Here is a 72,089-nt window from a genome sequence, read left to right on the forward strand (position 1 = left end):
CACGGAGTGGGGGGAGGATTTGCTGTGCAGGAATTTTCCAGGGGGGAAATGTTGCCGTGGTTAAACTTTGAGTAGGGAGAGGAGGAAATTTGCGGGGGGGGGGGGGGGGGGGGGGGGAGAAATGATTTGCGGGGTAGGAATACATTTTCGGGGGGGAATAAATTTGCAAGGGGGAAATTGTGACGAGGGAATTTCCTGGGCGGAATTACCAGCATTCTGAATGCACATTCTAACTCACTCTTGCATCAGTAAAAACACCCACTCCCCTTCTAATGGCATCTTCCCATGCAAATACTGGAGATGCATCACCTGCCCTTTCACGTCCTCTCGTTCAACCATCAGGGCTCCAAGCACTCTTTCCAGGTGAAGCAGTAGTTTAACTGTACTTGCACAGTGGTGTAGTGGTTAGCGCTGCAGCCTCATAACTCCAGAGATCTCGGTTTAGTTCTGGGTATTGCCCTTGTGGAGTTTGCAAGTTCTCCCTGTGACTTTGTGGGTTTCTTCCGGGTGCCCTGTTTCCTCACACAACCAAAGACTTGCACGTTGATAGGTGAATTGGCCATTGTAAATTGCCCTGGTGTAGGTAGGTGGTAGGAGAATGGTAGGGAATATGGAGTTAATGTAGGATTAGTATAAATGTGTGATTGTTGGTCGGCACAGACTCGGTGGGTCGAAGTGCTTCTTTCAATGTTGTACCTCGAAACAAATAAATATCGTATTGAAAATAATTGTCCTTTGCACAGAGGAAACCAAGCACATGTTCTGTTACTGCTTTGTTGAGCACTTCCAATAAGTCTGCAAACGTGATGCTTAGCTTCCGGTCACTTGCCAATATAATTCCCTGCCCCATTCCCATGCTGACGTTTCTCGCACGGCCTGCCACACTGCTTCAATCTTCCGGAGTAGCGTCAACTTCAAAACTCACATGATAACCACTCCTCCATTTGTTTTTGACAGCCGGCGTTGGGAATGATTCCGCTCTCCATTTAATCATTCCTGCCTTCCACCCTATCACAGTTATTCTCTTTAGTTCCTTCATTCCTTTCCTCTGTTCCCCTTTTCCCAGCCTCTGTTCTTACATAAATACTGCTGCAACAGAACACTTCATAGTTCTGAAGAAAATTCTCCAGCCGGGAATTTTAATTCTGTTCCTCTTTCGAAAAATGCTACCTTGCCTACAAGGTAGTACCAGTACTTGCTGTTAATTTCTCAGCTTCCCAGCCTCCGCAGGATTTTGCCTTTTTACAGAATAAAATATCATGGAGAAATGAAGAAGTGAGGTTGTAATTGAATGTAAAGAGAAAGAAATACATGCAACAGAAACATGACTTTGGAGAGGCTGGCAAAAAGGGGCTATGAGGGGATGAGGAAAGTGATCTCCTTAGAAATACATTTTGTAACTTGCTGCCTTGATGTCGAGGGCAGCCACCTCGATTACCATTACCACCATTACCAGCAATAGAACCATCACTGTTTTTCTTGCCCACTTTCCTTGTATAAGCCCATGTAGAGCGGCAATGTATTTCTGAATCGTTCCTCTCAGAAATGCCGCACAATTATACTCCATATAAGGACTGTGTAGCTTCAGAGGGTAACTTGCCAAATCTTTGAGGAAATGTGATCACTCAGTGAGACTGTCGAGAGAATCAGAACACACCGACACACTGACTGGTAGTCAGAAGTTCCAAACATTCACCATCGTTGAACTGTTCAGGGAGGGATGTGATGTGTTCCTTGGAAGCATTACGGAATGTGCTTTATAAAAGGTGATCACTTGGAGTCAACAAAGAATTTACATTTCCGAAATATATGAAAAGCAGCTCACAGTTCTGCAGGACCTCAGAACAGTCACTGTGTGTTTTGCTGTTCTGTTGAACTGAGAGGAACCGCCTGACCTTGTGATGATTTCTGTGATATCAACATACTGCTGCAGGACATTTTACCTCAGACTTTGAATTTAGCTGCATAAAATCCATAAGGACAAAGTATCGGGGGAAGAATGTTTGTGCAATATCATTGATCATTGTAAAAATGTAAAAGCATAGTGACTTCAAATAAACTGATCCCTTATTTCAAAGACTGACTCACAGTACAAAGATATGGTAATCTGTGTACACTTTCCAAAATGTAAAATGTGGTTTTAAAGTAAAATAGATGAACTTGTGAAATGTTCAGGCTGTTTTCTCCACCTGCATATATAGGTTAATGAAACAGTAACACTGTTAATAATCTAGTCAGGCGGGTGAGGCTGTGTTACTGTAAACGGTTAATTCGTTGTGATCCAATCACCAGGAATGTAGCCTCCATCGATGTCACTTGTTAACTCACTATGATTCAATGCAAAGATGGGAGCTGAAGGTGGATGGTTGTTTCAATAAACTGTCCACTGTAACTCAATAAATAATAATTAATGTCAGTCTGATATATCCGGGAGTGAAATTAGCACAGCTGACGTGTCTCTATAAAGTTACCATAAGTAGAAAACCTTGAAATTAATTATTTCCCCGGATGTAAAACAACAACTCTCCTGAAATGGACATTTAACCAAAGAATTCACAAACTGTATTGGAACCAGGCTAATGACCCTCATAACTTTGCCGTCCGCTCACTGGTTTCTGCAGGGATTTCGGGTCCCGTCACAATCTGATTGGTTTGTCCCCCTGAGTTAAGTTTTGCAGGTATCAAACAGACTTACAATATCGTAAGTGTGAGTTATGGGTGTTGACAGCAACTGGTTGCCACAGCAACTTTACTTACTCGGACATAATGATGGCGGTTTAAGATGTTTGGTATGGGTCTCTTGTATCTGTGAGAAGCCGGCCAATCCTGTAAATCATAAATACTGGTACTTTATTCATTTAGAGATACAGCACTGAAACAGGCCCTTCGGCCCACCCAATCTGTGCCGATCAACAACCACCCATTTATGCTAATCCTAAATTAATCCCATATTCCCTACCTAAACTCGGGGCAATTTATAATGGTCAATTTACCTATCAACCTGCAGGTCTTTCGCTGTGGGAGGAAACCGGAACATCCGGCAGAAACCCACACGGTCACAGGGAGAAATTACAAACTCCGCACCGGCAGTACCCAGACCTAAACCCGGGTCACTGGAGCTGTGAGGCTGCGGTGCAAGCCACTGCACCACTGTGCCGCCCTGATTAGCCATTAACATTCTGAAAATGGTGCAAGTAACGAAGGAACATCCAGTAAGCACTGATATTCGGATGTAACTTATGCCACACAGACAGGATCCTATATAAACGTTGAAATTCGAGGATCTCCTTGTCAACACGGCAATTTCAGAGTATCTCTGTCAATAGATAACAGTAACGGGACGCATGAAATACTGACAGTTGCAAGGTCTCCTGTCACGAAAATCTTATGGACACAGAAGATATTACCAAACTCCCAGAGATTCTTTTCAAATGTTGCCACTTCAATGGACAAATTGTATTCATTGATAAGCAATCCCAGAACCGTCTGTCGATGACATAAATCCAGAGGTCCATTTGCAAATGCTGAGAATGCCCTACGATTCTGTGAAAACTGGAACATAGTCTCAGTCCCAGTATCCCCTTGCAAATAAAGTCTCGCACCCGAGGGATCCCCTGTACACACAATTCCCAATCCAGGGAAGTCATGTAATTGTTCAAATGGCGAGATGCACTTACCGCCAAGAACCACGAATATAAGTTATTAAATGATAAAAAAAATACAGTAAAGCATGCTTCATACAGTTAGTAACTAGATATCGTAGTGTTTTGACAATTGTATTGTCCATATTGTTCATTTGAGGCTACCATGCTCACACGAGCCAGCAGATGGCACTGAAACAGAAAGTGAAAGAATACAGAGTAAAGAAGACTCCATTATGTTCAAGAGTTTGCTGACTCGGTCCTCATTCTTTTCCTCATATGTCTTACTAAACTCTGCTAAACCACAGGCCAGTTCAGAGACCATCAGAGTCGTTGATCCTTACAAGGAACAGGCAGCAGTAATGAGGTGGTTAATGAAACAAAAAGACATTATTTTACTGAATTAATAGTTGGAGATGGAGGCTCACCAGGAACTAACGAGCAGAGATTGCACAATCTGTGGACACTCTGAACTGCCATACGTATCATAATTTCTATATATACTATATGGCAATTTGAATATACACATTGAAACTCCCAGATCATACTCTTCCAGCCTATTGTTCTCAGATGTTGATCCATTCTCTCCCTCTTTGTAAAGCTACAGGTGCCTGTCAGTCGTTGACGCAATTGTAGAGTAACTTTGCAAGGAGAATCTTATTGATATCAAAGAGAAACCTCGCAGTGACATAAATAGGCCCCTTGGAAAGTGCCATGAATCACAGTCACTAAACAAACAAGGTCAGTAACATGCTTTCTTCTGAACACGTTACATGTCAAACGGTGTACTTGCCCAGATATTGCACAGACATGAATTGAAACTTCCCAAAGCCCAGAATATAATTTGATTGACTGTTCCACTGGTGAAAACTGCACAGCTCTATAGTTACATTGGTATAATACTGTCCATATCTGCCTGTGGATTCTGAACAGTGTCATGCTTGCATTTCAACAGTACTGCCTCCATCTGCTGGTGAATACTGCACAATACAATTGTTGCATTGAAACAGTAATACCTCCATTCTTTTGTAGGTATGACAGTGCAGTATTATATTTATATAGCAATGATGAGTGCAAAAACTACAATGATATAGTAATGTCTACCTCATTTGGTGAATACCAGCTTACACCTCTGGTGGGGAAGACTAAACAGTGCACTGGCTACATTTTCACAGTGATATCCTCGTCTCTTTGGAATACAGAATAGTGCATTGGTTATTGTTACGATCAGGTGACGAGGGGTCACACTACACCCCAATTGTCCTTCTTCTCATTTGACCGCAGCAGGGTTTATTCCTTTTTAAACACTGGATGTACTTAACATTCCAGTGAGAGTTTTACCTTTTTCCTTTGTTGTGATCATAAAAGAACCAATTGGTCAGGTTTTCTTGAGTTTAAACAAGGAAGAGGTGAGTTTATTATACTTAATAATTAAACGTTTAAAGTCGGTTGCCAATCCATGAATTTAAAAAAATCCCCTTTTTATAGCAGGTTTTCTTGACATTATGTTTAATATCATAATGCTTACCGCCACTGGTAGATCCACTTCCATAAACTGCACCAATGGCTCCAACTGATGCAATATGTGTTTATCCAGTATTTCATAACTGTTTCATGGTCAAGAAAGTAAATGTGCACGGCATCTATAGAATGGCACATTGAACATCAACTGGCCACTAACCATAAACGGACAGTATTTTCATAAACTGACCTCCTACGGACAAACTGAACAAGTTCAAATAAAGTGACCCCGACCACATATCTAAACTATTCAGAAAATGCTGCGTGACTCACTAACTTAACAGGTCTCTAAAGCGGACACATCGCAGCAAAATACATAACCATCGACATTGATTTGTTTTGCGAAAGGTTCTCTTCTTTTCTTCTCATCCCTGATGTGCATCTCTTTAAGGGAGCTGCGGCAAATTGTAGGTGCCTCTCCACTCTCACAGATATGAGGTTGCTTAGCCTGCCCAGTCCTCATATTTCGCTTTTACCGTCTCTGCTGACAGATTCTTCTGCACGACTAGGCCCTTCAGAAGCAGGAGAACCAAGCCAGCAATCCCAATCTGAACAGTCACCCCTCTGACTTCAACACGCACCAGTTCAGCATTTAGCACAATGCATGGGAATGATGGTGAGATAGCACAGTCTGTGCAGGGTGAAGTTCACATTGCAAGTGAGTAGAACGGGTAGTGGTGAAAGGCACAGTAGAGGACAGAGGAGGCAGGCGAGTGCGCCCTGACCCAAACATTGCTGAAGAGTGTGGGGAATACCAATTCAATGCCTGGGTGTTCACGCAAAGGAAATTGGAATAGTACCAGCAGAGAACGGTTGCGTGGGTAACCTGTCAAAGACTTTCAACATCATGGATGAGACTATGGAGACGCCAATAGGCTATGAATGGCACCCGGACGTTCCTGTTCATGGAACGAGTTGCCTGTGTTCTCTTATGAAGAATGTGTTGTCCTCCAAGGAAGCTTACTATGCAAGAGCCCTGGTAACCACGAAGGCCAGCTTTGATTGAAACCCAACCTGCTGCTATTGGGGCTTTGGTGTCTCCAATGACTTCCAGGCTCGAAAAGTAGTGAAGCAGCGTTGACAGATTTAGTGGTTCGAATGGAGAGGAGCTTTGGTAAGATCAGTGGTGTCCTTTCGTTTTCTCTCATGCAGATCAGTGAGAGATAATGCACAGCCCCATGGGATCAGACTGGCGCTACGGCAGCTGCAGGTAGTGTCCTCTTTCAAGAGGGAAGTACATCTGTGCCCTTGTCACACCCTCGTCCCATGCCCATGAAGGCACCAGCAATGTAGTCCAGATGCACCAACCTGAAGCCAATCCCATTCTCGGTCGCACCGCCGAAAATGCTGGTTGTAAATATCTGCAGTACCATTTTTACGATAGCTGCAAGCGTCCACCACGCTGAATTAAAAGGGGCAGCTCTATAATTAGGAAATACCAGCCTTCAAGGGAACACTATTAGGTGGCACATGAATGAATATTAATTTGAGTGCAATTTATTAACGTAATATTAGTCAAACATTTATCCATGTCAATTTGTGCAAAATGTTTTAGTAATAACTAAGGGCCCTCACAGTGTGTGGGCGTGGGAATGCCTCATGCAGGGAGTTTCTCTGCCCAGCTGCAGTGGTGATTTGACCTAAATGTAGGGGAAGAATCATCTTCGTGGGTCACTTGGTGCAGGGATGGGAGGAAGGGGTTTGAGTCGCATTTCAATGCAACCAATATTTAATCACTTGTTCTCAGACTTCACATGTTACTCGCTGCTTCACCGTGCAATGCCAGGCACCACGTGGTCAGCTTTCGGTGTGGTCTCCAATTCTGCTGCACAATGACGGTGCGGTGACTGGCACGACAGAGCCATCTCTCAGTGTGGGCTCCAGGTCTGGCTGCTGATACATGGCAGTGGGAGGGAAATATGAAATAATTGTCAAAGAGGACCACATATCTGCCAATATGATAGGAAAGAGGAAGGTTGAGTCCAGGGTAACTGCTACTGTCTTGAGTCAATAGGGGATCCGGATACAGAGCACGAACCCATACTTCCTCCAATTCAACTTGCTCGTCCATTACAAATACCCGCTATTCAAAAATACAGGAGCACTTTTCGGGCTGAAAAGTGCGAATATAAAGTTGACGTGTTCATTGAAACCTCATCGAATCGCCGTTTGTTCTCAACAGAATAGACTACATTGTGAGTAACAAATACCATGTATTCAGTTCGAAGTAGGTACAATTAGATGCTTGTTTCACCCAGAAAGAATGTTTGGGAAGCTCTCTGTGAAAAGGGAAGAGGGGAAAGAACAGGTGTTGCATCATTCAACCATTGCATGAGATGATTTTCGTTGCGAGAGGAGTGATTCTGGGATTGACAGAGGACTAACCAAGAGCTTTACAGAGAGAATAGTGCCTTTGGATTGTTGAATGGGTAAGGGAGGGAATGGTGCCTTTAGTCGTCACATGGCGCTGGCGGCTGAAATTGCAGAAAACTGTTGAATATTTAGGTGTTGCTATGGCAGGTGAGGACAAGGCGAACTTGATCATGGCTCTGGTGGTGACGAGAAGGAATGAGGGCGGAATTGCAGGTTACGTGCCTGAAGAAGGGAACTCTTCAGCCGATCAAAGACAGAAGCCAATTCGGAAATGATGATGTGGAAGGTGGCATCATTGGAACTGCTGTAACAGAGATGTAGATACCTGGATAAGGCAATAGAGACCTGACACGAAGCAGGATGGGGGAGGTAGGGGTGCATAATCGAGCTACGTCTCTGGGTTGGTGGCTACAGATAGACATTGTGAGCTACCTGCCGATCCTCAGTTTTAGAAATAGGATTTCGAGGAATCGAATGGGGGATGGGTCGTGTAAATGTAAAGTAGGGCTGGCAGCTAAAGCAAAGTTAATTCCTTTCAGCTGAGAATGAGGTCAGGAAATTACAATGAAATAGTCATCAATGTTACCAAACAAGATGTCGTGTGCTGGTGGGACGTAAAGGTGTCAAACAACTCAATGGCGAGGCGAGGGATAGCGATGCAGAGAGGCTGCACGTCCTATTCAGAGATACAGGTGTAGGTGGAAGATACATCCTGGTGAAAGATGGACTGTAAAGCGACTGGACATCCCGGTGTGGGATGGAAAAGTACAGACCTGAATATTTTGAATGGGCTAAGTTGCAGATGGTTTGAACACCCTGGTAAGAGATGGACATATTGAGGGTATGGCCGTCCTGATGAGGGATGGACTTGTAGGGATCCGAATTTCCTGAATGGATTGAGTTTTAAAGGGATTGATCGTCCTCGTGAGAGATAGAGTTTCAAGAGAATTACATGCTCTGGAGAGGGAAAGAGAAGTTTAAAGGGAATTAACATCTTGGTGAGAGATGGAAATGTAGAGTGGTTGGACGGCCTGGGGAGGGATGTAGTTGAAGGAATCTACATGTCCTGTTTACAGTGTTGGAATGGATGTCCATGGTGAAAAGGAAACATTTATGGCCAGGAAACCAGAGTAGCTAAAATCGTGGATGGCGACAGAAGAAGACAAGGGGAGAAAGTGCAATAGAAAGAGTTAAGATCCATCGGAAAGGAACAGATTAAAATGTTGAGTCCAACGATGTAGCCTTGTTTGTGGATGTTTGGAGGATTTAGAAGGGGCTGTGCGCGGTCACAGGCACGGGGTGAAGATTTCAAGAGGAAATTAGTTCAAAGATAATATTGGAAAGGATGACATGATGTTCAGTGATGGACTCATGGTCTGGGGGAAGTGGAACGATATGTCAGAGAGTTCGTGTTTAGGCTCCCCAAGGTAGAGGTCTTTACAACAAACAACAACAGCGATTCCATTGTCAGCAGGTTTAATGACAATGTCAGGGTTGAGAGAATACTGCACATCACAGGGAGATAGATAAGAGAGAGTAAAGCGGGCGGAATTCATTTCATAACACTTGCCTCCATCTCAACACAAACCTTCACTCTTTTACTCTCTACACTCCCCCTTTTTCCCTGGTTCTGTATTTGCTAAAAGTAATTAATCTCGACTTATATATATTTCTGAAGAAATCGCAATAACGTTCAAAGCCAGTCCTGTGTCTCTCGCCACAGATGATATCTCAGCTGTTAAGTGTTTCCAGCATAATTCGTTTTCAATTCAAATGATCTTCGCCATCTGCTGGTGGAAAGGGGTATTTCAGTAAGCCGACGAATCACAAAAATCACAATTTTCTGGAGAGTAATGCATGGTGTAGCCGTTCTCCCGACAGAGTAACAATTGCGCTTTGCTGATGAGTAACTGAAATGTTTAAAATTGACGCAAAGACGCATGAATTTCTGACCAGTTTCTCCTGCTCTCCCACCATACTCCGGGATAGTGGAGCGCAGGAAAACACTATATTGTCTCTAGAAATTGGTGTATATTTAGTCCTTGAACCACAATACAGTCATTAATATTGACAAAGGCACAAATTCCAACTACAACATTGAATAAATCATTTTAATTATATTTGAAGGTTATTCCCATTGTTTTCTTTTGGGCCTCCTTATCTCGAGAGACAATGGATATGCGCCTGGAGGTGGTCAGTGGTTTGTGAAGCAGCGCCTGGAGTGGCTATAAAGGCCAATTCTGGAGTGACAGGCTCTTCCACAGGTGCTGCAGAGAAATTTGTTTGTTGGGGCTGTTGCACAGTTGGCTCTCCCCTTGCGCCTCTGTCTTTTTTCCTGCCAACTACTAAGTCTCTTCGACTCGCCACAATTTAGCCCTGTCTTTATGGCTGCCCGCCAGCTCTGGCGAATGCTGGCAACTGACTCCCACGACTTGTGATCAATGTCACACGATTTCATGTCGCGTTTGCAGACGTCTTTATAACGGAGACATGGACGGCCGGTGGGTCTGATACCAGTGGCGAGCTCGCTGTACAATGTGTCTTTGGGGATCCTGCCATCTTCCATGCGGCTCACATGGCCAAGCCATCTCAAGCGCCGCTGACTCAGTAGTGTGTATAAGCTGGGGGTGTTGGCCGCTTCGAGGACTTCTGTGTTGGAGATATAGTCCTGCCACCTGATGCCAAGTATTCTCCGAAGGCAGCGAAGATGGAATGAATTGAGACGTCGCTCTTGGCTGGCATACGTTGTCCAGGCCTCGCTGCCGTAGAGCAAGGTACTGAGGACACAGGCCTGATACACTCGGACTTTTGTGTTCCGTGTCAGTGCGCCATTTTCCCACACTCTCTTGGCCAGTCTGAACATAGCAGTGGAAGCCTTACCCATGCGCTTGTTGATTTCTGCATCTAGAGACAGGTTACTGGTGATAGTTGAGCCTAGGTAGGTGAACTCTTGAACCACTTCCAGAGCGTGGTCGCCAATATTGATGGATGGAGCATTTCTGACATCCTGCCCCATGATGTTCGTTTTCTTGAGGCTGATGGTTAGGCCAAATTCATTGCAGGCAGACGCAAACCTGTCGATGAGACTCTGCAGGCATTCTTCAGTGTGAGATGTTAAAGCAGCATCGTCAGCAAAGAGGAGTTCTCTGATGAGGACTTTCCGTACTTTGGACTTCGCTCTTAGACGGGCAAGGTTGAACAACCTGCCCCCTGATCTTGTGTGGAGGAAAATTCCTTCTTCAGAGGATTTGAACGCATGTGAAAGCAGCAGGGAGAAGAAAATCCCAAAAAGTGTGGGTGCGAGAACACAGCCCTGTTTCACACCACTCAGGATAGGAAAGGGCTCTGATGAGGAGCCACCATGTTGAATTGTGCCTTTCATATTGTCATGGAATGAGGTGATGATACTTAGTAGCTTTGGTGGACATCCGATCTTTTCTAGTAGTCTGAAGAGACCACGTCTGCTGACGAGGTCAAAGGCTTTGGTGAGATCAATGAAAGCAATGTAGAGGGGCATCTGTTGTTCACGGCATTTCTCCTGTATCTGACGAAGGGAGAACAGCATGTCAATATTCCCATTGTACATCAACACTTACATTAGAAACTGCGGTAATTTGTCCATATCGAGTATGTGGTGGTGGAGGAAGAAGTTACAATAAATGCAGATGAAAGAGACAGACCATTTATTTGTCACCTGACGTGTTCTAAACCTTTTTAATCAGGATATGGAAAAGAGAATCGGTTACAAAACGAACTTTGCATAAACTCTTCATTAATAAGCACTGGTTTTAATCTCTGTAACAGTGTTGGTAATTACATGCGGAGTAATATATCTCAGTATTTGTACAGACAGAGAAATGATCCGAAATCAATTCTGTTTGGTATTTTAATTAAACAGAAAACACGCACCTTCAGACAAAATAAAGAGAAAAGCCAAATCTAGTTATTTCAAAACAATGTAAAATGATGGTTGATAAAAATAAAGTGATGTTGATATGGTAAAACAAAGCACAATTATCATGTTCACACTGTTGGGAAAGTTCATGCCGTTCCTTCAGATTTAACACAGAATAACACATCAGTCTGTGATCCACCTCCAGACATCATACACTGGATTTGAGGCTGACTTTTACCTGAAAGGACAACAAAAACGACTTGAGAGGTTTACAGCAATGTTCACCACCAAACAAATACATCAAATACAGTATATGATCTCCTCAGAACATTTCTGCTTCAATAAGCCTCCTATTTCTTTAGTAAGTACAGAAAATGTTCTCTTTTTTTTAGAGATACAGCACTGAAACAGGCCCTTCGGCCCACCGAGTCTCTGCCGACCATCAACCACCCATTTTTACGAGTCCTACACTAGTCCCATATTCGTATAAGATCCCCACCTGTTCCTACATTTCCCTCCCACCAACGTCTACTAGGGGCAATTTATAATGACCAATTTACCAATCAACTGCAAATCTTTTGGTGGTGGGAGGAAACCCAGTGAAAACCCAGACACAGGGAGAACTTGCAAACTCCACACAGGCAGTACCCAGAATTGAACCCGGATCGCTGGAGCTGTGAGGCTGCGGTGCTAACCACTGTGCCGCCCATCATCTTTCTGATACTTTGGGATCAATATCGATATTCTTTTAATATCGGAAACAGCTGGGACTGCACACTGTCAGCACAAGACACGGAACAAATTATAAAACATTGGTCTTACCAGACTGATGGAGATGTAAGATGTTGAACCACACAGTCACTGCCCATCTTTGGTGTAATGTCAGCTTTTGTGAACGTGTCACAGTGAACATCCTCATTGTTTTCAGGAATGGAGGGAGGCATCAAAGCGGGATCAGTGCGTGTCTGAGAGCTGTATACTGCGGAGGGAAAGATCATGGATTAATGATTGGACTGAAAGCGGGATCAGTGCGGGTTTAAGAGCTGTATACTGTGGAGAGAAAGATTATGGATTAATGATTGGACTGAAAGCGGGATCAGTGCGGGTCTGTGAGCTGCATACTGTGGAGAGAAAGAATATGGATTAACGATTGGACTGAAAGCGGGATCAGTGCGGGTCTGAGAACTGTATACTGAGGAGAGAAAGATTATGGATTAGTGATTGGACAGAAAGCGGGATCAGTGCGGGTTCAAGAGCTGTATACTGTGGAGAGAAAGCTTATGGATGAAAGACTGGACTGAAAGTGGGATCAGTGCGGGTTTAAGAGCTGTATACTGTGGAGATAAAGATTATGAATTAATGATTGGACTGAAAGCTGGTCCAATGCGGGTCATCTATATACGTATAACGTAAAGGGGACTGGAATATGTTGGCCTCGGAATGTTTTCCATCTCCATTCACCGTGTTGTTTTTTTTTACCGCTGGGTGATAGCAGATGAAATGGATCAGCTCAGCCTGAATCAGGGTGTTCAGATTGAGCACCTGGAAGATTTCCAGTCAAAGTGTTAGCAAGAGAGATATCACACACCGAATAACATAAACCCTAAAATATTTCAAGCATTGTTTTGTCTAATTTCCTTTAATCACAACATGTATTTAAATCAACCAGCAGTCTGTGACATCGCCGAGTGGAACGAAATTCAAAGTAGTGACAGAGAGCTGGTGACTGTGGGAGTTTAACTCACCGAGAGTGGAGAGATCACCGCCGGCACTTGTGAAGAGATCATCCGGACTACTGTCCAGCAACAAGTGACCATCCTGAGTGTCAATGGCTCCAGTCTCAACATCATCATAATCACCCAGAACCAGATCTGAGAGGAAATAATGATTTTCACTGAAATTAAATGGTATCACTGAATACTTAGATTTATATTATTAGACATCAGTCGACACGGGCCAGCCAGGGTAAATAGTGATCTTCAGCCGTAGTGAGATTAGAGGCTGGCGAATGATGGGACCGTGTCGTGTCACGATAGGCGAGTCATAGCTCATGCTATGTTTAAAATGCAGCCTGTAATCGATTGAAAGGAAGGGGCAGTGTAGGATATTGGTTGGGAGACTGACAACCTGTATGTTTGGCAGATGGCAGCAGCCAGAGCAAGGTTGTCGCCCAGGTTTTCGCATGCCTCCATGGAAGTGCTCCTCCAGGCAGCAAGGGCAAGGAGGGAAGCGCTTTTCCATCGGGACCGGAGGAGGAGGCCAGCGAGGCAGGTGGGGAGGGCATGGCAGGAGATTGAGCAGGGAGTGAGCAGCCGTGAGGTAGTCCCATGTAAGTGGTTTCAGTGCAGGAACGGGATCAATGCCCTGATGTAGTATGACAAGGTGAGTGCAGTGACTAACATTAATTTGACAGCCTTAAATGTCACAAATGATAAAAATTAAATTAGAGAAGGGGTGCCCCACTCATTCGTTCAGATGTTCCTACACCATAGAGCACAGCTCAGTGCCCACCTTCTTGGAGAAGCATAATCTTCAGTGACACTGCTGTTCCGACATTTGCAGGAAGCAGAGCCTCTGATGGTAAGCCCTCTCTGGTGGGTAGCATCTTCTGCACTCAAGAAGCTGGTTGTGTGCGGCTGTGTGCCCAGCTCATCCACACTGTTTTCCAGCCTCATGATTATTGTCCCTGTCTGGGTGCTGCAGCCCAACCCCTGGGGACTGCAGCTGCTTCCATCTCTCATTCTCCTCCACAATGGGAGGCCTCAACACCGGAGTGGCTGAGACCTATTGTAAATTGCTGCACTCACTTTTCAAGGTCTCCATTCTTTTTACTTGGTGTAGGTAAGTTTCAAGTCGGAGAGGATGCTCATCCTAAATACCGCTGTTATGATCGCCGAGATAGGTCAGCCTCCAGATTGCCAATACCGTGATGCAGTATCTCTCCCCCTCCCTCCAGTGCCACAATGCTTTTCACAGCCAAAACTGACCTTCCTCTGACCTCCCCCCTCCTTATAGATGGCGAGTCTCTGAAAACTGTTGTTCTGGCGCGCCTTTCACTAAATTGTGAATGGTTTGGAAAATTGCCATGAATTTCCTGTTTATTGACTCAATTGCCTGCCCAGTGCCTTAAAGTGCAGCCTCCACCCACCAGCTCGGCCGATTCCAGGAATATCACTTAACAGAGTAAATACGTCGGGCTTCCTTTGCACTGCTATCCAGCGGCAATTTCCCTCCCAGTCTGTCACCACTGTGTGACAAAATTCTGCCCTCCGTTTTAAAGTCACATCTGTCCCATTGAATCACCCATTCAGCATACACACAAATGTCACATTTCACCTCCCACACAACAGTGTCAGAAATCACAATAATTGAATGTTTCATTCCATTAAAGTATTGGTTGCAATCGGTATTATTTTGCAGACATCCAAATTATTTCTCCTTTCTTAAAAACTAAAATCCCTCAGCAAATCCCCATGTATTCAGCAGCATCATTTTACAGCGATTAAGTTCTGATATATTTAGTTGTTGATTTTAGATAACAGACTGCGTGATGGATTAAAGCAACGTGATGGTAACAAATAAAAATGTACCCACCCTGAATACTGGAGGAGTTCCCGTCAGGATTTTCTGATCCAGGATCCGTATCACCCAAACTGTGACTGGTGTAATATTCAATCCGATTTAGGGACTCAATGGAATCAGCAACTGTTAAACACAAACATGGATGGTTATTGGAGCGATCGATTGGGACGTTCCAGCAAATAACATAATACCGTCATCATCTGGTGACAATGTCCTGGGACTTTGTATCTGACACGATTGTGAAACATTTATCACAGGGACTGCAGTAGTTCAAGAGCAACTCGGGATGGACCAAATATGTTGGCTCATCCAGCGAGCAGTTAAAACAATACACAGTACAGCTGGTGGGTCAGATTTCAGACATCAGAGCAGAGACAATAGTGTCAAACATAATCAGTTCGCACAGTTTCATAATCCAGAATCCCTCCAACCTGTCCGCGTTTCTTTCAATTTCAGAGTCTCAAACGGATGGTGGTGGCTTTAAAACCGAACCCCACCCCGGATAATGGGGCAGAAAAGTGTAAAGAATGCAAGGAGACGAATAACGGATTTGTTCTTTACTGTTTTTTTTTGCAACCTGAGAAATTAATCTCAATGGTTAAATTGCCCTCCAAATATATCGCAAGACAAAACTTTTATCGATTTGCTAGTGTTGTTACCCCAGTATTGTGAAACAGATTTTGTAGATTAATGTTAAACTTCAGAATACAAAGTGTTAGGATATGTTTTTTGGAGAAACCACCGACTTCAGTTAAGGAATTCCTGATGGAGACGTGTTTCTGATCCAGAAATCCAGTCACTTAGAGAAATAAACTGTGAGTCAATGTGACTGTCTCCTCCTGAGAGCAGTGACTATTTGTGGTCTTGCTTAAATGGAGTAAAATGACATGATAGTTACAAACAAACAGAAATCACGTTCTTTAAGCAGTAGCAACGGGTGGAAATCTTCCCAACCCCATTGCTAATCTTGCTATACGCACAGATATAGACACACTCGCACTGTGATTTGACTCCTTCACCTGGGGATAGCCAGCGGATTTCTGACAGTGTTCAGTCAGTAAACTGACCATTAACATGGGGTAGTTAAGTGGAAGTGACATTTGTCTTGTGAACATTCGGCATGAAATATAAAACACAGACCTGAATGGCGGATCTGATAGGAATCCTTGCCAGGTGGAATATTCCCAATCTCTTCATAAATTGCTTTGTATAAACCAGCCGGTGAACCCTTGCCACTAGTGACAGAACCTGTCAGATGGAGGGTGGGAAGATGAAAGTTTAGTTGCAACCCACGAGCATTGAACAGTAAATTATCTGCGAACACATCCAAATCACAGAGACGGAGAAAGTAAAGGGACAAAGTCGGGTACAGTGAATGCGGAGTAGTTTTGTTGTGCGTATTTTCGTGCATGTCTATGTGTCAATTTTACTGCATATCCCGATGTTCACCTGCAGCAGACTGAGGACAAATGTGTTGATTGAGGAAAAAATTTCAATCAAGTTTGTTAGAAGCGATCTCTCCCGAGCAAAGCCATGCTGACTGTCCCTGATTAATGCCTGCCTCTCCAATTGGAGATTAATCGGGTTCCTCAAAATTGTTTCAATATTTTCCCTTCCACTGACGTTAGATTCACCTGCCTGTAATTACCTGGTTTACCGCTGCTACCCTTCTTGAATAATGGTACGACATTCACTGTCCTTAAATCCTCTGGTCCATCTGCTGTGGCCAGCGAGGATTTGAAAATGTATGTCAAAGCCCCTGCTGGATCTTCCCTTACCTCACTTAACAGCCTCGGTCACATCTCAACTGGGCCTGGGGATTTTTCTATTTTAAGCCCGCTAAAACAACAAACACTTGCTGCCTTTCAATGCTAATTTGTTTAAGTACGTCACAAACCCGCTCCCTGATCTCGACACCGCCATCGTCCGTCTCCATGGTGAACACAGATGAAAAGTAATCCATTAAAGCCGCATTTACGTCCTCTGCCTGCACATTGCAGACGGCCATTTTGATCCCTAATCAGTCCCACTCTTTCCCTGGTTATCCTCTTGCCCTTGATATACTTTTTAAAAATGCATTGTGCGTTCCCTTGATCTTCCTCACCAGTGTTATTGCATGCCCCCTCTTCGCTCTCCGAATTCAATTTTTAAGTACCCCCGATACTTTCTGTACTCCTCTCGGGAGTCCACTGTTTTTCAGCGCTCTGAATCTGCCAGTAGCCTCCTTTTTGCTCCTTATCCAATCCTCCATATCCCTTGACACCCACAATATCCCTGGAATTGTTCGTCCAACCCTTCAACTCTATGGGAACATGTTAGCCCTGAACTCTCAATATTGCCCTTTTGAAGGTAAGAGCCCATGGGATCCACGGCAATTTGACAAATTGGATCCAAAATTGGCTGAGTGGTGGGAAGCAAAGAGTAATGGTCGAGGGTTGTTTTATTGAGTGCAAGCCTGTGACCAGTGATGTAACACGGGGATCGGTGCTGGGACCCTTGCTGTTTGTAGTGAACATTAATCATCTAAACATTAATATAGGAGGTATGAGGAGTAAGTTTGCAGATGATGCAAAAACTTGTGGTGTCATAAATAGTGAGGAAGAAAGCCTTAAATTACAGGACGATATAGATGGGCTGGTAAGATGGGCAAGGGAGCAGCAAATTGAATTTAATCCTGTGAAGGGTGAGGTGATGCATTTTTGGTGGAGTAACAAGGCAAGGGAATATAAAATGAATGGTAGTACCATAGGAAGTACAGAGAGTCAGAGGGACCTTGGTGTACTTGTCCATAGATCACATAAGGCAGCAGCATAGAAAGATAAGGTGGTTCGGAAAGAATATGGGATTCTTGCTTTTATTAGCCAAGGCAAATAATTTAAGAGCAGAAAGATTATGATGGAGCAGCATAAAACGCTAGTTAGGCCACAGCTGGAGTACTGTGCACAGTTCTGGGAACTGCACTGTAGGAAGGATGTGATTGCACTGTAGAGGGTGCAGAGGAGATTCACCAGGATGTTGCCTGGGTAGGAGTATTTCAGTTATGAAGCGAGACTGGAAAGGCTAGGGATGCTTTCTTTAGAACAGAGAAGGCTAAGGAGGGAATATGATTGAGGTATACAACATTATGAAGGGTATTGATAGGATAGATAGGAAGAAAACTTTTCCCTTAGTGCAGGGGTCAGCAACCAGGGGGCATCGTTTTAAGGTAAGGGGAAGGATATTTCGAGGTGATTTGAGGGGAAAAGTATCACCCAGAGGATGGTTGGAGTCGAAAACACATTGCCTGAAGAGGTGGTAGAGGCAGGAACCCTCACAACATTTCAGAAGTATTTAGATGAACAATTGAAATGCCATCGCATACAACACCATGGGCCAAGTGCTGGAAAATGCGATTAGAATAGATAGGTGCCTGATGGCCGGCAGAGATACGCTGAGCCGAAGGGACTGTTTCAGTGCTGAATAACTCTATTAATCTATGACTCTATGACCTGATCTCCTGCTTGCGATCGTTTGTAAACGACTGCCTGTCTAGTGAGGTTACAAGGCTCGATCTTATCAGCTTTAGGACTGTCTTGTTACAGAGCCTGTTCTGGTCGGGTCCTTGGCAGTGCTAGGCGCCTATGCTGTCCCAGCTATAGAATCTTTCTTTCGAGAGAGAGGTCTATTTCTATAGGAACTTTATATTATTATGAAAAGTGTCATTTATTAAGCGTCCCATTTCTTATAATAAATCAGGAGTGATTTGGATGGGTGAAATATGAGTGGAAGCGTCGTTTTGGAATGTTGAATCACCGCTGGTGAATACAGAAGGTCCTATACAAGTATCACCTGTCAAAATAACAGTCAGACACGGTTAGACAGCTCGATATTGGATGCCCAGTGCCGGAATCTGAAAGGCTGGAACTGATAACCAATGGATGAAGGAAGATTAACAGACAAATAAATAGTTGAATGCACAGCTTAAAAAGTTGAATTAAACTTCCGGATCCTTTGTTACAATAAGTACATTCTTCCAGAGTTTCATGTATGATGTGCTGAACTCTCACAGTGAATGTGGACACTTCAAATCACTCTCCATTTTAAATGTCACCTTTTACTAAATCCAGAGCACATTGAATGGAGAAAATCAGCAAAAAAAAAAAATAATGTGCTTCGAGCAAGGTCACTTGACAGTCCATAGAAATCTGCAAGGAACGAGAGTTTTGCAAGCATATGACACAATATCTGGGATCTTTCGTTGGATCCGCAGTAAGATATGAAACTCACCTCTTCTGATTGACTTTTTCTGTTTCACCACCATCAGTGAGATCAACACACAAAAAACAGGACTCCGAAGCAGACTGCAACTAGGATGGAAGTAGTTTTATATCCCTGTTCTTAATGACAACAATACAGAAAGGTTTAACACATACACAGTCCGTCTTGCACGATAACATATTTACAAAAGGGAGTTAATAATTATATCCACTGCTTCTGGGCAATGAGTCAGGCTGAACATTCCGCAATATGTGTGGTGCACATTGCACCAGAGGGAAGTGTGAGCCAGTCTAAATTACAGAGACAGTGCCCCCATGTTTCTGATGAGAACACGACAGTTCAGGTACAGCCAGAATCTGGAATTAGCTAAATTTCAACCAGACCATTTGAAATATGAGGTGAGGAAAAGATATTCCAGTCAGTGAGAAAGTGCTCATAGCATCTTGAGAAAATGAGTACAATACCAATTCAACTAATTCAAACCCTAACGCTGGCGAGGATACTAATAATGGTAAGTACCTGCAGATGTGGACGGGACAGCAATTGGAGGCACATCGAGCCCTGTGGAGTATATTGTGCAAAAAGTTCAGGAGGATGAAATTTCAGCACTTTCCATTTTAACGGTAAATACTGTTCTTAATTTCCCGAACTAGTGAGTCAATTTAACAAAACAATGAACCCTAACCCCACTCTCCAAACCCTGTCACCCTCACCTGAACAAATCACACTGGCATCTTCCTTGTGATCACAGTCAGACTGAGCCGGCGATGAAGAAGGACAGTCGGCCAGAGAAGGTTCGCTTCCAGTGCATTTCACCTCATCCAGCCAGATAACACCGTCACCCTGGGAAAAAGTAGCTCCGCCTGGGGCCAAAAGAGCGTGACCAGAATCCAGCTGTCTGCAGACAACATTGGCATCGGCCATATCCCAGGAGTCATCACACACCGTGCCCCAGCTGTTATTGCACAATATCTCAACTCTCCCGGAGCAGTTGGTGTTACCTCCAAACAGGCGCAACCAATGTCCAGAATCTGGCAAAGAGAATCAATGGTTATTATTGATGTAGTATAAGAAAGGAGTACATGTCAGATAGTTGGTATAATAAAGAGGAAGTAGCACCTGGTGAAAGCCCACGTTTACAATCGTATTCTCGAATGCATTCCTTTGATCTGTGGTGCTGCTCCTTAGTTACTTTTGCTTCTGTTTAGAAGAGAAGCATGCTGACTGTATCAGACACCAATGTTTGAAATGACACTCGCACATTTAGAGGTTTGTTGTGTTACCTGAACAAACAACACCAGCATCCTCCCTGTGTTCACAGTTGTGTTTACCCCACAGTTCTTTTTGACATTGCCAAAGGAACGATTCGTGTGAAATACATTTCATCCCATCAAGCCAAATGGGTCCGGATCCTTCTCCAAATGACTGAGCATAATAATCGATAGAACTGAGGGGACCGCACTCTAATTGTTTGCAGATCACTTCTGCATCAAGTCCATCAAGTGTATCCGAGCACACTGTTCCCCAGGTGCCATTGTAGAACACTTCCACTCTCCCCTCACAGCGATCCTTCCCATTCACCAGCCGCAGCTCTTTGTGCTCTGTCAATGACACAAGAAATATCCTGATAGTTAGATTGATAACTCGTTGTATGTTCATACTGCACAGCTCAACACATGCTGCACCGGTTGTGTTCACTGATTTCCAGTAATTATTTCAGAAAAGCGATAGAAAAACACCGACAGCATATAAAGTAATAAAGAATAATCAACACGGATTTCACAACAGAAAGACAAACAACGTTATTGAATTCTTTGAAGAAGTTACAGAAAGATAACAGGGATAATGCAGTCGATGTAATATGCATGTTTTTTTTTCAGAAGGCCTCTGACAAGGATCATGACTGGGGTCAGAGCCTGTGAAGTCAAGAGATCAGTGGAAGAATGATAGGAAACCAGCGACAAAGCACACCGTCCGGGTACAATATGGTAACCCAGAATGGTGGAAGTTGGGAAGTGGTGTTCCACAGGGCTGGGGTCACTGCTGCTCAACATTTACATGAACGATTTGGATTTACACAAGGGAGACTTAATTTCAAAATTTAAGATGACAGCAATTTGGGGGTATAGTTAACACTAAGAAAGACAGAGACAAAATACGGGAAGACGTTAATAAATGGGCCGAATGGGCATACAATTGCCAAATAAGTTGAATAGAGATAAGTCTAAGGTGCTCAGTGTTGACAGGAAGAATAAAGAGGCCACGTACCTCTTGTAAAATAAGAGTGAAAATGATATAGATCAGCAAAGAGACCTCGGGATACAGAGGCACTAATCACTTCTGAAGTGACAGAGACCGAAGGTAGCGATCATAAATATAGAATAATCACGAATAAATCTAATAAGAAATTCAGGAGAATTTGTTTTTTTTTACCTAGGGAGTGGTTTGAATTTTGAATTCCGAACACATGCAATTGCTGAGGTGATTTGCACTGATGCCTTTAAGGTAAAGCTATACAGGTACATGAGGCAGAAAGAAGCAGGAGGATATGCAAAGAGGGTTAGGTGCAGTGAGGTGGGGCCATACTCGTGGGCAACGTAAACACCACATTGACCAGTTAGTCCGAATGGCCAGATTCCGTGCTGTCCATTGTATGTAATTCGAAGTCATATCTTCCCTGTGAAACCACGTGCACAACACTATGGAAAATGGGCACATGGAAGCACCTTTACCTGAACATATGATCCTCACATCTTCTTTATGAGAACAGTCGTGGTTACCCCACGATGCTGAGGGACATTCCCAGAGAAATGATTAGTTACTGGAACACTTCAGTTCATCCAACCAAACTGGCCCTGAACCTGGTCCACAAGATGCAGGAAGTGCCAGGTCCAATGCCTTTCCACAACCCAGCTGTTTGCAAACCACGTCAGCGTCCGCCAGATCCCAGGAATCATCACAAACTGAGCCCCAAGTCCCATTGTAATAAATCTCCACTCGGCCATGACATGGGCTTCCACCGTCAGACAGCCTTAACTGCACGTGGTCTGTTGGATAACAGTACATGAGGATTATACTTTCAATAGACATTCACATCATCACTCAATACAACTGATTTTACCATCACCAGCTCAAAAAAAAGAACGTTAAATGCACCTGTGGACAGGTAAATAAAACTAGACAACAGAATATCTGTTTACACTTACTTCTTACAAAGAATGCAAAGAACAGCAATGTTTCAGATATGCTATTACATCTGGCTTTGACAAGTTCTGGTCTCCAGTTCCCCTCTTATGTTTTGAACGCTGTGTACGGTGTTAAACAGGCAATCACTCACACGATTAACAGTTAATTTATACTCATGTTATATAACTGTATCTGTTCTTTATCCATGTATGTTACCCTTATTTGTTATCTTGGTCAGACATTTACTGCCATCTCCTATTTCCCTCATCTTCAATTACAAGTGACTTGCATTTATCTAGCGCCATTAACGTAATGAAACATCCCAAGGGGTGATACAGGAGTGATATCAAAGAAATTTTAACACAGAGCACCGAAAAATATATTAGGTCAGATGACCAAAAGCTAAGTCAAAGAGTTAGTTTTTATGGAACGTCTTAAAGCAGGAAAGACTGGTTGACAGGCAGAGAGAGTTAAATCATGAGAGGTATAGACAGGGTGGATAGCAAGAAGCTTTTTCCCAGAGTGGGGGTTTCAATTACTAGAGGACACGAGTTCAAAGTGAAAGGGGAAAAGTTTACGGGGAATATGCGTGGAAAGTTCTTTACGCAGAGGGTGGTGGGCACCTGGAACGCATTGCCAGCGGAGGTGGTAGATGCGGGCACGATGGAGTCTTTTAAGATGTATCTAGACAGATACATGAATGGGCAGGAAGAAAAGAGATACAGAAGCTTAGAAAATAGGCGACATGTTTAGAGAGAGGATCTGGATCGGCGCAGGCTTGGAGGGCCGAAGGGCATGTTCCTGTGCTGTAATTATCTTTGTTCTTTGTTCTTTTTTGAAGTAATTCTAGAGCGTGTGACCTTTGCAAATAAAGGCACGGCCGCCAATGGTGCACAATTAAAACCAGGAATGCTCAAGAAGCCAGAACTGGGAGCTGTCAATCTGGAGCCGATTGCAAAGACAGGAGCTGTGAGGCCAGGAAGGGATTTGAAAACAAGGATGAGAATTTTAAAACCGCTCATTGCTGGGAAAGGTAGGTCAGTGAGCAGAGGGCAGATGCCTGAGTGGCAAATGGTCGAGACAGCGGAGCTTGCAGATGTTGAAACTCGTGAAGCCAGCCAGGAGTGCATTAGAATCATCGAGTCTGGAGGGAACAATGCTATCGACAAGACGAGATAAGGGCAAATGCGGGTGATGTCATGGAGGTGAAAATAGACAGTGTTAATGAGGATATGGAGATTTGATAGGAGGATCACCCTGGGGTCAAATATAACACCAAGATTACAGGCTGTCTGGCTGAGTGACAGACAGTTGGCATGGCGAGAAATGGAGTTGGAGACAAGGAAACATGCGATGGGGACTGATGGTTTCTATCTTTTCAATACTGAGTTGGAGGAGAGGTGTGATGACTGCTGATTTGAAGGAGAGGAGCCTGAACATGTAGAGAGAGAGAGAGATAAAGAGAATCGTTAATATTGCCAGCTAACATGGAACCCAGGAAGGGAATGTTTGTGTTCAGTAGTTTAATAGAAATAAGGTGTAGACAGCAAAATGTGGATACCATCAACAGCACAGGTTCAGAGAGAGAATGAAGGATTCTAGGAGAGAAACAAGAAATGTGAATTCAGGGTGATCGTATGGGATGGGGGTGGGAACTGATAGGAAGTTAGGCCTGATGGGTTGGGGAAGAAAGGGAAGCAGTGGAGGTGACTGAACAGATGTTTTTGAACTTCGTGACAAAATGTCTATGAGCTCCTCTCAATTATTTATGGAGTTCAGGGTGGATGAGGCAGGGGAGTGGTTCAGGAGGAAGATTTATGATGGAGAATATTTGCTGTGCGTTTTCTTTGCCTTCCTGGATAATCTTTGTCAAACAGGAGGTTTTAGTGAAGGTGAAGAGGACCCAATGATGCTTTTTGTGATTGATCCATTCAGGATTATATTACCAGATAGTTCCCCACATGTCACCGTGCCTTTCTGTTTTTGAATTATTTCAGGGAATGTTGGTCACTGGCAAGACCAGCAGTTTACTCCACGCTATTTATTACTTCATTATTACTTTACTACGTCATTTCATATTGGAGAATGTAAGGTCCACAAGTTCTACCCTTAAACATCAGCCTTGCAATATGCAGTATCTTCGTGCAGAACTACGTTCTAGGGTTGTGTTGATTATTACATTATCATAAATCAATTTAATATTAATAGCATAAGAGAATCACTTACCTTTATAAGGATGGGACTCTGTCTTTGACAAGGAATATATTTTGAGCAATTTTAGAGACATAAACCGCATGTCTGAACAGAGAATATGCAGACCTGTCTGTCCAGCCAGACTGCTGCAATTATGTTAAATGAGCAAACGAAACTTGTGAGGCACATTAGCAATTGCTATTGTCTGTAAAAAATCAATGAACTAAATGACTAATTCTATCAATATATGACTGTTGGACCGGACCAAAGAGGGCAGAAAACAGGATCTCTCTGCAAAATGTTGGACAGGATCAGGAAGCACCTATGGGCAATTGAACTCCAGATGTGTAGACCTCCTGGCTGAACAGAAACCAGTATTTAATCTGGACTGGACAAAAATGATTGGACTTATTGTGTCAGGCACTTTGGAGAATAAACATCAGCGATGTGACCCATCACATACAGAAGTAGAAGACAAGGAGAAGACACATGGCTTCTGAAGGTGGGCATAAATGTTGGGTGGAGCTTAACATCTACCTAACTGAAGAACAAGATGACATACTCTACTCTGTCCATTGACTGAGTGTGTAATAACCATTCAGCACTGTAAACTTCTGACGTGAAACGCTGGAATGTATTGATTTCCGCTGTTCCCGAAGAAATTATTTACTGTAACCAATCGGTATCAAATCTGAATCATTAACTATCTCATATGTTGTAAGTTCCACTCTGTCGTATGGAAATAAATGTTCATTGGAACAACCCGAAAACATCTGCCCACACTTACACTCTGCATAACGCAACATCCCCAGAACACATGCCTGCATTAACATGCTACACAATGAAACTTTAAAGCGTTTCGTCCAAAACATCTGTCTACTTTTATACACAACATAATGAAACTTACACCAGAACAACTCCCACACAGCTACCTCCACTTATATACTGCACAGTAGAACTGATTGCAAGCTCGACGCCGGATTTGATACCAGAGCTGAGATTCCAATTCCGTATGCTCTTTTTCATAAGGCCGTGATCTTTCACCTCTATCATCATTCACCTCCCTTCCTGCCTCAGCCCATCTGCTGCTGAAATGCTCACCCATGCTTTGTTTCCTGCAGAACCGAAAATTTTAATGTTCTCCTGGGCGATCACCCATCTTGCATCCTCCAGAAACATCAGCTCATCCAAAGTTTTGTTGACTGCCCTACATGAAGCCCCTCTCAGGAACACCATGGCACTCGACGATCTATTGGTTTCCCCGCCATCAATACCTCGTGTTTCCAATTATGATCTTCCTGTTCAGCCACCTTCATGCTCTCCCCCTGCATCAGTATAACCGTGTCCAGCCTGAAACATTTCAGAAACTCTGCTTTTCTCTGAATCCAGCTTCTTGTACTTCACCCACTTCAATTGCCCACAACTTTCAGTTTTGCCTTTAACCATCTAACCCCCAGATCTGAATTTCCACCAGAAATATTTCCGTGTCTCCGGCTCTTCAAGTACAACCATCTGACTAAGAATTTAGTCACCAACTGTAACATCTCTTTGTTTGGTTCTGTCAGTTTTCTCTCCCTTTACATTCCTGTTAAACCCCTTGTGATGTATGTGTTGATTGAAATTTCTGTAATAAAAACGTTCTTGTTGTTTAATTGTGTCCGTGTCCTCTCTCTCTGCACAACACCCCCATCCAGCCCCAGCTCCCCGACCACCCACCATCCTCACCCACTCTCCTCGAGTGAAATGACTGGCTTGAGACACCCAGGAACAAGTAACCTAGATTATCACTTTTCTCAGCAGATTAGACATTTCACTTCTTTGTTTTTGTAAAAGCAGTGAAGAATATGTTTACCTGAACACAGGACACCAACATCCATACTGTCAGTGAGAGACGAATTCAATGTGAATAAGCTGCAGTTCTGGAGCTGCAATTCGTTTCCTTCACACTGGACATCATTCATCCAGACGGGTCCTTCACTCTCTCCATCCTTTGAATAGTTATAAGCGGCTGTCGCTTCACCACAACCCAGCTGTGTACAGACCACGTTGGCATCATTCAGGGTCCAGTGTCTATCTTGCAATCTCCCCCAGCTGCCATTGTGGTAAATCTCCACTCGCCCATCACACCAGCTTCCCCCGTTAGTCAGCCTTAGTGACCAATTTTCATCTACAATATGAAACACATTGAGAATGTCGAAACTGAAGCAAAATATCTCAGAATTTACTGCCACCAGAAATGTCATTAATTTTAATGGTTGCTATTTCTGTCATCATTGTTCAGAAGGCTTGTTGAAAGATCTTCTTCACCATTACCTTTTCTCAGTAAATACATTTCAGAGACGTACCGAGCAGCTTACGGTTGCTGAAATGGGGACAGAGGGTACAATGAACTGGGGGTGAGACCCAAGGGACTGAAGGTCGTCCTCCTGTCCACATGTACTGATATTTCCAGCTCTCGCCCTGTACTTGAAAATATCATCAACCTTTCTTCCAATTTATCCTCCTTATCTTCACATGGTCCATCTTCAACTCTTCTGTTCTCTTCTTCAAAATCTCTGTCTCTGATTCTGGGGATAGGTTATTAACTAATATAAAGAATAAACCAAGTGACTCTCACAGTTACGTGTCTATGCTTCCTCACCCCCCAATTATTCGAATGACTCTATCACATTTTTTCACTTGCACCACGGCAATGTATCTGTCTGGTGATTCAACCTTCCATACCAGTGGTTCCAGATATGTCTTCCTTTTTCCTCAACCGAGGACTCTCCTCACATCCTCATCCACCCACCATGGTTGACAGGGCCCTCAAGCACGACCATTCCATTCCCCATACTTCTGCTTTCACCCTTTCCCCCCTCCCAGAACCATGACAGGATCCTGATTCTCCTCATCTTCCACTCCATCAGCTTCCATATTCAACAGACCATCGTCCACCATTTCCAACACCTTTAATGTGATGCCACTACAAAGCACATCTTCCCCTTCCCTCCAATTTTAACGTTCTGAAGGGACCTTTCACTCTGTGGCACCCTGATGCCCTCTTCAATCATTGTCAACACCCCTTCCCACAGGACCTTCCCATGAATGCGCAGGAGGTACAACCACTGCCCTGTTACCTCCACCTTTCTCACCATCCAAGCCCCCAAATACGGCTTCCAAGTGAAACAGCGATTTTCTTGTCCTGCTTTCTCTTTAGTATACTGCACTCACTGTATTGACTAATCATGATACCGTCTCCTTTACATTGGGACACCAAACATAATTGAGTGCTTACTTTGCACAACATCTTTGTTCAGTCTGCAAGCTTTACCTTTAGCTTCCAGTTACCTGTCCTTTTCATTCTTTATTCCGCTCCCACACTGATCTCTCTCTCCTCTTTCTCCTACACGGTTCCAATGAAGGTTAACGTAAGTTTGAGAAACAGCACTTCCTCTTTCCACTACACTCTTTACAGGCTTATGGAATGAACACTGAATTCAGCAATTTCAGATCAGATTCCCTCCACTTTTTTTCTTTTTTTGGACGATATTTTGCCTTCCAATTTGCAACACTTCTAGAAATGTGTTTTTTACTTGGCCCATTCCTATCTATTTTTGCCTTGCACTGTCCCATTTACCATTTAATCTCTCCTGTCTTCCACCATATCACAGATTGTTCCTTTCGCTCTTTCCTTGCTTTCCCCTTTCTTTAAAAACTGTTAAATCTCTAAGTTATGATGAAAGATATGCAAACTGCAAGGTTGATTCTGTTTCTTTCACCATAGATGCAGCCAGAACTTCTGAGTATTTTCAGCACTTACTGTTTTTATTACCTATATTTTAAATTGTGAAACGTGGGAGCAATTTGCGTTGAGCAATGTCTCACGTACAGCGATCAGATAACAGAGCAGATAATCTGTTATAACAGGGCGCTGGTTGAGGGATAACTGGGAGAATTGTAATTTACATCAAGTTTGTGAAATAATCAAAGACATGGCATATTGGTGAAATAACGAGTTACTTCACTCGCTGTCATTTTAATGCCCTTGATGCAATGGAAATTAAAATTTATCTCATGTTATTTAGCTGGAAACAAGTTCACAGTGTTTTCTATTGTACAGCTGATCTTTGCAGAGACTTCCATGATAATTCATATTTGAACGGCCAACATTGATCACAGTTTCAATGCTCGAGCAACATTTCTATGCTATGGCAGTGGTCCTGGGAGCAAATTGCTGATTCTCTGCCCCTTGAATAATGCCCTAGATTTACCACAAAAGAGATATTATATGAGCGATTAGTACTAATCAATAGATATTGTATGTATTCAATGTTTACTGGAGTGAAGCTCTTTGATTCATTTGCAATTTAATTTAGACACTTAAACCCACAAACACATCTCGGAATCTTAGTGTCAAAGGAAGCATGGGATCAGCAAAACTAGTGAATCAGCGACCTGTGGAAATAGTCAATGATGCTTGACAGCAGAACAGCTGGTGTATTTCAGTTCAATTGACTGAGATGACTCACCCGTACAGATGACACTGGCGTCATTTTCATGTGAGCAGCTAAACTGATCCCAGGATGAAACAGGACACTCCCACAATCGCGTCTCATTCCCCCGACACCTGTAACTTTCCATCCACACTGGACCGGCTCCCTTCCCAAAGTGAGCTCCTCCCGGTATTGAGGTTACTGTCCCACACTGAAGGTGCTCACAGACCACGTTGGCGTCTTCCAAATCAAAGTAAACGTCACACACCGTCCCCCACTGGTCTCCATGTAGCACCTCCACCCGGCCTGAGCATCTGTTCGTCCCATCAACCAATCGAGGTCCATGTTTCCCTGTATTGAAAACAAATACAAATCCAAATAATTTATAAATCATCCTCTGCATAGAAACAGCAAAATAGAAAATGGGTATAACAGTTGAATCTTATGTACACGATTATCTATCCATACTTTACACAAATTATCTATCAAAAAACAATTAGAATTACAACAGCAACACAGAAGCAAAATACTGCGGATGTTGGAAATCTGAAATATAACAGAAAATGCTGGAAATATTGAGCAGGGCTCGCAGCATCTGTGGAGAGATCAAGAGAGTTATGTTTTAGGTATGTGTCCTTTCATCATAATAATTAGTACAGGACCTCTTTATGAAGTTGGCTGAACACTCAAAAATTAATACCTCTTGTTGCAAATGCTAATCGATTGTTGGTCTTTATCTCTTGGATTTTGGATTGTAAACGATGAAGGATGTGATGTTTCTGTTGTATCTGTTGTCACTTTTTGGCACTGCACTTCACAAAACCATTGCCTTTGGAGGTGGTTAAGGACAGAGTCACGAGAATGGCAACAATGCTTAAAGCGTTACATTATGAAGACAAGTTTCATAAACTTTGTTTGTAGTAGCTTTAGTTTAGAAGGATTACAGCTTATCTATTTGATGTGTTTAAAATGCTTAAGTGGTTTGATAGATGAGCGATAGAAGATCTGAAGAACAAATACAGAACAAGCTCATTTGGGAGCTGCTTTTCTTTATGAGGGATGTGGACATCTCTGGCAGAGGTGGCAGTTCTTGCTCAACTTTATTTGCCCATGAAACCGGTGTCAGGACCGTCCTCTTGAACTGCAATTTCCTGCATGGGGAATGTTCTTCTGCAATTCAGTAAGGTAGTTAGAGTAAGGCAAAGTGTGCAAGCATAGACTGTACCTTTAGGTGCATGTGTTGCAACCAGAGTGGGAAGTTTGGAATTTGGTAATTAGTGTCTAAGACTGAAATCTAGCCTTAACATTTAGCGTTTCGCTTGTAATTAAAAACCAAACTGCAAGGCAGTTCATTGTTAGCAGTTAACAGTGCAAGTCAGGTTAGCAGTAAGCAGTCAATCAGCTGTGCTTGTCCGAACTGGGGTAATTACTGTCAGCTGGAAATTGTCTAAACTGTTGCATCTTGAATGTGCCTCAAAAGGCATATAATACTGGACGTCATTGCAAGAGGATTTGAGTAAAGGAGCAATGTCTTACTGCACCTATACAGGGCTTTGGTGAGACCTCACCTGGAGTATTGTGTGCAGTTTTGGTCTCCTTATCTGAGGAATGATGCCCTTGTCATGAAGAGAGTGCAAAGAAGATTTACGATGCTAATTCCTGGGATGGCAGGATTCACGTATGAGGAGAGATCAGATCGACTCGGACTATATTCACTAGAGTTTAGAAGAATGAGAGAGGTACTCAGAGAAACCTATAAGACTGGGACAGTACTAGACAAGCTAGATACAGGGAGGATGTTCCCGATGGCTGGAGAGTGCAAAACCACGGGTCACAGTCTCCGGATACGGAGTATGCTATTTAGAACCGAGATGAGGAGAAATGTCTTCACTCAGAAGGTGGTGAACCTGCGGAATTCTCTACCACAGAAGGCAGTGGAGGCCAGATCACTAAATATATTCAAGAAGGAGATAGATATCTTTCTTAATACCAAAGGAATCAAGCGATATGGGGAAAAACGGGAACAGAGTACTGAATTAGATGATAGGCCATGACTTTTTTTGAATGGTGGAGCAGGCTCCAAAGGGCTGTCTGGCCTACTCCTACTCCAATTATCTATGTTTCTATTTTTAGACTTCTAGTAAGGCAGAGTGTAAACAAAGATTGCAATGTTAACTGAATACATTATGAACATAGTGGGAAGTTAGAGTTTGCTAAGAGTAAGAATTCGGTTCAGAGTGGGAACAGGAGGTATTTTTTTATTATTTCACAGGGGGTGGGACTTTCGGGCTAGGACAGCATTTAGTACCCATCCCGAACTGCCCTTGCAAAGATGGTGGTGAGCCGCTTTCTTGCACCACTGCAGTGCATGCGCTTTCAGGGCACTCACATTGCTGGAAGGAAGGGACTTCCAGGATTTGACCCAGCGACAGTGAAGGACCAGTTATATAGTTCCAAATTAGGATGGTGTGTGCTTCGGAGGAGAACATGCAGATGGTGTTCCCATGCATCTGCTGTCCTCGTCCTTCTAGGTAGTAGAGAGTGAGCGTTCGGATGGAGGTGTTCTGTTGTGTCTGTTAAACTGGAGTCAGTAACTCGAGCCACCAGTTTAAAAGAGCGTCACAGCCAGCAGCAGCAGAGCCTATTGGAAGGGGCTGAGGGACAGACACCAGGCAAATAGAGGGAAAAACTCACTCAGTGAAGCAATTGTCAGGTCAGGGTGTGAGAGGGCGTGGGTAAGTTGTAAATACGTATTAAGTTAATTGATGTGTCCTTCGTGTTTCGGCGTTAGCTAACCAGTGAAATAGCGTTAAAGCTAAAATGCATCTAAAAATAATTTTACCTCAAAAATAAAGACAAACTAAGTTCTGGCAGAGCAGTTTTTTTTCTGGATATTGGAATTTGTAGATAATGGAACTGCCGCGAGGGAACTTGTCCGTAGTAGATATCTCAACCTGGAATCTCTCTGGCTCAGGATCATAGAGCTGTTGTGGGAATTGGAGAAACGCCAACACATATGGCAGCAAGAAGAGTATTTGACAGTTTGCTGCAGATTTCAGTCACACCTTGTAGAGAGCTGCAGGATCAGAATGAGGTTGTTGCAGCTTCTTGTGCTCAGGAATGGAAATCCAGATGTAATGGAAAACGAGGATATACAGAAGTGAACAGGAACAAAGTCCTGGCTGTTTGTGAGGATAAGGATGAAGACTGTCAGAAGGACAGCCAGAATGTTGACCGTGATACCTTGGAATAGGAAGCTGTTCAAAAGGAGGAGGAGTGGAGCATAATGTGATACCTTTAAGTGATTCAATAATTAGGGCATTAAGAGTTCCACACAGTATTTTCCCAACTTGTGCGAAGTGAGGGTTATCTCAAATCAGATTGCAAGAATGGAGGGGAAATATCCAGTCGTTGTGGACCATGGAGGGATAACCAACATAGCAAAGAGTAGGCAAGAGGTTCTTTTCAGAGAGTACCAGGAGCTGAAATATAAAATAAATTCTCAAGGATTATAATCTCTGGATTATTATACAAGCCGCTTGCACTTTGGCATCAGAAAAATAAACGATCAGGGAGATGAACATGTGGTTGAAGGTTATCATGTTGGAAAGAGGTTTTACCTTTCATGGGACCCTGACACCTGTACTGGGATATTAAAGAACTATTCTGTTGGAATGTGCAGCACCTGAATCGGGTTGGGATCAGGGTCCCAGAATAAAGGATGAATAGGGTTGTTACAGGAACCTTAAACTAGTAAATGGGTGAGGGGAGGCTGATGGGGGGCGGGGTGAGGGGTTAGAGCACAGTTGTAAATGTAAAATATCTAGGTGCTACAGGGAAATGGAAAACTAAAATATGCAACATTTGAGTCAGACCATTTTACGGTTTTACATCACGTGCCTTTGCGCTGAAAACAGCAGTTGCTTTCTTGAAAAAGCAGTTGTTCGAAATACTGACAGACCGTGACGTTTTGGGCCATGTACTCTGCCCATTGTCTGGAGAAATAATTGTAATTGGTGGAAGCTGTCTGTTTATAAGTAGTGCAGAACGGGAATGCGGGCAGGATCTGACTACTGTTAGGTTATTACATGTTCCTGTTCTGGCTGTTATTGGTCAGTTAATTATATTCCATGAGAGGTCAGTAGATGTCATTATTCTGGCTGCTGATTCGTCAGTTATTGTGCATTGTGGCAAGTCAATTCATGCTACTGTTCTGGTCGTGGGATGTTGGCTGCACAACAGGTGCTTGTGCGTTTCTCGAGGAGGGAAACCCTGATATTCACTGAGGAACAGGCCACTTTTAGGTGGAAGGTCTTGTGTTTATCGATCTCCATAGCTTCCCTGACGCAGTGAACGGCACAAGCCTGCCATCAAAGAAGCTCAACTCAATGACCACAGCATTGAATGGTCCAATTCCAAACTCAACCTCATCTATGATGGACTAGCTTGCAAGACACGGTAACATCATAAGTATAAAAGAGACCAAAAACATGCAAAAATGCAAAAAATAATGCACAGATCTTCGTGAATGGCATAGATACAATGAATAGCAAAGGATGACAAAACAGTTCGCAAGAGCTCCAAAGCTTTTACAATAACATCAGAAATATATTGTCATTAAAAGCAATGTGGTCTCATTACGATGACAGTTGTGATATTATAAATGAAAATAAGGATATGGCAGGAATTATGCATAATTACTTTGCATCAGTATTTACATGCACACAACTTTTATAAAGGTTCTTTGTTGCCACAGTCGGCCAAATGCTGCCCTGACATTGCGGGCAGTCACTCTCATCTGGAATACAGCAATATCATACATGTTTGTATAAAGGGTGTGATGAGGTCTGAAGCTGAGTGGTCCGAACAAACCCAAACTGAGCATCACTGAGCAGTTTATTGGTAAGTACTGCTTGATAACGCTGTAAACAACACCTTCCATCCCTTTGTTAATGATAGAGAGCAAACTGCTGGATCAGTAATTAGAAAATTGCAATTGTCACACTGCTATTTAAAGAAGGTTATCGAGTGAACCGAGGGAATTATAGACTGGTTAGCATAACAGCAGTTGTCAGGAAATTACTAGAGTGTACATTTAAAGATGGAGTGTCTGATCACCTTGAAAAGTTACAGCTAATCAGAGAGAGCCAGCGTGGATTTGTAAAAGGTAGATCATGCTTGATGAACCTGATCAAATATTTTGTGGCGGTAACTGAAGTAGAGGACAGGGGAACCTCAATGGATGTTACTCAGATGAACTTCCAGAAAGCACTCAACAAAATCCCTCGTAACTGATTGTTGGCTAACGTTGAAGCTCATAGAGTTTAGGGAAAATTATTGACCTATTTAGGACGTTAGTGTCGTGGCAGGAGATAGACAGCAGGGATAATGGACAGATCATCTAACTGGCAGGATGTGAAGGCGCCGTCCCGCAGGAACCTCAAATATTCACCATATTTATTAATGGTTTAGATGACTGGATAGAAAGCCACATATAAGTGACATACTCAATATTGCCATTAAAAGACACCATCAGCCATATTGTAATCATGTATATTTTAAGCATAACTTTACAAAAAAAAAAGATTCAGTGACTGTGTAAAACTATTTCAATATTGGTGAGTGTGAGGTGTCCAATTTGGACTTTAAAAGATTACAGTACTTTATAAATGGTGAAAAGCCGGATGCAGCACAGGGAAAAGAGACTTCAGGGTCATGGGCAAGTACAGGAACGGAAAGCAAAACAGCCAATGGAATGCTGTGCTTTTTATCTAGTGGAATGGAATACAAGGGGCTAGAAATGATGCTACAGCGAAAAAAAGAAAACAGGCCAGGCACCATCTGGTGTAATGTTCAGCTATGGGCAATATGCGTTGGGAAGGATATGTTGACCAGGGAGACTGTGCAGCATAAGAGATGCTAGAATGATTCATCGGCTTCAAATGTTTCTGTTTTTTATTCATTCATAAGATGTGGGTGTCGCAGGCAAGGTCAGCATTCGTTGTTCATGCCTCGAAACCTTTCACAACTGGGTGACTTGTTAGGCTATGTAAGAGGACAGTTAAGAGTCAACAACATTGCTGTGGGTCTCTTGTCACATGTAGGCCAGACCAGGTAACAATGGCCGATTTCATCCCCTAAGGATATGACTAAACAAGATTTTTTTTTAATGACAATCGACAATGGTGTCATGGTCACCATTACTGAGACTAGTTTTCAATTCCAGATTTATTAACTGACTTTAAATTGCACTGACTGCGATGGTGGGAATTGCACCAGCGTCCCCAGAATTAGCCTGGGGCTCTGGATTGCTAGTCCAGTGACATTAACACCACGCCACTGCCTCACCTCACTATGAAGTAGGATTACACAAACTGTGGCTGGGTTCCCTGAAATTTGGAAGAGACTTGTCTTGATGTACAGAGAGATTTTGGTGTTCAGGTCCTATGTTCCCTGAAGGCGGCAACGCAGGTCAATATAGTGGTCAAGAAGGCATCCGGCATGCTTTCCTTCATCGGACGGGGTATTGAGGACAAGAGTTAGCAGGTCATGTTACCGTTGTATCGGACTTTGGTTCGGCCACATTTGGAATACTGCGTGCAGTTCTGGTCGCCACATTACCAAAAGGATGTGGATGCTTTGGAGAGGGTGCAGAGGAGATTCACCAGGATGTTGCCTGGTATGGAGGGCGCTAGCTATGAAGAGAGGTTGAGCAGATTAGGATTATTTTCATTAGAAAGACGGAGGTTGAGGGGGGACCTGATTGAGGTGTACAAAATCATGAGAGGCATAGACAGGTTGGATAGCAAGAAGCTTTTTCCCAGAGTGGGGGATTCAATTACAAGGGGTCACGAGTTCAAAGTGAAAGGGGAAAAGTTAAGGGGGGATATGCGTGGAATGTTCTTGACACAGAGGGTGGTGGGTGTCTGGAATGCGTTGCCAGCGGAGGTGGTAGACGCAGCACGATAGCGTCTTTTAAGATGTATCTGGACAGATACATGACTGGGCAGGAAGTAAAGAGATACAGACCCTTAGAAAATAGGCGTCATGTTTAGATAGAGGATCTGGATCGGCGCAGGCTTGGAGGACCGAAGGGCCTGTTCCTGTGCTGTAATTTTCTTTCTTCTTTGTTCTTTGTTTTCTCATTCCCAGCCTATCTCTTCCAGCTGCTGAAAAGTCTTTGGGAATTCTGCAGGTGAGCTACTTGCCACAGAATGCCGATCATCTGACCTGCTCCACTCGCCACTACATTATGGTAAATGGTCTAGTTCAGTTTCTTGTCAATGACAACACTCAGGAGGATTTGATGATGGTAGTGAATTCACTGATTATAGTAGATAGGGGAGATGTTATTGTCTCTCTTGTTGGAAATAGTCATTACCTGACATGGAGGTGGTGAGGGTGTTACTTTCTGCCCATCTGCCCAAGTCTAAATAATGTCCTGATCTTGATGGAAGTGGGCATGAACTGTTTCTTAATCCGAGGAATTGTGAATGGAACTAAAATCCATGCAATTACCAGCTAAAAGCCCAACTTCGGACATTTTGATGGTGGGAAGGTAACTGACCAAGCACCAGAAGACAGTTGGGCCTCAGAGAACAATTAGAAAACATATTTTTCTATAAAAACCGTGGAAATCTGGAACATTCCCGAAAGTAAAGAGCGGTGGATGTTACATTTAATCTAAATTTTCAGGACTAATATTGATAGATTTTTGTTAGCTCGGTGTATCAAAGAATCCGCTTCAAAGCGAGGTAAAGAGACTTGAAGAACATATCATCTATGATATAACTGAATGATTGAACAGGCTAGTGCAACTGAAAGCTGTGTACTGATAATGTGGATATGTGTCCGATCCTGTCATATTTCGCGGGTAAAATGCACACATTCTATAAAATAACTTTGTAATCTTTCACTTCTGGCCTGATTGCACTGAGCAGTGCGAGAGTACAGCCGTTATTTTATACCCTGCCGTTCAGTAAGTGTTAACGTGGGTACAGTGGAACAGTGGTTAGCATCACAGCTCCAGTGACCTGGGTTCAGTTCTGGGTGCTGTCTGTGCGGAGTTTGCACGTTCTCCCTGTGAATGCGTGGGATTCTGCCTCGTGCTCTGGTTTCATCCCACAGTGAAAGACTTGCAGGTCGAAAGTCAGTTGACCATTGTAAATTACCCCTTCTGTGGGTAGGTGCTAGGAGAATGGTAGGTAATGTAGGATTAGTATAAATGGGTGGTTGTTGGTCGGCAGAGACTCGGTGGGCCGAAGGACCTGTTTCAATGTTGTATGATAAGAATAATAACGTGAGCAGGGAGGGTCAGAAGGCTATTGTAATGTCGGATCATTCGTGGTGTTCAAATTAAAGTATCGAAATAGGCCAGTGCATATTCATTTAGTCAACGCCCAACTGTTGCAGCCAATATTCAATTCTAAATATACATTCGGTGCAGTGGTAAACAAACTTGCGAAAATTCTGCTTCTTGCAGAATAAATGTTAAGATTTGGAACCATCTTGTTTACCAGTAATTGCGGGTATTTTTACCACGTTACACCAAACCTATAGCAGTGATAGTAAACTATAATGACTAGTTTAGATATGAACCTTACAGACAGAAACATGGGATTGCTACCTTCCTCAGTTTTCCAAATATTAATCAGGAAGTTGTCTGCTTTTCAGTAAGTCTGTACTCACCGGAACAGATCACACTGGCATCGTTCCTGTGGCTGCACTCCTGCTGAGTTCCTTGAAAAAGACGGCAGTCCAATAAACTGGACTCGTTTCCAGTGCATTCAAAGACATCAGTCCGTACGAGCCCAGAGCCCTCTCCAAAATGAGCATAACTTGGCACAGACACGGCGACTCCACACTGAAGCTGACTGCAGACCACATTGGCGTCTTTCAAATCCCAGTCAAGGTCACACACTGTTCCCCAGGTTTCACCATACTGGATCTCCAGTCTGCCTGAGCATGGAGAGTCTCCGGATATTAGTCTAGGATATCTGTGATCTGAACAAGCATATTATATCATAATTAGCATAATACATTAATAATCACAATAATACAAATATTTATATTTCAATACGCATCTGATTAATCACAGATCTGGCAACATTCGTTCTCAGATTCTGTTCAAAACTGATTATGCTGGATTTCCTGTATCACTACTGCTTATAATGTGACAGAACTGTCATGTTTAAAATGTTCCTTTATTTATTTATAACTTCTCCAGTCGCCGTCACTGTAACTGAGAAACATGCACTGTATCAGCAGTTAGAACTGGGCAAGAAGTATTGTGTGACAAGAACTGTTGCTAGGAGTACTGTTGTTCATATTTAACATAAATGATTTCGAGTCAGAAAAGGGACGTACAATTGTAATATTCACTAATTACATCTACTTGCAACAATAGTTCATACAAAGGCAGATTGTGAGAAAAAGACTTTACGTTAACGAAATTGGAAATGAATTTTAATGCAGATAAATGTACACTGACACATTTGGGTTGGAAGACTGAGAACCCATATTCCTTGGACAATGATACTGTAAATTGTGTCGAGGAATAATGGGACTCAGGGGTACAGATATAAAAATCAATAAAATAGCAATACAGGTTAACAAAGCTCTCGAAAATACAAACAAAATTGAGGTTTATTTATGAGAGATACGTTGAAAGGAGAGTCACACCCAGCACAAGGAAAGATTTGGTGTTGGTTGGGAGTAGGTTGATTGGGTGCTAACCAGTCAGTGTTTCCCGACTTATCTGGGCAGTGTGCAACTGAGCAACTTTACACCATATCCGTTGAATGCTCGTGCTGTAACTGCTGTCACTGTACTGGATCAGCTTGGCTAGAGTTGTCGCTAGTTTTAGAGCACTGATCTGCACCACTACAGCTGGAGTGTGATCGGGCCCTTAAATTTTGCTTTGTGCTGTGTGCTCAGCCGCTTCTTCATGTTCTGTGCCGTAATCTTCGGAATGGACCAAACAATGGAACGCATTTGCACAGCGCTAACCCATTGACATGAATTGTCACACAATACTTCTCACCTTTTGTGAGTTTGAATAACTACCTTTAACTCACTTTGTTGACTGTTTTGTAGCCAGTTTGCTACAGTCTGTCATGATCACCCTTCAAAGCCCTTCGGGTGCAATTAATTACATTGAAACCACATTCACAGTTTTAAGTTTAAAACTGGACAGACAGTTTGACACCAACAAGATGCAGCAGTCAGCATATAATCATAGAATGTTTACAGCACGGAAGGAGGCCATTCAGCCCGTTGTTTCCATGCTAGTTATCTGTAAGAGCACCTCACTAGACCTGGTGTTTGCAATTTTCTTGAGTTCCCCCTCCCTTCCATTTCCTGACTAACAGCTAAAGCTGAGATGTTACTTTTATCCTCAATAGTGAAGACCGATGCCAAATATCTGCTCAATTAATCTGTCATCTCCTTATTTTTCATTATTAATTCCCCAGATTCACATTTTATAAGTTCAACGCTCACTTTGTTACCTCTTTTCTTTTTTTAATGTATATATATATATACAGGTAACATTAGAGGACGAGAGAAGGCCAGATCGATATAGAAGGACAGATAGTAAGAGTTTATACATATATATATATATATATATATATATATATATATATATGTATAAACTCTTACTATCTGTCCTTCTATATCTATCTGGCCTTCTCTCGTCCTCTAATGTTACCTGCCTAATCAATCTTTTTGTCATCATTTGCTTTTTTAAAAATATTTTGTCCAATCTTTTGACCTGCCTCCCATCTTTGCGCAATTATAGGCTGCAAGCTTGATACGACCTTTGGCTGTTTTACTTAACCACGGATTACGGGACCCACTCTTGGAATGTTACTAACTCGTTGAAATATGTGAAATTGTGTATTCTGAATTATTCCCTTAAATGTCTGCCATTGCATCTCTATGGACCTATCCCTTAACCTGATTTGCCAGTTCACTTTAGCTAGCTCTGCATTCATGTCCTCATAATTGCCCTAATTTAAGTTTAAACTATTAGTCTTGGTCCCACTCTTCTCTCCCTCAAACTGAATGTAAAATTCAATCATATCATGATCGCTGCTACCAAGGGGCGCCTTAACTGTGAGGTTATTAATTATTCCTACCTCATTGCACAATACCAGGTCGAGTATAGCCTACTCTCTGGTTGGCTCCACAAGGTATTGTTCCAAAAAATTGTCTCGAAAATATTCTATGCAGTCCTCATCTAGGCTACCTCTGCCCATCTGATTTTTCCTGTCCATATGTAGGTGAAAATACCACCCCCTTCCCCCCCCCCCCCCACCATAATTATCACTGCACCTTTCTGATAAGCCTCCATTATTTATTGCTTTATACCCCGGACCACAGTGTGGTTAATGTTAGGCAGCCTGTGCACCACGTCTTACATGTGACTTCTTGCCTTTATGATTTTTCATCTCTCCCCGAACAGATTCTACATCCTGGTCTCCTGACCTTCAGTCATCCCTCTCTGTTGCGCTAATACCGTCATTAATTAACAGAGCTACCCCTCCACCTATTCCTGGCTTCCTGTCCTTCCTAAATGCCATGTATCCTTCAATACTCAGGTCCCAGTCTATATATATAAAAATGACCCGGACCTTGGTTCACAGGCACAATTTCAAAGTTTGCAGCTGATACAAAACTTGGAAGCATTGTGAACTGTGGGGAGGAAAGTGCAGATCTTCAAAAGGACATTGACAAGTTGGTGGAATTGGCAGGCAGTTGGTGGATGAAGTTCAATGCAGAGAAATGCGAAGTGATTCATTTTAGTCGGAAGAACATGGAGATAAAATATAAAATGAAGGGTTCAATTCTAAAGGGGTTACAGGAGTTTAATAGTGCATCAGTCATTGACGGTGGCAGGCCAGGTTGAGATAGCGTTTAATAAAGCATACACTGTCCTGGGCTTTATTAACAGATGCATAGAATACAAGAGCAAGGAATTAAGTTGAACTTGTATAAGACACTGGTTCGGCATCAGCTGGAGTATTGTGTCCAGTTCTGGGCGCCGCAGTTGAGGAAAGATGTGAGGGCATTGGAGATAATATAGAGACGTTTCATGAGAATGGTTCCAGGGATGAGGAATTTCAGTTATGATGATAGATTGGAAAAGTTAGGACTGTTTTCCTTGGAGAAGAGAAGGCTGAGAGGTGATTTGATAGTGGTATTCAAAATAATGTGGGTCCTGGACAGAGTAGATGGAGAGAAATTGTTTCCACTGGTGAAAGGATCGAGAAGGAGAGGGTACAGATTTAATGCATTAGGTAAAAAAAGCGAAAGTGACATGAGGAAAATCTTTTTTCATGCAGCAAGTATTTAAGATTGGGAATGTTTGTCTGAGAACGTTGTGGAGGCTGGTTCAATTGAAGCATTCAAAAGGGCATTAGACATTTATATGAAAAGGAAGAATGTGCAAAGTTATGGAGAGAAGGCAGGGGAATGGAACTGAGTGAATTTCTCTTTCAGAGAGCCCATGCAGACATGATGGGCCGAATAGCCCCCTTCTGCATTGTAACAGTTCAGTGATTCTGTGATATTGCCTCTCCTCCTTGTTCCAACCAGAATGTACCAGTTCCCACTTCTCTGCATTAAATTTCATCTGCCAACTATCTCCCCATTTCACCAGCCTCTCTTTGTCTTCTTGATGTCTATCACTATCCTCCTGACAGTAACTGGTCAGGATTTCAGGAAAACTCGGCGCTTTTCTTCCAATAGTTCAAAGATGTTGATTAAACAATCGTTGCAACTGCTTCCTGAACGATCTGAGCTCCTTTGTTTAATATTCTGTGCATTTCACTTTCTCAATATTTGCCAAAATGTAAATGGCAATGCGCAGGCAGCTGTGGAATCTTACAGAGCAGTTATCTTTGTGATACCCACAATAACTGCGCACCCATTACTTCAGCTCCCCGAGGCTGAGGAACGTCCCTCCCTTCCCTGCTCCTCACTCACAACAATCTGTGTGACATATCAGATCTGAGGCCAAGCGATCATTGTAGGTGGACAGCCGGGCTGACAGTACATGCCCGGCAGCGGCTGCTGGGTTGATGAATGGAGAGTTGGATTGAGATTGAGACATTTCCAGCCGTTCAGATCATTCACTTCGGATTTAGGGAAAATCTCAATAGAAACTGCTCTGTCTGCATTGTAAATGTGCTGAGCATCAGGTATTGGCTGCTCACGGTGGAGAATGTTTATTAAATATAATACTAATGATATAATTATAAACAGTGATCCTAATATTAACAATAATTCTAACCGGAGATTACTGGAATTATTATCATCTGACTTTCCGGGTACGGACCGTCCTGGATTGTTTTACTTCCACTTCTTCACAGAATCTATCTGCCGCAGCCGGAGATGAGAGACTGAGAAAGATTTTTACCTGAGCAGATGACGCCGGCATCAGAGGAGTGTGGGTAAGGATAGTGATCCCATTGAGCTGACTTACAGTCATGCAGAGCGGCCTCGGTCCCGCTGCACTGTACATAAATCTTCACAATGGGTCCGGACCCTTCCCCAAAGTGAGCCCGGACCGGTGCAGAGACCGCTGTCCCGCAGCCCAGCTCCCGACACACAACAGCGGCGTCCGGCAGGTCCCAGAAACTGTCATACACAGTCCCCCACTGTCCCCTGTAGTGAATCTCCACTCTCCCAGCGCACCAACTGCCCCCATTCACCAGTCTCAGCTTCACCATCTCTGTAAAATATCAGAAATATCATCAAGCGGTTATACTGTGTTAAACCCACAGGTTCCCAGCGCACAGACCCTCTCCATTCACCAGTCTCAGCTTCATCGTCTCTGTAAAATATCAGAAATATCATCAAGCAGTTCTGGTGTGTTAAACCCACAGGTTCCCAGCGCACGGTCCCTCCCCATTCACCAGTGTCAGCTTCACCGTCTATGTAAAATACCAGAAATATCATCAAGCCGTTAGAGTGTGTTAAACCCAGAGGTTCCCAGCGCCCGGACCCTCCCCATTCACCAGTCTCAGCTTCACCGTCTCTTTAAACTATCAGAAATATCAAGCGGTTCTCGTGTGTTAAACCCACAGGTTCCCAGTGCACAGACCCTCCCCATTCACCAGGTATGAATTGACAGGAATATCAGTCTGCACTCAGAACTCTAATAAAACTTGGAGTATATATTACACTCGAAAAAAGGACAGGGAAATACTAATACACAGTGCAAACGAGCAGGGAACCCGGAGACAGCCGGATATTCACACCAACACAGCGGCTCCAATGAGAACTGGGTGGGGACAGGCTCAGAATAGTTTTAACCTGCAGAAGTGTGGAGATGGGCGTGGCTGTAATGATCACATGATTACGCGCTCAGAACTCATTGGACGAACACAGTGAAACCCCAGCACCAGGAAAGAGCAGAGGAAATTGCACCCACACCCAGTACAGCCAATGAAGACAGGGCTAGATGGTGATGTGACCTGGATGTCAGCGCAGATTGGTTACTGGACCTTTGGACCGGCAGCAGTGTCAGTGGAGCTGATCCTTCACATTTTGCTTATTAGAGACCCTCAGTTATTGTCCCTCTGCATGAAGGCAGCACTCATCTCTCAGCTAAAATTAAATATCTTTAGTCACAGTATGAGGGACACCCTCCCTTTCTGACTCTCAACTGGGCAGCGGGTTAATCCGTGATCAAAGAAAATGCTGAGATTGTTGCCCAAGCTTAATATTTAATCGGATGGATTAGAGCAGAGAGATAGCAGACAGTGTGAAAATAAAGGGCGATTACCTGACGGGTCAGCCTTACTGTTCCCAGGTCTGCCTGAAATGAGAAGTTAACAATTAGAGTTCACTCGGGCAAGAAATGAATGAAAATGTCAGAAAGAAATAAAGACAAATACAACTAACTGCAGGGTCATTATTCCCGTGCCTTGCAGAAGAAATTATATCGGGATCTGTGATTTCACTCCTTAAAACCGAAAATACAGTTTCTGCAACACATTAATATTGGTAATGGGATAAAATATATCCAGAATTGTTTTCACATAAACACACACTGACATCCGGATACACTCTCTCCTTGTGCTGATGGTGGGTGGGCTGCATGTATTACCAGTGTGAAGGTGCCTGAGCAGGCGATGGTGATGATCCTCTCCCTGATAGAATCTTACAATGAAACAGCACGGAGGGACGCCATTCCGCCCATGGTGCCGATGCTGTCTCTCAGTAAGAGCTGTCGAATTAGTCCCACTCCCATTCCCAAATCGCCCTGTAAATTTGTGCTGATGGTGCTCTGATCATTGATGACCCGTCTGTAGATGCCCTGAGAAGAGGGTGGTGATGGATAGCCTTTTAAACCCGCTGGTGATGGCACTGTCAGTGAATTCAGCTTTCCGATCTAAAGTTCGAGAAGGGATGGCAACATAAATTAAAGATTTTCCGATCCTGTGGTAAATTTCAATGCCTTTTAATTTACTGCAAATTCTTCCACCTGTAACTTTCAAAGTTTCTGTAAACGTGTAATTGGGCTATTCTGTCGTTGAATAAATTATATAGCTTCCTCAAACGAAACAAAACAAGATGAACGGTCTGTCAGCCTGCTGACTCCGTGCTGACTGTTTCTTACTAAGCTCCTGCTGTTCTGATTCTCTTGTCACCTGCCCTCGCCGACGTGCCCGATTCGTTTACTCGTTAATGATGTTCGATCAATGGTACTCCCATTTACTGGTTAAGCGTTTATGCTTTTCAAAAATTCAGTCAGTCGGTTGACCTGTACCCAATCCCCCTGATCACAATGTGTCTCACAGATCTCCAGGTGTTTTTCTATTCACAACATTAAAAACTATAGACGGTGTGTGGACCTGCTCTCCAACTGGTGAAAATATATCTCCCATGTATCATTGTCTCTTTGTATACTCTGGTGATATATTATGGACAACAGGACACCGATTCCTGTCCTCAGCTGTGCTTACCGAGCAATCTTGAATGTGTTACTGTTTCCCAACTACAATCTCACTGGTCTCTTTATGATCCTAATTCTGTAATGTAAATACTGTGTGACTTCCTCCCAGTCCTGGAGCCTTAGCATTCCTACCAACTTTCCCTGGTAATTGTCAGTTCCCACAAATTCCCCTTTTCCAGTGGCCCAATGACAGACGAGGGGGAATAACCTTTCAGTATTTACTGAAAAACTGTTCCAATCTCAGTATTTCTGGAGAGTCCGTGAATCGTCTTCAATCCATTCAGTGATTTCCCCTACTCTTCATGCATTTATCATTTCAGCCTGTAACCATCCATGTCACGTGGGATTTTTTTCTCCAGATAATCCTGTGGTTCAAGGAGAAAGCCCACGAAAACCCTCTTAGGGAAACTAGGGATAGACAATACATGGATGGAGGACAACATCGCCAACATGACGACAGTGGTTCAAGAAAACACCCCGACATCCCGTCTGGCTAAGTAGGGTTGTTCAGTAAATTCTGCCTGGTCAGCGAGCTCATATTCCGAAAATGAATCGAAACAATCTGTAACTGAGATTCCCATATTTGTCTATTAGGCAAGCTTATCTCTTACCGTCTCAGATAATGTCCAGTCCTTCCCCTTTCTCAATCATTACTATTTTACCATTTATCTACACTGCTCCTCATATCTGCTGATACCTCCATTTTGCTCTCAGATCCTTCCTCGCAGTCTCTAACTGCTCTCATTATTGCTCTTGAAAAAGTTTGAATGCATTTCTGTGTACGTTTTGCAAATCTCCGATATATGCAGAGAATATACCCACTATTCCAACACTCTTCTGGTCGGCCTCCTACCCTAGGGAAACTTCAGCTGATCGAAAACTCTGCTGCTGTTATCCTGGCATGGACAGTCCCGCTGTCACTGACTCCAGGATGCCAACGCCTTAGATTTCAGTGTTCGCACCGTTACCTTCCTGATGTTTAGACTAATGGGTTTGGTGCAAAACTATTAAGTTATTTTAACATTTTATACATATGTTAACTTACTATTGTAACGTATTACTGCAAACAGTAAGATAGAAATATTAATTATAAATAACAATAAACTCAAAGGAGGTGAACTGAAAGGGGACAAACGTGGGAAATTCAAAGCCCAGAATTTAAACTCCTGAATGAGTTACAAAACCAGGGACAGCGGTGGTTTAGGGGATACAAGATACAGTCAATGCAGAGAGTTTATGAGTTAATGCTTCGAATGGCAGATTATTAGGTGGGTCAAGAATCAAAATAATTATCTTATATCAAACTATTTTAGGTCCAATTTGAACTACTTCCACAATTAAATGAGCTCTTGTGGATTTCAGAAGCTAATTAATTGATAGAATTACAGTTATTGTAGCTTACACTCACAAGTAAAGCACCGGACAGAAGGAACACATATCAAACAATCCGGATTCTGTGTGTCAATACTATTATCAGTAACGTTTAGCAATCTATCTCCATAACACATCAGCTAGTGTCTGAAGAAACGTTACCACGGTTCGAAATAACCAAAGACACATCGAACATTTACAGTACCGAGACAAATTGCTCTGGGCACTGTCTGTTGAATTTAAATATGCAAACAAATTCAGGATTTGTTCCACAAGGTGACCAGAGTATGGCACATGTAGAAGGACATTAAAGAATTTAACAGGAGTAGGATTAGGCCATACTGCCTACCCAGCCTACTCCGCCATTCAATAAGATCATGGATGATCTACTGCCCCAGATCAACTTTCCCACCTTTTCCCAGAGATTGGGAAACAACTCTGGATCTTTCATTAAACGCTGCATCAAACCAGATATAAAGTATGGGATATGTGGAACGAGATTCAGAAATACGTCTAGATATTAAATACTACATCAAATGTATGAATCATGTCGAAAGAGACTGAGAAACACTAATTATTACACAATACCGTGCATATAAATGTATGAAATAGAAATCATGATTTAATGTCAAAAGACATAGTTTTGAAGATTGTCGGTGACGAAATAAAATTGTTCATCCGCCAAATCCCCTGAAAACAGTAGCATAATTTCTGGAGGGTATAATCGATAACACTATTAATAATCAGTACAAATGAAGCAATATGGATTCCACCTCAAGCTAATATATTATACAATATTTATTGTCCTTTCTGAATATTCCAAATGCTGGACAAACTATTTAATCTAATTCTCTCCAGCTGATGGCACTTCACTGAGACATTGCGGGGACAGAAATCTCAATGTGGGATGGGTCGACTGGATGCAGATCCCGGTATTCTGCAGTTCTGACTCCCATGCACTCGATTGCAACACTGACTACTTTCTACTTCCAGGAGTCTCCGTTTTAAACGTCTGATTAGAATTTTAACTGCAGTCTGCTGCGTCCATACGAGAGCCATAGGAAACTATATAAAACCAACTCTTGCCGCATTTCTGTTCGATTTTGGTAATAAAACAAAATGTAACTCGTATTTCCTCTGGAAATGCAATTAAATATTAATCAGATGACAAATATTAGATTCGTTTTTGCTGTTGGCGACACAAATGGATAACAGTTCCTTTTTTGAATTTGATGAACTTAAAATCAAACAGGACAGAATTTATTCAATGACAAATTTATAAATTAAGGAAACTGTTTCAATATTCACTTGTACGATTTCAATAAATGACAAATCAAAATAAATATGCACATTCCCCAGAAATTGATTTTGATCTGGTGCCAATAGCTAAAAAAAGGTTTCAGGGAGTCAGATAGATTTCATACTCTCTCTCTGTTCTGTGGCTTGCAGAAAATATTCTTAAATTACCTTAAATATCAGTATTTTTGAATGCAATCCCTTTTACAAAACCAAAAGAAAATTAATCATGGAAGTCTGTAGTAACATTAAAGGAGCGTTTCCTTGTCGTGAATCAGCATTTGCTGTCGATGGACATTAACAAATGTAACCAAACCCGCACTGGAAACAGTGAGAAACGGAATCGAATCATCGACAGAAAAGCTCTGCAAAAATATTGAGTCGGTGGAAGGAGACTATTCATGATATCTCATTAAACACTTCACGATGCTTCACATAAAAGGAACATGTGGAAGGAGACTTTGTCACATTAATTATTACTTGACGCTGTACATACGATATGTGAAATAAGTTGAGAATTTGTAATACAAAGTTCCAAAGTTCAAGGTCATCATTAAGTAAACAATAATAAATGGAAACTCTTCCGGAGATTTTGGAATATTCAGTAACATTATCTTTTGGAGAGGCACTTCACAATTACAGTAATAATGAATGCTAATTGAAATAATATTAGTTCTGCCTCTAGTTTATATATTATACAATATTTATAGATCATGTACAACACTCGAACGTGGAACAAACTATTTACATTATTTCAGTTCCATTCAATATATAACACAGGGTCAGACAGCACTTCTACTGTGAAATAACTGGGACAGAAATGCTTGTTTGGGTTCAGTCGGCAGCAGATTTAGCTTTGACTGCTGTTCTATAATCCCTGCATTACCATCGACCCCACACCCCGAGACCTTCTATTCTCACTGTGATCACTTTCTACTGCTAGATTGCTGTGTTTAAATAATCTGCTTAGAATTTCAACTTCAGTCAGTTGTGTCGGTACAAGTGCCGCAGAGGACCAAATAACACAAATTGCCACGATATTTGTTTTCAATTTTGCATTTAAATCAAAATTCTGCACATGTCCCACCTGGGAATTTAGAAAACGTGTTAATAAGATGCAAGATATTATAAAAACAATGTTTTTTGATAGCGAAAGAATGGATAATTGTTCCCTATTTAATATTGATGGAATGTAAAATCAAACCAACAGCCCAAGATTCGTATTCAACGTGAATTCGACAAATGAGATAAACTATTTCAATATTCGCTTCATATGATAGCAATGAATCACAGTGTTTTTTGTCATAAAGCATGCCTGCTTTTTAAAAAAAGATTCTGAGCAACTAGCGTTTGGATAAAAGGATACAGGGAGTCATGTGCAATTCATTGTTTATCTTTTCTGCGGCTTGAATAGAATTTTCTTTAAATAATCCACAGAACAGGCTTTTACGATCCAATTAGTTAATATTCACGGAAATACAATTCGTTAAACACATAAAGTATCTGATAACACTGAGACTAAGCTGGCCTGTCAGTAAACCAATAAAGTTTGTAACAGACAGAGATTAATAAATGCAACCAAACACACACGGGAAATAGTGAGAAACAGAATGGAATCATCAATGGAATAAAACAACAAATATCGAGCCGTTGGAACAATCAAAAAGAACAATATCGCTAACTCTTTACACACAACATGACACTGTGTGAAAATATGTGATTGGGAAAACTTAACTATCTTCAGGCATTGAACAAAAAATGGAGGCAATAGAATAATTAATTTAATGTCAAAGATACTAATTTTGAAGATCATCACTAACTGATCAATAATACAGAGCAAATTCCCCAACGATTTAGGAACTTTTAGTAACATCATTTTTTGCAGAGTGCTCTTGATAATTATACTAATCATGAAAACGAATTGAAAAATATTGGTTCCACCTCCAGTTGAGTGGTTATTATAGATTGAAGGTAACACTTCAACATTGAACAAATTATTTTAAAATATTTAGTTTCATGAACTGTATCACTAGGAGAGCAGACAACACTTGTGTTGAGAAACATCTGTGACAGAAATGTGTGTGGCGGTTCATGGTGGCAGTAGATGTAGTTTTGACTGGTGATCTACACTCAGTGAGATAACTTACACCTGACTCTGATACACTCTATTCAAACAAAGACGGCGCTCTACTTCTATCAGACTCGCTTTAAATACTCAGATTAGAATTTCAATTCCAGCTGGCTGTGTCAGTATAAGAAACACAGGAGGAAATATAAAACAAACTCCCGCAGTCTTTGTGTTCGATACAAATTCAACTGGGAATTTAAAATACCTGTTAATTAGATGTAGAATATTCCAAACTCATTTGCTGTAACCAAAACAATATTACTGTCAGCAATAGCTCAATTGCTCGCACTCTCGCCTCTGAGTCAGGAAAGGGTGGGTTCAAGTCTAATTCCAGAGACTTGAGCACAGAATCTAGGCTGCCACTCCAATGCAGTACTGAGGGTGTGCTGCACTGCCCAAATGCTTTCCATCGGAGGAGAAGTTAAACCGAGGCTCCGTCAGCCCTTTCAGGTACACTATTTGGAGGAAGGGCAAGGGAATTATCCCCAGTGCTCTGGCGAATGTTGATCCCTCAATCAACATGTCACACACACAAAAAGTATTCTGGTGATTATCACATTGCTGTTTGTCGGCGCTTGATGTGTGTAAATTAGCAGCCACGTTTCCTATATTACAGTATGGACAACATTACTAAACAATATCGAATTGACCGCAAAGCCCTTTGGGACGTCCTGACGTCGTAAAATGCGCATTATCAGCGCTAGGCATTTTTATATAAATGGAAGTTTATTCCTATTTGTAGTTGAAAGAACTTAAAATTGAAACATTCAATCCAAAACTTGTCGTAAATGAAACTACTACAAATTATATTACACATTATCCATTTCATACCATCCCAATGAATGACAACTGTAAACAAAATTGATCCGTTTTCCGTAAATTGATCCCAGACACTGCCATATTCTATTCTAACAGTGAAGTGTCTTTTTTTCTAACAGACCCTGCTTAAATCGAACCATGAGATTTTCAACGCCAGTCTGCTCTGTACGAGCGGCTGGTAGAAGGCAATAAACAAGTGCCGATATTTCATTAATCTCTACACAACAAATTAAAATGTATAAAGCATTATTTACTTTCTACATCTCCTAAATGGGTTCTGTATTCAAGATGATAATTAGATTAATAATATACATATTGTAATAATAATCAGTGTATCAGTAAATAACATAATGCATTCAATAATCTGTCACTTACAGGTCAAAAGCTGCAGTAGAGACAGGGTCAGGAAGGACCGCAGCATCGTTCTGGCGCTGGGTACAGCGATGAGAACAGAACATTACCCGAACGCTGTTCTCAGACACTAAGAGCTCCTTACAGCAGCTTCTGATACTCTGGCAGTTGTGGAAATTAATTCTTTGAGAGAAGTTTCTACAGAAACCAATGTTTCCTTCCAAATAACCAATAGATTTTGACTTGTGTGAACCGTGAATTACAGGATGGTAAAATAAACCAATGAGAAGAAATGTGACCATTAATGGATAAAATGAACCCAGGTTCCAACTACCAGCCTATCCTGCGAGGATAATGACGTGTGACAGTGTGAAAAGTAAATGAATCACTGATCTGGCGTCCAGATCATAGATTCATAGATGCACAGGAAAGGCCATTCGGCTACTTTAGTCAGAGTCGTCCCTTTGAAAGAGCTGTCTAATTTGTTGTCACATATGCAGCTTTTTCTCATAACCCTGCAAATTATTCCATTGCAAGCACTTGTTTAATTGTCTTCATAAATTCCTCTGGAATCTGAATTCATCAATCTTTCGGGTCGTGCTTTCCAGATCTAAACAAGCCTTCGTGTGAAGAAATGTCTCTTCACTACCTTTCTAGTTATTCTGCCGGTTCGACAGAAGGTCTCGGACCCAGGCCCATCTCTGGAACTGCAGAGAAGAGGTAGATGAGGCAGGGTCACCAGAGCCAGTACGTATGGCCCCGGTGAGAGGGCCTGGGTGGTTTTCTTGTGGTGCAGGAGGAGGGAGGTCCCGGGGAATGAACTGATTCCTGGTGGGGGTACTCTGTGCGTCACGCATTGGCCATGAAGGAGGCAATGCCCCATCCCACCCGCAAGGCCACAGGGAGAATGCTTCGTTTTACAGGGTGTCCTCTCCATATGGTGGAGGACATCTCTGCTGGTAAGATCCCAGCGGCGGTGGAATGATCCCATAATTGTCCCTTAATAGGCCGCTTAAGATCCTCAATCTGCCATTGGGCAAGAAAGCTGTTGTCGGCCTATCCTGCCTCCGGGATCACTGGACGATGGGGAGGCTCTGGGATCCCCATCCTGCCAAGTCCCTTGCCACACACTGCTTTTCCCTGTGCCCCCTGCCCACCCCTCCTGGCTTCCAATCACACCTCTGGGGGCCAGTAAAATCCTGGCCATGATCTCTGATGACAAACGCCGTCATGATGGGAAATAATTTCCGCATTCTTACTCTACCATAACCCCTCATTATTTTGAACTCTGTTAGATCTGGGACGGCGGGACTGACGTATGAGGAGAGATTGAGTCGGTTAGGATTATATTCGCTGGAGTTCAGAAGAGTGAGGGGGGATCTCATGGGCGCCTACAAAATTCTAACAGGACTCGACAGGGCAAATGCAGGAAGGATGTTCCCGATGTTGGGGGATTCCAGAACCAGGGGTCACAGTCTAAGGATGCAGGTAAGCCTTTCAAGACAGAGTTAAGGAGAAATTTCTTCACCCAGAGAGTGGTGAGCCTGTGGAATTTGCGAGCAGAGAAAGCAGTTGTGGCCAAAACATTGTATGTTTTCAAGAAGGAGTGAGATACAGCTCTTGGGTCTAAAGGGTTCAAAGGGCATGGGACGAAAGCGGGAACAGGTTACTGAGTTGGATGATCAGCCATGATCATAATGAATGGCTGAGCAAGTTCGAACGACCGAATGGCCTACTCCTGCTCCTATTTTCTATGTTTCTATCCCACTGAACTTTCCCTGCTCCAATAAGAAAAATCCAAGCTCCTGAATTCTCTCCATGTAAATGAATTCCCTCACCCGTGGTGCCTTCTTGATAATCCTCATTTGTACGTTTTGCAGGGCCTTGAAGTTCTTCCAAGGTATTCATGCCCGGAATTGCACATAGGACGCCAGCTGAGTCATAACAATTGATCTATAAAGTAGTAGCTTGATGCCCGTTATGTTTGAATTCAATAACCCCATTTTCAAAGCAAATATCTCGTACACTTTCTCAATGAGCTTCTCTACTTGCCCTGCAATCCTTAAAGATTTATGAACATGCATTCCCCTGTCCCTCTGTTCTTGCACCTCCTGAAAATGGTACTATTTATGTTATTTTGACATGATGTTTTCACAATGAACATCACTTCTGACTTGACTACAATAAGTTGCATCTACCGTTGATCTGCCCATTTCAGCAGACTTTCTACCCTGAAGTCTGCTATTATAATATTCACGATTTAATGCAGAGCCATGTTTTTCACCATCCACAAATGTAAAAATTATACATTCTAAACCCAAGTCTATGTAATTTGCATGTCGAAGGAAAAAACAGTAGTCTCAAAACCAACCCCCGGGCAACAGCCACTCTCGCCTGTCAGAAGAACATCCATTCACCACTGTTCTCTCCCTCTTATCTCTTACCCGATCGACTACTCGAGCTGACATCGTCCCTTTAATAATATGCATTCCCATTTTCTGAATAAGTCTGTTATGAGGTACTTCGTCAGCATTGGATGCCCAAATACACAAGGCCTACTTCAGTCTCTTACTCGATTAAAGAACTCAATCAGTTAAGTTACACGCGATTGGCCTTTTATAAATGCGAGATGTTTTTCTCATCTTACCTCATGCTTCTGCAAGTGAGAATTAATTTTGTCCTTGATGAAGGCCTCTAGTAGATCTCTCAACTTTCACTGTGGTTAGACAGATTAGCGTGTAGTCACATGGTTTACCCTCTCCTCTCGTTTTGAAAAGGAGTCTAACGATTGCCAAATTCCTGTCCTTTGGCCCCAGTGCGAGAAACAAGGAGAATTGAAACATTGTGGTCAGGGCTGATCTTATCTCTACCCAGCTTCCTTTATCTCCCAGAATGCTTCCCATCTGGACCAGGGGTGTTGTCGACATTTACTGACAAACTGTTTCGCAATGCGTTCCCATCTATTTTATCCTATGCAGGATATCTACATCCCTCTCCTCGATTGGGACATTAATTTCAGCCTCTTCTTTTTTGAAGGCAGTTGCAAATTACTCATTCTGTTCCTCAGTCACGCCCTCTGCCTTGACAGGAATATTTATTTGCTTCTCCATAATCGGCTGCACCTTTCCTTTATTTTTACTTGTTTCTGTTTTACAAGATTTCTGATCCCATTTACTGTTAGCTGCTAATCTTTTCTATGCTTTCCCTTTGTCTGTCTTGTATTCTTTTCCAATTCTCCCTGTACACTGTGCTTTCTATTTGGTTTGAGATTATATTCTTGAATTGGAATTTGTAATGAATCTCTTCTTTCTCTTTTCCTTTAACTGACAATTCATTTTTCATCCAGAGAGTGCAGCATTTAATTCCCCATCTTCACCTCTAGATTTGAGCATTCCAATGCATTCCTGGCCAACCTCCCTGTTTGCATCCTCAGTCATCCTGAGTACATCCAAACCTCTGCTGCCGATATACAACTCTCGCAAGGAGACGTTCATCCATCACCTCTGCACTCGCATTAGCTTCTGGTCATGCACCTTAACAATATTGAAAATCCCACGTTTCTTTTATAATCTCCTCATGAGCTCTTCTCTCCCTATCTCTGTAATCTCTTTCAGCCCTGTAAGATATTTGCCCTCCTTCAATTCCTGATACCTGAGCATTCACAAATTTAATCGCTCCACCGCTGGTGGTCTTATTTTCATCTGCCAAGATCCGAAATTCTGGAATTCTCTCCATAAACCTCTGCCTCTCTACATCTTTTTCCTCCTTTAAGATGCTGCTTAAAACTTACCACCTTGATGAAGCATTTGGTCATCTGCCATAATATCTGTTAACGCTGCTCGCTATCAAATTGTGTTTGATAATATGACTTGGAAATTTTAACTATGTAAGGGCACCTCATCAATAAGAAGTTGTTGATCTTGTTTTCCACCTTCTCCTTTACTCTTCTCCAGTTAGAAGTGTGCTTCAGAATGAAGTGTATTTAGCTCTTTGCCACCGTGGCTGAAAGGGCCTTTGAACCTCTCCATTCCAGTTCCACTATCATTCCTTCCATCCTTCCTTAACTATAATGAAGTTGCCCTTACCCTCAACTTTCACTCCACCAGACTCTACATTCAATGAAATATCCTCCATCACTTCTGCCAACTTCACCACAATGCTACCACCAGACATCCTCTACTCCATTTTCAGCATTCTGAAGGTACAGCTTGACACACTCTTCCTTCACTCAAAACACCCACTACTCTTCCAATGTCACCTTCCCAGGCAAGTGTTGGTGCTGCCCTTTCACCTTCTCTCCTTCAACTGTCAGGACCACAAACAGTGATTTATTTGTATTTTTGTTTTTGTTTATCAATGCATTAATTCTTAACAATTGTCCTCGACACCATGGAGATGAAGCATACATTCTGCAATTGCTTTGCTGAGTTCTTCCATTATATCCAGTAGCTTCCATTCACTTGCCATTATAATTCGCTGTCCCACTCACAGATGAACCCTCTGTATTCAGCCTCCTACATTGTTTCAATTTTTATGACTCAGCATGAACTTCAAAAATAAACACATGGGAACAATTGCCCCCCATTTGTTTTTGACAGCAGGTGCTGGTAATGATTCTGTTCTTCATTTAATCACTACTGCCTTCCATCCCAGCACAGTTTCTCTCTTTATTTCCTTCCTCCGTTCCTCTATTCCCAGCCTCTGTGCTTCCTGAAACACTGTAACAGCACAACATTTTCTAGTTCTCAAGAAAATTCTCCAGCAGGGAAGGGTTAAGTCTGTTTCTCTTTCTCAAAATGCTGCCTCGTGTACTAAGTAGTTCCAACATTTTCAGATCATGTTTTAGATTACCAGCATCTGCAATATTTTGACTTTTTAAAGAAGTTGATGTCATGGAGAAATGTGGTGAGGTTGCAATTGAATGTAAATACATACACACAATAGATAAATAACTTCGTAGAGAGTGGCAAAAGGGAATATCATGGGATCAGGAAAGTAATCTCCATAGGCACACACTTGGTCAAATGTTGACTTGTTGCCGAGGGCAGCCACCTCGATTACCATTACCACCATTACCATCAATACAGCAATCACTGCTTTTCTGCTCAGTTTTGCTGTATTTGCCCACTGTAGAACAGCAGAGTGTATCTGAGACATTCCTCTCAAAACTGCTGCACTCCATATAAGGACTGTGCAGCTTTATTGGGAAAACTGCCAAATATTTGAGGAAATGTGATCTCTAATTGAGACTGTCGAGAGACGCAGAACACACTGAGACACTGACCGGTCATCATAAGTTGTGAATATTCACCATCGTTGAACTATACAGGGAGGGATGTGATGTGTTTCCTCTAAAACAAAGGAATCTGTTTTCTGGAAGGTGATCACTTGGAGTCAAGAACGGCTTTCCATTGCCGAAATATGTGAAAAGCAGCTCACAGTCAGCAGAGCCTCAGAACAGTCACTGTGTGTTTTTCTGTTCTGTTGAACTGAGAGGAAGCACCTGGCGTTGTGGTGATTTCTCTGCTTCCGTTTTTCTTGCCTGCTGCTCTGTAATGTCAAGATACTGCAGCAGCATATTAAAACTCGGAATTTGAAATTACGTTGTTTAAAATCCAAAAGGACAAAGTATTGGGGGAAGCATTTCTGGGCAATATCATTAATTCATTGGAAATATTTGACAGCTTAGTGTCTGCAAATAAACGTACCTCATATCACAAAAACTGAATCACAGCACAGAATATCTGTAATCTGTGTACAATTTCCAAATGTATAACACACAATATCAACAGGCCATGATAAATCACTCTGAGTCCAAATCAATCAGCAACGTCAGATACACCAAAGCATCAATTCTCGCTGTGGTTTTAATTTAAAATAGAAGAACCCATGAGATGTTGCCTGTATAGGTTAATGAAGTAGGAATACTGTTAAGAATCAAATACAATCAGGAGGATTGAGCCTGTGTTAATGTAAAGTGTTAACTCGCTGTGATCCGATCACTGGAAATGCAGCCTGTGTCAATATCAGTAGTTAACTTGCTGTGATTCAATTCAAAGAGGGGATCTGAAGGCAGACAGTTGCTTCAATAAACTGTCCACTGTGCCCCAATAAATAACATTTAATGTCAGCCTGATTTCTCTGGGAGCGAAAGTAGATCTGGGTAATGAAAAGAGTCTGAAAAACTTAAAACAGATCAATAAATGAACACAGCTGAGCAGCCACTATAGAGTTATCACAGATAGAAAATGTTCAAATGATTAATTCCTCTGGATCTCACATAGAATGAAACAAAAACTCCCCAGAAATGGACATTTAATAAAATAATTCCACATACTGCATTGTCAATATAGACAAAAATGATTTGAAACAAGGTAAAGCCCCCACAACACTGCCACCCGCTCTTTGGTTTCTGAGGATATGTCCGGTCCTTTCCCACTCTGATAGACTTGTCCCCCTGAGGTGTGTTTTGCAGAAATCACAGACTGACAATTTCAGTATGAGCCATGGGTGTTGACAGCAACTGGTTGTCAGAGAAACTTGAAACACACGCACAGAATGGTGGGGATTGAAGATATTTGGGTCAATCTCTTGTATCTGTGAGGAGCTAATCGATCCTGAAAACAGTGGCACTTACACATGAACATACTAAGAAATGGTAGGACTAACCAAGGAAATTGCAGTAAGCACTGATACTCAGCAAAGAACCTAGATAAATTATGTTGCACATGCAAGATCTCCTCAGACTTTTTCAAATACTTAAGAGAATGCAGTATGAAAGTAGAGATCTGAGGATCTCGCTTCCAATACTGTCATTTTCTGGGATCCCTGTTAATAATGTGACACTCAGGCAACCTAACAAACACTGACCTTAAATCAGAAAGTGCTGGAAACACTCAGCAGATCTGACAGCATCTGTGGAAACAGAGTTAGCATTTCAGGTCTGTGACCTTTCATCAGAACTGGAAAAGGTTAGAAATGTAATAGTTTTTTTGACAAAGTGAAAAGAAGGCGGCAAGCAGAAATAAAATTAAGATGTGTGATAGGACGGAGGGCAGGAGAGATTTTTTGTTGTTATTATTCATTCATGGGGAGAGGGCGTCCCTGGCGAGACCAGCATTTATTGACCATACTTGATTGCCTTTGCGATGGTGTGAGTTGCCTTCTTTAATTGCTGCAGCACTTCGGGTGTAGGTACACCTACAGTGCTGTGGGGAAGGGAGTGCCAGAATTTTAATCCAGCGACAGTGAAGGAACGACGATCTTGTTCTTAGTCAGGATGGTGAGCGGCTTGGAGGGGAATATTAAGGTGGTGGTGTTCATATGCATCTGCTGCCCTTGTTCTTCTAGGTAATATGGGTAGCGGCTTTGGTAGGTGCTTGGTGTGTTGCCACAGTGTGCATTGTTCTTGATACACGCTGCTTCCACTGTGTGTCGGTGGTGGAGGGAGTGAATGCTGGAGGTTGTGAATAGGGTGCCAATCAAGCGGACTGCTTTCCTGGATGGTGTTGAGATTCTTGTGTGTTGTTGGAACAGCACCCATTCAGGCAAGTGTAGAGTATTCCATCATACTCCTGACATGTGCCTTGTAGATCGTGGACAGGCACTGGGGAAACAGGATATGAGTTACTTGCGGCAGAATGCCTAACATCTGACTTGTGTCTGTAGCCACAGTGTTTACCTGGCTGGTCCAGTTCAGTTTCTGGTCAACGGTTACCCACTGGGTATTTATAGTGGGGGATTCAACAATTCTAATACCAGTGAACATCAAGGGGAAATGGTTAGATTACCTCTTGTTTGAGATGGTCACTGACTAGCACTTGTCTGGTGCGAATGTCACTTGCAACTCATTAGCACAAGGCTTGATGTTGTCCATGTCTTGCTGCATATGAACACAGGCTGCTTTAGTATATTATGAGTCACAAATGGGGTTGAACATTGGACAATCATCAGAAAATATCCCCACTTCTGGCCTTATAATGGAGGGAAGGTCATTGATGAAGCAGCTGAAGATGGTTGAGCCGAGCACACTGCCCTGAGGAACTCCTGCACTGATGTCCTGGTGCTGAGATAATTGACCTCCAACAACCACAACCAACTTCCTTTGTGCTAGATACTACTCTAACCAGTGGAGAGCGTTCCCTCTGATGTCCTTTGGTTACAGTTTTGCTGTGGCTTCTTAATGCCATGCTCAGTCAAATGTTGCCGTGATGTCAAGAGCAGTCACACTCCCCTCGCATCTATCATTCAGCTCTTTTGCCCATGTTTGGACCAAGGCTGTGATGCGATTAGGAGCTGAGTGGGCCTGGCGGAAACTAAACTGAGCGTCAGTGAGCATATAATTGCTGATCAAGTGCTGCTTGAAAACACGATTGATCACCCCTCCCATCACTTTGCTGATGATCGAGAGTCGTCTGATAAGGCCAGTTTGGATTTGTCCTGCTTTTTGTGCACCGGACATACCAGGGCAACTTTCCACATCGCCAGGTAGATGTCAATGTTGCAACCGTAATGCAACAGCCTGGTTCGGTGTATGGCTAGCTCTGGAACACAAGTTTAGATTAGATTAGATTAGAGATACAGCACTGAAACAGGCCCTTCGGCCCACCGAGTCTGTGCCGAACATCAACCACCCATTTATACTAATCCTACACTAATCCCATATTCCTACCAAACATCCCCACCTGTCCCTATATTTCCCTACCACCTACCTATACTAGTGACAATTTATAATGGCCAATTTACCTATCAACCTGCAAGTCTTTTGGCTTGTGGGAGGAAACCGGAGCACCCGGAGAAAACCCACGCAGACACAGGGAGAACTTGCAAACTCCACACAGGCAGTACCCAGAATCGAACCCGGGTCCCTGGAGCTATGAGGCTGCGGTGCTAACCACTGCGCCACTGTGCCACAGTACTATTGCCAGAATATTGTCAGGGCCCAGAGCATTTGCAGTATCCGGTGCCTTCACTATTTCTTGATATCAGGTGGAGTAAATAAGATTGGCTGAAGACTGACATCTGTGATGCTGGCGACCTCAGCATGAGGCAGAGATGGATCATCTGCTCTGCACTTCTGGCTGAAGATGGATGTAAATATTGCAGACTTGTCTTTTGCACTGATGTGCTGGGCTCCACTATCAGTGAGGATGTGGATATTTGTGGAACCTCTTCCTCCTGTTAGTTGATCATTTGTCCATCAGCATTCACGGCTGGATGTGGCAGGACTGCAGATCTGTTTCAGTTTTATTGGACCTGCACTCATCCAGGCAAGTGAGTGGGGACAGTATCAAGAATGATTTTTTTAACTGTTAGCTTGCAGGTTGAAGAGCGTCCACAAAACTTGTGGGAGAGGGGGTGGTGAGGAGTTTTATATGAACTGTGGGAAAAATGGAGTTCATCGACCAAAGGACTTACCCGTTTTCTCTACAAGTTAATTTATCTGGTGGTCATGTGGCTGGAAGCCTTGCCTGATTCAACAGGCTGAATTTTTAAAGCCTTTTGGAGATAGCCTGGGATTCAGGATGGTTGGCAATACTCGTGGGGAATGCATCGGGTTGGGAGCTGATCTTTGTGTTGTGGAATTATTTAACTCTGTCTATCACATGTTGCTTCCTCTGCTGGGCATGCAAGTAGTTCTGTGTTGCAGCATCACCAGGCTGACACCTCATTTTTAGGAATGCTTGGTGCTGCTTCTGGAAAGCCCTCCGACACTCTCATTGAACCAGGGTTGATCCTGCGGCTTGATGGTAATGGTAGAGTGGGGGATATGCCGTGCCATGAAGCTACATATTGTGGTTGAATATAATTCTGCTGTTGCTGATGGCACAAAGCGCCTCATGGATACCCAGTTTTCAGTTGCTACATTCGTTTGCAATCTATGCCATATAGCATGGTGGCAGTGGCAGACAGCACAATGGTGGGTATACCTCAATGTAATGACAGGACTTTGTCTCCAGAGGGACTGTGCGGTGGTCAATCATAGAGTCATAGAGTTATACAGCACAGAAACAGGTCCTTCGGCCCAACGTGTCTGTGCCAGCCATCAAGCACGTAACTATTCTAATTTCATTTTCCAGCACTTGGCCCGGACCATTGTATGCTATGGCGTTTCAAATGCTCATCTACATAATTCTTAAATGTCGTGAGGGTTCCTGCCTCTGCCACATTTTCAGACAGTGCGTTCCAGACTCCAACGAGTTCAAATTCGTTCCCTCAAATCCCCTCTAAACTCCCTGCCCCTTACTTTAAATCTATGCCCCCTGGTTATTGATCCCTCAGCTAAAGGAATAAGTTTCTTCCCATTTAACCTATAAATGCCCTCAGAATATTGTATACCTCAATCACGTCCCCCCACAGCCTTCTCTGCTCTATGGAAAACAACCCTATCCTTTTCAGTCTCTCTTCATATCTGAAATGCTCCAGCACAGGCAACATCCTGGTGAATCCCCTCTGCAATCTCTCCAGTGCAATCACATCCTTCCGACAGTGTGGAGACTAGAACTGTACACAGCACCCTAACTATGGCCTAAATTACATTTTATACAGCTCCATCATAACCTCCCTGCTCTTATATCCTATGCTTCAGCTAAAAAAAGCAAGTATCCCATGTGCCTTCCGAACCACCTTGTCTACCTTTGCTGCTGCCTTCAGTGATCGATGGACAAGTACACCAAGATCCCTCTGATCATCTATTTCCTAGGGTCCTACCATCCATTTTATAGTTCCTTGCCTTATTAGCCCTCCTATGCATCACCTTTTCAGGATTAAACTCCATTTGCCACTGCTCCGTCCACCTCACCAGCACATCTATATCGTCCTGTAATCTAAGGCTTTCCTCTTTCATTATTTACAATGTCATCAATTTTAGTGCCATTTGCAAGCTTACTAATCATATTTCCTATATTCACGTCTGAATCATTAATGTACGCTACAAACAACAAGGGTACCAGCACCAATCCCTGCGGTACAACACTGGTCACACGCCTGCACTCCCAAAAACAACCCTCGGCCTTAAGCCTCTGCCTCCTGCCACTAAGCCAAATTTGGATCAAATTTGCCAAATTACCCTGGAACCCATGGGCTCTTACCTTCTTCAACAATCTCCTATGCGGGATCTTATGAAAAGCCATACTGAAGTTCATGTAGACTACATAATCTGCTGGACCCTCATCTACACATCTAGTCACCTCCTCAAAAAATTTCAATCAAGTTTGTTGGACAGGAAAATCCTCTGTCAAAGCCATGCTGTCTTTCGCTGATTAATCTCTGCCTCTCCAAGTGAAGATTAATCCTGTCCCTCAGAATTTCTTTCCCAATAGTTTCCATACCACTGATGTAATTATCTGTTAGATCCCTGCTCCCCTTCTTGAATAATGGTACCACATTCAGTGGCCTCCTGTCCTCTGGCAACTCTCCTGTTTCCAGAGATGATTGTTAAATTTGTGTCATGGCCTCTGCTATCTCCTCCCTTGCCTTATATAACAGCCTGGGATGCATCTCGTCTGGGCCTGGGGATTTATCCACGTTAAATCCCACTAAAACAGCTAATACTTCCTCCGTTACAATGCTAATCTGTACAAGTATCTCACAATCCCCCTCCCTGATCTCTATGCCGACATCCTCCTTCTCCATAGTCAAAACAGATGAAAAGTAATCATTTAAAACCATACCTATGCCCCCCGGCTCTACACACAGATTGACACTTTGGTCCCTAATGGGCCTAATCTTTCCCTAGTTATCTATTCACTCTGAATATCCTTAAAAACGTCTTGGGGCTTTCCTTTATCTTGCCCAGCAGAGTTTTTTATGTCCCCTCTACGCTCTTCTAATTATTTTTTTCAGTACACCCCCTTACACATTCTACAGGCTCGGGGGGCCGAATGGCCTACTCCTGTTCCTATTTTCTATGTTTCTATTCTCCTCTATGGCTTCCACTGTTTTCAGCGCTCGAAATATGCCACAAGACCCCATTTTTCCTCATCCAATCCTTGAGATCCTTTGACATCCAGAGTTCCCTGGACTTGATAGACCTACCCTTCATCTTCACGGGTACGTGCCAGCTCTGAACTCTCACTATTTCCTCCCTGAATGACTCCCAATGGCCTGATGTAGACTTTCCTTCAAGTAGGTGCTCCCAGTCCACTTTAGCCAGATCCTGTTTTTCATATTGATATTTGCCTTCCCCCATTCGGTGCTTTTATTTCCGATCCCTCCTGACCTTTTTCCATAGCTATCTTAAATCTTACAGAGTTATGACCACTAAGCCCGAAATGTTCCCCCACTGATACTTCTATTACTTGTCCTGCTTCATTCCCTAGGATTAGGTCCAGTACTGACCTTTGTCTTGTCGGACGTTCTGCATACTGGCTCAACAAACTCTCCAAGATGCATTTTTAAGAATTCTGCCCACATTAAGCCTTTTGCACAAAGAATATCCCAGGTAATATTGGGGGAACATGAACTCCCCTACTATAGCCCTATCAGTGCTACACCTGCCTCAGATTTGCCTACGTATCTGCTCTCTATCTCTCTCTGACTGTTTGGAGGCCTGTAGTACACTCCCAGCCAAGTGATTCCCCTTTTTCTGTTTTGAATTTCTACCCATATGCCCTCATTTGAGGATCCCTCTAAGATATCATCGCTCCTTACTGCAGTAATTGACTCTTTGATCAACAGTGCCTCCTCTTTTACCCCCTCTTCTGTCTCACCTGAAGATTCTGTACCCTTGAATACTGAGCTGCCAGTCCTGCCCTTCCCACAAATATGTTTCTGTGATTGCATTAATATCATAATCTCATGTGTTAATTAACGCCCTCAAATCATCTGCCTTGCTAGTAAGACTCCTCGCATTAAAAAGATAGATGCAATCCATCCTTGCATTATTCGCTCGCGCCTTAACAGGTCTGTATTTGCTCTGCCTTCCAAACTGACTTAGATTTACTTCTTTATTTGACTGTGCATCACCCCGGCTGTACCTCCAGTCTTATCCCATTGCGCTGCCAAATTAGTTTAACCCCAACAGGCCCCCTACCACCCCAACAGCACTGGCAAATCTACCAGCAAGGATGTTGATAAAACACACACACAGGCAAACACACACTGATCAGACCCCAGGCACTGAGCGAGACAGATATACAACCACATACACAGCCAGACAAAGATAATCATACACACACACAAACACACACACACACACCGATCATACCCCAGATTCTGAGCCAGTCAGATATACAAACGCACACACAAACAGAGATACACACACACACACACACACACGGAGGGAGGGGAACTTTTGCAAAGGGTCAGAGGAGGGATGATCAAAGACAAGGACAAAAGACAGTAAGGGGGCTAGGAAAAGTGAAAGGCAGAGAATTCAAGGGCCAGAATCAAACAAGGCCGCAGTGAAAAATAGTGGAAAGGGGCAAAATAATGTTAAAAAGACAAGCCTTAAGACTGTGTGCCTTAACGCGTGGAACATTCAAAATATAGTGGATGAATGAATCGCGCAAATAGATATAAACGAGTATGATACAGTCGGGATTATGGAGACATGGCTGCAAGGTGATCAGGGATGGGAAATGAACATCCAAGGGTATTCAGTATTTTGGAAGGACAGACAAAAAGCAAAAGGCTTTCGAGTTGCATTGCTGGTCAAAGAGGTTTTTAATGCAATAATGAGGAAGGATATTAGCTCTGACGATATGGAATGTGTATGGGTCGAGCTGAGAAAATCTAAGGAGCAGAAAACGTTAGTGGGGGTTGTATATGGATCCCCAAACTGTAGTGGTGATGTTCGGATTGGCACTAAACAGGAAATTAGAGACGGATGCAATGCAGGAACATTTGTATTTTCGGTTGTCTTTAATCAGCCTATAGAGTGGGCAAATCAAATCAGTCACAATACCGTAGAGGAGAAATTCTTGGAGTATATACGGAATGGTTTTCTGGACGTTGAGGAACCAACTGGAGAAGAGGCCATCCGAGACTAGGTATTGTGTAATGACAGAGGAATATTTGACAATCTGGTTGTGAGAGACCCCATGGGGAAGAACGACCATATTATGATGGAATTCTTCATCAAGATGGGGAGTGACATAGTTGACTCTGAGACTAGGGCCCTGAATCTTAGTAAAGGAAACTATGAAGGTATGAGGTGTGAGTTGGCGATGATGGATTGGGAAACGTTACGTAAAGGGATGATGGTGGAAAGGCAAAGGCAAACATTCAAAGTGCACATGGATGGACTGCAACAATTGTTTATTTCTGTCTGGTGCAAAAGTAAAACGGGAAAGGTAGCCAATCAATGGCTTGCAAGGGAAATTAGAGAAAGCATTAGATCCACAGAAGATGCAGATAAATTCGCTGGAAAAAAACAACAAACCTTAGGATTGGGAGCAGTTTAGAATTCAGCAAAGGAGGATCAAGGGATTGATTAAGAAGGGAAAATAGAGTACGAGAGCAAGCTTGTGGGGAACATAAAAAACTGACAGTAAAGGTTTCTATAGGTATGTGAAGATAAAAGGATTAGTGAAGACAAATGTAGTTCCCTTACAGTCAGAAACAGGTAATCTATGATGGGGAACAAAGAAAAGGCTGACGAACTAAATGTATACTTTGGTTCTGTCTTCACAAAGGAGGACACTAATATCGTACCAGAAATGTTAGGGAACACAGGGCTTAGTGGAAGATGGGAACTGAAGGAAATCGGTATTAGTAGAGAATTGGTGTTGGGAAATTGGTGGGATTGAAGGCTGATAAATTCCCAGGGCCTGATGGTCTGAATCCCAGAGTACTTAAGGAAGTGCCTAGAAATGGTGGATGCATTGGAGGTCATCTAACAAGATTCTGTAGATTCGGGAGCAGTTCCTACAGACTGGAGGGTAGCTAACGGAACTCCACTATTGAAAAAGGGAGGTCTAGAGAAAGCAGGCTATTATAGACCAGTCAGCCTGACATCGGTAGTGGGGAAAATTCTAGATTCCATTATTGAAGATTTTACAGCAGAGCACTTGGAGAACAGTGGTTGAATCGGCCAGAGTCAGCATGGATTTACGAAAGGGAAATCATGCTTGACAAATCGACTAGAATTCTTCAAGGATGTAACTAGTAGAGATGATGATGGGGAGCCAGTGTATGTGGTTTCTTTGGACTTTCAGAAGACATTTGAAAAAGTCCCACATAAAAGATTAGCAAGTAAAATTAAAGCGCATGTGATTGGGGGTATTGTATTGCGATGGGTAGAAAATTGGTTGGCAGACAGCAAAAAAGGAGTAGGGATAAATGGGTCTTTTTCCGAGTGGCAGGCAGTGACTAGTGGGGTACCTCAGGGATCGGTACGAGGACCCCAGCTATTCACAATATATATTTATGATTTAGATGAGGGAACTAAATGTAATATCTCCAAATTTGCAGATGACACAAAACTGGGTGAGAGTTGATTGAGTGGGCAAATGCATGGTGGATGCAGTATAATGTGGATAAGAGTGAGGTTATCCACTTTGGCAGCAAAAACAGGAAGGCAGATTATTATCTGAATGGCTATAAACTGAGAGAGGGGATTATGAAATGAGTCCTGTGTGTTCTCGTACATCAGTCGCTGAAGGCAAGCATGCAGGTCCAACAGGTGATAAAAACTGCAAATTGTATGTTGGCCTTCATAGCGAGAGGATTCCAGTACAGGAGCAGGGATGTCTTGCTGCAATTATACAGGGGCTTGGTGAGACCACACCTGGAATATTGTGTGCTGTTTTGGTCTTCCTTTCTGAGGAAGAATGTTCTTGCTATCGAGGGAGTGCAGCGAAAGTTTACCAGATTGATTCCTGGGATGGCAAGACTGACGTATGAGGAGAGATTGAGTGGGTTAAGATTATATTCGCTGGAGGTCAGAAGATTGAGGGGGGATTTCATAGAAACCAATACAATTCTAACAGCGCTTGACAAGGTAGATATAGGAATGATGTTCCCGATGGTGGGGGAGTCCAGAACCAGGGGTCATCGTCTAAGTATACGGGGTTAACCTTTCAGGACTGAAAGGAGGAGAAATTTCTTCAGCCAGAGAGTGGTGAGCCTGTGGAATTCGCTACCACTGAAAGCAGTATGTTTTCAAGAATGAATTAGATAGAGCTCTTGGGTTTAAGGGGTTCAAAGGACATGGGGCAAAAGCGGGAACAGACTACTGAGTTCGGTGATCAGCCAAGTTCATATTGAATGGCGGAGCAGGCTCGAAGGGCCGAATGGCCTACTCCTGCTCCTACACACATACACACACCGATCACACCACAAGCACTGAGCCAGACAGATATACACACACACACATTCACTGATCAGACTCCAGGCAAAGAGCTAGAGCGATATGCAAACACACACTCACAAAGAGAGACAGACTGACACAAACACACAGCATGCACACACATACACTAACACACACACGCACATGCACACATCGATCAGACTACAAGCACTGAGCCAGACAGGTGTACACACGCACACACGCACACACAAACACACACAAGCAAACACACACAAGCACTGATCAGACTCCAGGCACTGAGCTGGAGCGATATACAAATAAATGCACACAAACTGAGGCAGACACCACACACCCACAGACACACACCAATCAGACCCCCGGCACTGAGGCAGACAGTTATACAAACACTTCGACACAAACAGAGAAAGACACAAACATACACACACCGATCACACCACAAGCACTGAGCCAGACGGATATAGACACACACACACATGCACTGATCAGACTCCAGGCACTGAGCTGGAGCGATATGCAAACACACACTCACAAAGAGATGGAGAGACACAAACACACAGCACACAGACATACATCAACACACACACACACGCACAGGCACACACCGATCAGACCACAAGCACTGAGCCAGACAGGTATACATACACACACACAAATAGACACAAGCACTGATCAGACCCCAGGCACTGAGCAGGAGCGATATGCAAATAAATGCACAAAAAGAGAGAAAGACACTACACACCCACAGACACACACCAATCAGACCCCCGGCACTGAGGCAGACAGTTATACAAACACTGAGACACAAACAGAGACAGACACAAACACATACACACCGATCAGAACACAGGCACTGAAACGGACAGATGTACAAACACACACTCACAAAGAGAGACAGACAGGCACACACACACAAACACACACGCGCACACAAACACAGATCAGACCACAAGCACTGAGTCAGACAGACACACACACACACACACACACACACACACACACACACACACTGATCAGACCCCATGCACTGAGCGAGACCGATATACAAGCACAGACACACACCACACGCCCACAGATGCACACCGATCAGACCTCAGGCACTAAGCCAGACAGATATACAAACAGACACATGCACGCATACACACACACAGACACAAGCACACACACACACAAACATAGACAGACAGACAAATACTCACCATACACACACTAATCAGACCAAAGGCACTGAGCCAGACAGATATGGAAACAGATACACATAAACACAGACACACATATACACAAACGCACACACACACACTCTTATCAGACTCCAGGCACTGAGCCAGACAGATATACAACCACATACACATAGACACACAGAGAGACAAACACACCGAACAGACCCCCAGCTATGAGCCAGACAGATATACAAATATACATATGTAAACTGAGATAGACAGATGCAAACAACACACACACACAGACACACACACACACGCGCACACACACACACACACACACACAATCGCACCAATCAGAACCCAGGTTCTGAGCCAGACAGATATACCAACACATAGGGCCTGTACTGCGCTGTAATGTTCTATGTTCTATCGTGTAGGTCAGATGGTTTCACAGGTCGGCGCAACATCGAGGGCCGGAGGGCATGTACTGCACTGTAATGGTCTATGTTCATACATACAGACACACAGACACACACACAAACACACAAACACGCACACAAACACACAAACACACACAACAATGAGAACCCAGGCACTGAGCCAGACAGATATATAAACACACACACACACACACACACAACAATCAGACCCCAGGCACCGAGCCAGACAGATATACAAACGCACACACACACAAACATGCACCAACCCACACAGGCCAGATTTGATTAAAGCCTAACCTGCTGCTGTTGGGGCAATGATTTCTACAATCCCTTCCAGCCACGAAAAGTAGAGAGGCAGCATTGACAGATTTAGTGGTTCGAATGGAGAGGAGCTTTGGTCGGATCACTGATGTCCTTTAGCTTTCTGTCATGCTGATCAGTGAGAAACAATGTACAGCCCCATGGGTGCAGACTGGTGCTATGGGAGCTGCAGACGGTGTCCTCTTTCAAGAGGGAAGTGCATCTACGCCCTTGACAGACCCTCGTTCGATGCCCATGCAGGCACCACCAAGTTAGTCGAGATGCACCAACCTGCATTCAGTCGCCACTCTCGGTCGCACTGCCGAAAATGCAGGTTGTAAGTATCTGCAGTGCCATTTTTACAACTGCAGCAAGCGTCCACCACGCTAAAGTCAAAGGGGCAGCTCTAGAATTAAAAAATACAAAGCCTTCAAGGAAACACTGTTGGGTGGCACATGAATGAATATTCCTTTGCGTGCAATTTGTTAACATAATATTAGTCAAATGTTTATCCATGTCAATTTGTGCAGATTGTTTTGTTAATATCTTTAGGGCCATCACAGCATGTGAAGGATTTTCTCTGTCCAAGTACAGTGGAGATCTGAGCTAAATCCAAGAGAAGAATGATGTTCGTGGGTGCAGGGATGAGAGGAAGGAGTGTGGGTAACATTTCAATACATCCGATGTTTAAACACTTGTTCTGAGACATCTCTTGTTACTCTTTGTATCACCGTGCAATGACAGGGACCACATGGTCAGCTCTCGGTGTGGTCTCCAATTCGGCCTGCACAATGACAGTGCAGTGACTGGCTCGACAGAGCCATCCCTCAGTGTGGTCTCCAGGTCTGGCTGCTGTCACAGGGCAGTAGGATGGAAATATGAAATATCTGTCAAAGAGGAGAAGTGCTCTTGTCATCCCCCACTGTGGTCGGAACGAGGAAGGTTGATCACAGGGTAACTGCTCCTGTTGTGTGTCGATAAGGGATCCCCACACCGAGCATGAACCCACACCTCCTGCAATTCACCTTGCGCATCCATTACCAATACCCGCTATTCAAAAACACAGGAGCGCTTTTCAGGCTGAAAAGTGCCAATAGAAAGTTGACGTGTTCATTGACGCCTCAAACAATCTACCTACCTATCCTCAGTTTGGTCTCTGCAAAGCAGACTGTACTGTGAGTAACGAATACCATGTACTCAGTTGGAAGAAGTACAATTATATACCTGTTTCATCAAGAAGGAATGTTTGGGAGACTCTCTGTGAAAAGGGAGGAGAGAAAAGTATGTGGCATCATTCGACAGTTGCATGAGATGTTTTTGTGGGAACAGGAGTGATTCTGGGATTGACAGAGGATTAAACTAGAGCTTCACAGAGGGATTAGTGCCTTTGGATTGTTGAAAGGGGAGGGGAGGGAATTTTGCATTTGATGGCCGAAATTGCAGAAAACTGTTGAATGTGTAGGTGTTGCTGTGGCAAGTGAGGACAAGGCGAACCGGATCATGGCTCTGGTGGTGGCGAGGAGGGATGAGGGTGGAATTGCAGGTTATGTGCCTAAAGAATGGAACTCTTCAGTTGAACAAAGACAGAAGCCAATTCGGAAACAATGACGTGGAAGGTGGCATCGTTGGTACTGATTTAACAGAGACGTAGATGCCTGGAGAACAAATTATTGACCTGGCACGAAGCAGGATGTGGGAGGTCGGGGAGCATATCAAGGGAGGTCTCTGAGTTGGTGACTATAAATTGACGTTGTGAGCTACCTACCTGTCCTCAGTTATGGCGATAGGAATTCGAGGAATCGAATTGGAGATGGGTCGTGTAAAGGTACGGTGGGGCTGGCAGATAGAAGCAAATTTAATTCCTTTCAGTTGAGAACGAGGTCAGGAAACTACACTGAAACAGTCATCAGTGTAGCTAAACAAGATGCCATGGGCTGGTGGGAGATAAAGGTGTCAAAGGAATGGATGGCGAGGCGAGGGATAGCGAAGCAGAGAGGCTGCACGTCCTGGTAAGAGATACAGGTGTAGGTGGAAGACATATCCTGGCGAAAGATGAACTGTAAAGCGACTGGACATCCCGGTGTGCGATGGAAAGTAGAGACCTGAATATTATGAATGGGTTAAGTTGTAGATGGTTTGAACATCCTGGTAAGGGATGTAAGTGTTGAGGGACTGGCCATCCTGATTCGGGATAGAGTTGTCGGGACCCGAATTTCTTGAATGGATTGAGTTTTAAACGGATTGATTGTCCTGGTGAGAGATAGAGGTTTAGCAGAATTACATGTTCCAGAGAGAGAGAGAGAGAAGTTTACAGGGAATGGACATCTTGGTGAGAGATGTAAATATAGAGTGTTTTTTTTGATTTAGAGATACAGGACTGAAACAGGCCCTTCGGCCCACCGAGTCTGTGCCGACCATTAACCACCCATTTATACTAATCCGACACTAATCCCATATTTCTACCACATCCTCACCTGCCCCTATATTTCCCCACCACCTACCGATACTAGGGACAATTTATAATGGCCAATTTACCAATCAGCCTGCAAGTATTATGGCTGTGGGAGGTAACCGGAGCACCCGGAGGAAACCCACGCAGACACAGGGAGAACTTGCAAACTCCACACAGGCAGCATCCAGAATTGAACCCAGGTCGCTGGAGCTGTGCTAACCACTGCGCCACTGTGCTGCCCTGTGGAGCTGTACGAGTCTAACTGTCCTGTTTACAGTGTTGGACTGGTTGCCAATGGCGAAAAGGAGACTGTTCTGAACAGGAAACCAGAATAGCTAAAATCGTGGATGGCAACAGAAGAAGAAAAGCGGAGAAAGTAGTGTTGTGATAGGAAGAATTAAGATCCATCGGA

The sequence above is a fragment of the Heterodontus francisci genome, unplaced genomic scaffold (genome assembly GCF_036365525.1).
Source record: "Heterodontus francisci isolate sHetFra1 unplaced genomic scaffold, sHetFra1.hap1 HAP1_SCAFFOLD_54, whole genome shotgun sequence".
Taxonomy (NCBI): domain Eukaryota; kingdom Metazoa; phylum Chordata; class Chondrichthyes; order Heterodontiformes; family Heterodontidae; genus Heterodontus; species Heterodontus francisci.